Source organism: Cucumis melo, chromosome 11, assembly GCF_025177605.1.
Source record: "Cucumis melo cultivar AY chromosome 11, USDA_Cmelo_AY_1.0, whole genome shotgun sequence".
In the NCBI taxonomy this organism is placed as follows: domain Eukaryota; kingdom Viridiplantae; phylum Streptophyta; class Magnoliopsida; order Cucurbitales; family Cucurbitaceae; genus Cucumis; species Cucumis melo.
This window is the reverse complement of record NC_066867.1, coordinates 4977973-5050061: the sequence shown is the minus strand read 5'-3', so window position 1 is coordinate 5050061 and position 72089 is coordinate 4977973. Positions and strand designations below refer to the sequence as shown.

The 72089-nt window shown below is 34.1% G+C and overlaps 2 protein-coding genes and 1 non-coding gene across 4 annotated transcripts; 2 read left to right on the top strand and 1 right to left on the bottom strand.

Moving 5' to 3' along the window:
- The first annotated feature begins 6584 nt into the window (after positions 1-6584).
- LOC103498421 (B3 domain-containing transcription factor VRN1-like) lies at positions 6585-11279 on the top strand. Its single transcript, XM_008461014.3, has 5 exons — positions 6585-6837; positions 7789-8482; positions 8566-8726; positions 8816-9083; positions 10859-11279. The coding sequence occupies exons 1-4, from the start codon at positions 6700-6702 to the stop codon at positions 9074-9076; spliced, it is 1254 nt and encodes a 417-aa protein (XP_008459236.2). The 5' UTR covers positions 6585-6699; the 3' UTR covers positions 9077-9083; positions 10859-11279.
- A 3772-nt stretch (positions 11280-15051) lies between these two features.
- Positions 15052-15123, bottom strand: TRNAD-GUC (transfer RNA aspartic acid (anticodon GUC)). The gene has a single exon. It is a non-coding gene; the product is annotated as a tRNA-Asp (tRNA).
- A 14072-nt stretch (positions 15124-29195) lies between these two features.
- On the top strand, positions 29196-49510 carry LOC103498422 (uncharacterized). Of its 2 annotated transcripts, XM_051079402.1 has the most exons (16): positions 29196-29816; positions 30353-32290; positions 32366-35318; positions 35418-35606; positions 37172-37286; positions 38442-39498; positions 40609-41056; positions 41881-41934; positions 42040-44902; positions 45352-45465; positions 45642-45772; positions 46432-46524; positions 46715-46984; positions 47085-47730; positions 48463-48538; positions 48609-49510. In XM_051079402.1, exons 1-16 carry the CDS (start codon positions 29566-29568, stop codon positions 48706-48708), a joined length of 11298 nt encoding a protein of 3765 aa, XP_050935359.1. In that variant the 5' UTR covers positions 29196-29565; the 3' UTR covers positions 48709-49510. The 2 variants fall into 2 exon arrangements, with proteins under 2 accessions (XP_050935359.1, XP_008459237.2); XM_008461015.3 differs by having other exon boundaries at positions 30353-35318.
- Positions 49511-72089: the final 22579 nt, after the last annotated feature.

Here is a 72089-nt window from a genome sequence, read left to right as displayed (position 1 = left end):
AACCTAAAACCAAACTTTGACTAAACTAATTTACGGCAAATAAGTCCAATTCCAAAAACCAGACAATTACGGATGAAAATAGCACCACATACCCCAACCAAACATTTACTTACAGCAGATAAATTGAAAATCGGTTAGACATGAAACTCACCCAAATAAGATAAAACGCTCGAAGTTGATTGAATGGTCCAAAGAGGAGCGACGAAATGCACTGGACAACGACCGATGAAGGGCAAGCGACGAAGGGCAAGCGACGATGGGCAAGCGACGATGGGCGGAGTAGGTTCAGGTGTTCTACGCGAAAGAAAAGAGAAGGGAAAGGGAACTATACGCGAAAGAGAAGGAATCGATCGTGGAGAGAAGGGAAAGCAAACGTGGAAGAGGGAAAGGAAAGAAAGGGCATTTTTGTCCATTCACACCCAAATTGTCCTAAAAGTCTTTCTTTTGAAAACTTGTCCCAAAATTCATTTAAAGCTCCTTTTTTAACCTATTTTTGGCAATTTCCCATGTTTAATGTCGATTTTAAACCGACATTAAAGCTTTATCTTTAATGTCGTTTTAAAACCGATATTAGACATCCACCTTTCGAAAACCGACATTAAAGCCATTTTTCATTTTTTTACCCGACATTAAAGGGAAGATTTCTTCTAGTGAATCAATTTATCAAAGAAGCTTAGAATCAATGCATATGATTCAAACTGTGTCATCTTTTAATATCTTTACCATATGTTCTTTCGTCCTCTAAGCTTTTTGGTAACTTATATTAACTCCAAGATTTGTACGAGCCTTATGCACAATCTCTTTTGGAATGGAATGACCAGTAGACATGAATCTAAAATCATCTATCAAACAACTACCAATTACTGTTAAAGAAGCTTGCATGTGAGAACTTTGGGTAGTACTCAATGAACAATCATGGTCAAAAGCGTATTTTGGTAGCATCCACAAATCACTCTTCTTATAACGAGATGCCTTAACATACCATTTGCAGCCTTCTTGCAGACATCTAAATTCAAAAGACCTCAAATTTGATATTGTAGTCCTAAATTGAAAGTTGTTCTTCACTGCTATTATGCAAAAACATTTTGAAAGCACTTCTTTACTTTCAAATAAACTTTTTTTCCCTAAAATCAGAATAATAAGAGATGTCTCTTATAACTTCATCATTTGAAACAGAAGAAAAAGAGTCTATATTCAGTGACATATCAGCATTCTTCCGTACACTACTATAAGAAGAAGACATTCCTAAACAATTAACACTTACATAGGCAACTAATGGATGTCTACTAGTTGCATCTTTAGCAAAAGCTAAATATCAAGCAGCATCATTGTCTTTCTTTATTGGCACTACAGTTTGAACATTGGTTTTACCAAAATCAAGTAAAATAGATAATTCTAAATATTCATCTAATTTAATTTGTTCACATATCAAAGCAACCAAAGAATTAAAGCTGACTCGGATATCTATTAAAATTTCAAACATTGAGTAATTCTTGTAAACATTGCAATTATTCCATTGACCTCAATAAAAAACAACAATAGGAATAAACATTGTAATATGTAAAAAAGAAAATATAATTAAGTATTTAATGGTGATAGGAAGAATTAGGTAGATATCTATCACAGAATAAGAGAATAAAATGTACAAAACAATAAAAATAAACACAATGCAAAAAATAAATAGATGATCGTGCAAAAAAGATAATAAATACTAAACAATAAATTGACAACAATAAAAAATCGTATAAAACAAAGTAAACCATCGTATAGAATAAACTAAACGATAATGTTGACTTAGATACACAATCGTTTAAACACGCTGATCATGTAAAATATTGAAAATGTTCGTGTTCATACAAATGAACGATCGTGTTTATATAGGAAAACAATCGTCTCTATATAGATAAACGATGATGTTGATAGAGCTAAACGATCAAGTACTTTAATGAAAATTATCGTGAAAAACTTCAAACTATTGATATTCATAATGAAATACACAATTCTGACATTAATTCTTAAAAGTTCTAAACGAAAAAATCTTTAAAATTTTTACAAACAACAAAAAACAAAAAACGACATTCATACTAAAATATACATTCTTAGTTCGACGTAAACGATCATCAAAATCTTCAAACTAACGATCTTCATAACAAAATATAAAATGTCTTACATTAATACCTAAACATTCTAAACATTCTATCTTGATGTGGAAATAGATAATTCTGAACGAAATTTTATAATAAACTAAGCAGTTCAGACAAAAACAATACTCACTGAAACCAAAATCATTGAGACGATATTGACTGAGCAATATAGACGATCTTGATTGTCCAAGATGACAAGAAGAGCAACGATGTTATGAAAGATGATGAATATGAGAAAGAATGTTGTCAAAAATTACGAACAAGAGAAAGAATGATCAAGATGAAATATATAAAAAAAGATGAGATGAATAACTCAAAAACAACCGTAAAAAAATTAGGAAGAAGAAGAACTATCAAATTTGAAATATCATTATAAAACAGTAAGCACAAATATGGAATTCTGAAAAAATAATTTGCTTTAAGAGTTTGTTATATGAGCCGTAAATAGTTTATGGTTTTGTTATATCCATGAAAATTTCCTTTTTTCTTTCCTAGTTTTCTTTTTTAACAAATCAAGTTTTTTTGTTAGGAAAATTAATAAATACTTATAAATAATTTAACCTAAGTATGTTTAAGCGAAAGAAAACTCTATTTCAACCATTTCAAAATACTTGGTAGAAAAAAAAATTTATTCTCCCTCCAACGTCCTCTAGATAAATTCACAAAATATGAGATTCATGCTTCGCCTCGTAGGATGAATTAGAGAAACTATTTTAGATATATGGTCACATATCTAATGGTCTTCATCATAAATTGACACCTCGAGATATTTCATGCATGACCTCATAGCAACTTAAGAACCATCTCCCAACTAAAGCTCTGTTTGGTGGGTTACACTGACGGATTTAATATAGGTCGAGGAACCTCAACTTTATTGTCTTTATATAGTATATATAAAGAAAACTATTTAATTTTTAATACTTATAGTTAGCTTAGTAGTTATTATGTCTCTCAAACATCTCTTCCTTCCAACCGAAGCTCAAATTTTACCTATATAGTCCTTAAGGTGTTTAATAGAAGTTGTTAATATCAAGGTTAACTCTTAAAAAAAGATAAAGATCATAGGTATGTGATCTCTAATATTGTCCTTCTCTATAATGTGGGTTTATCGGGGGTTAATTAAATATAATTGTTATAACATATAATTAATAAAAAAAATTAAAACGTGGAATAAAGTTGAAAGCTCACGTACTATGATTTAGGACTCCATTTAGACTAAGATAAATTTCATTAATAACTAAATATAGTCGATTTTTCTTTTTAATTTTTCTTTTTAAAATTTTAATAAGATTAAAATAAAGTAAATTGCATGCTTCTAAAGTATTAGAGCCTATTTAGACAAAGATAAATTTAATAAATATTTATTAAATAGTTTAAAAATGTCAATTTATAAAATTCTAATGAGATTTAGAATAAAGTAAATTGCACTTACCTAATAAAATTGGGATCTTACTTAGATAAAAATAAATTTGTAAAATTCTAATGTGGTCAAGAATAAAGTGAATTTCATCCTTACCTAATCAGATTAAGGTCTTACTTAGATAAAAAATATATATATATTTAATTAATATTTTCAATAGTTAAAATTTTTAATATATCTTTATAAATTATTCTAATAAGATTAAAAATAAAGAGCACATTTGTTAAAATTTGTTTTAAATGGTTTAAAATGAGAAAAATAAAAGATTGACTTGGGAATTGTTTCTAAAGAATGTTTTGTCCGAAGTGTAAAGTATTGTGTAAGTAACACCATACTTGGAAACGGATTGAAAATTTGAATTAGTCAAACTTTTACTGAAGCATGCTATATTGTGATTAGTTTACTAAGAAGTTTAAATCAACTTAAGAAATTCAATTATGAAAGAAACTATCGTAAATATTTGTATGAGCAAACTAATAAACCCTTGGATTAATGATTTTGGATTTTATACTGAGTTCTTTAGATCAATTTATAAGATTAGATTCATGCTTAACCTTATGGAGAGCTGGATTTTAGGCTAACCAGGTGTATAAAGAATCTTGAAAACAATCATTTAGCCATTTAGATTTGGGTAACCAAAACTAAAACATTGTGTCTAAAGAATCTTGAAAAAAATCATTTAACCAAATCTAAACGATCATGTACCAAATTTTGAAAAAAAAAATCAAATCTAAACGATAGTGAAATTTTTTTTAGATTTAGAATTATCAAATCTAAACAATTGTGTAGCTAAATCTAAACGATCATGTAACCAAATTTAAATGATTGGGTAACCCACTTAATTAAATGATTGTGTAACCCAATTAATTAAATGATCGTGCACGTGTAACAAATTAGAATTAAAAAAAAATCTAAACCATCGTATACCAAACAATAGCCAAATGTAAACGATCGTGTACCAAATATATTACACTCGTTACCAAATATTTTATGCACATTGTTGACATGCCATTTTTTGTATTTTTCATGACGGACCTGTGGCTCTTTCCGTTTTTAGAATTGTTTTAGAGTGTAAATATTTTACCAGTTTGTTATATTTTTGGAAATACCCCTTGAAATAAAATTAATTAATGTTTTAAATACTTTTATACTTTTTAATTTATTTTTATCAATTTTTCATGAGATTAGAATAAAGTAAATTGAATTCATACTAAAAAATTAAGAACTTATTTAGATAAATTAAATTTAATTAATATTTTAAATAGTTTAAATTTTTAATTTATTTATAAAATTCTAATGAGATTAGAATAAAGCAAGTTGAATGCTTCCCTAACGAGAGACTATGATTTTAGTCTAATATAAAACAAATCTAATTAATATTTTATATAATTTAGAATTTTAATTTATCTTTATAAAATTATAATGCGATTTAAATAAAACAAATAATCTTGTGATAGAAATAAATTTGATTAAAATTTAGTTGTTCCACAAAGGTAAATTTCAAAATATTGTTAACTTGTTTGGTATTGATTCGTTTGTTTCTAATTCTATTTTAAATGAAATCTAATGATTTCATCCCTTTCGATGAAAGAAACTCTTCAATAATAGTCAACATGAGCTCAGTTCAACTCGCATCTGTATGTTCTCAGAAATAAGAGATCTTAAGTTCAAATCCCCCATCTCATAAGACCTTTTCAAAAAAAAGAAGAAAAGAAACTCTTCGATAATAAGAAGGGCTGCACTTTTGGGAGGTTAAACATTTTGATACTTAATTTGAAAGATACCCAAATAATACAATGAGTGGAAGGTCTAGCTTCTATTTAGTCTTTAGCTTTCAAAATATTACATTTTTAGTCTTTAGCTTTTATTTCAATTTAGTCTCTAAATCTTAAATGTTACAATTTTATCTTAATAAAATCAATTAATAAACATCAATGCAGATCGAAGAGATCATTTAAGGGGTGTTTGACAATTTGAGTACTTTAAGAGAGTTAGGTTGGGTGGATAAAAAAGAACCAACCACCGTTTGGTTCACGTATAATGAAAGAGGTTTTTTACCTCATTTCTTTATTTAGGGGTGCAAAAGTAACCCGACAATCCGAATAACTGGTACTACCCAACCTATATTATAAGGGTTTGGGTTGGGTTAGGTTATTCTTTTTGTTTTCTTTTTCGGATTGGGTTGGGTTGGGTCTTAGGTTGGGGTTGAAAAATTCAGTTCAACCCAAACCTAAACCGAATTATATATATTATTATTAAGTTATTATTATTATTAATTTAATAAATGAAAAAAGAAGTAGGTTAGAGACTCACACCTCATCCTTAGTTCATTCAACTTTAGTCTTCATGTCGTGCCTGATCCCCTATCTCTCGTCTCAGCCTCTCATCTTCGACATTGACCGTCTCCTTCTTAATCTCCGACGTTCACTATCTTTTTCTCAACCCGACAACCCAACTCAACCCATACTTTAAAGTTTGGGTTGGAAATACTATTTGGGTTGCCAACCCAACCAACCCAACCCATTTACACCCATATCCTTATTAATGTCAACTCTCTCTAATTACTTCACTATAATTATTACAACTCAACTCCTTATTTTTATAGCTAACCAAACGCCCCTTACTAAAGAAAAGGTTAAAATATAAATATTGAAATATAGAAATCTAACTTAAAACAAAAACTCAGAAGTAAATTTGTAATACGCACAAAATTAAAAAGAAAGTAAAAAAAAAAATTATAAAAATAGTGACATTTAGAACTTAATACCAATTAAAATTATACTCAAAACCTAAAATTGAAATTCAAAAGGACCAAAAAGGAATTTTACTCCAAATTAAATCTAATATTTAATAATTTATCTTATATGCCAAAACCCTTTCCTTTTCTAATTTTCTAGTTTAAGCAATTTATTAAAGCCATGGGGGCCACTAACCAAACGTGTCTATTTTCTATTAGCTCTTACGTAGGTGGGCCCACATTGTACAAACAAAGCATAGTTTTTTTTTACCCTTCATCTCTCTCTCTGTCTCTCTCTCGCTTCTCGCGCACACACACACACAGCGCTGGGTTTCGACTGCAAAGTTCTTCGTCAGAAAAATCAATGGAAATTGAATTAAGGGTCCGCTGAAATTTCAATGGAGAACTCTCTTACTGCCATGCCTGAGTCAAACGACCAAGAAGGAGCTCAATCTTTTAGTGAAAGCTCTCCAGCAAGGAGAGCTGGCCTCTTTTATAAGCTGGTAGTGCCATCCATTCTTCAAGACAAGAAGCTGGTAATCAGTCATCGGTCATACCGCCTGTATTTCGTTTTCTTTCTGTTTCAATTTTGGTTTGAGTTTTTCTTATGGGAAAAGAAAAATAAACGGAACCCAGAATCGGTTTTGGGGATGAGAATGTACAATCATTTTCATTTCTTTGCTTACTCGTGATAAGTGATCGATCAATCGTTCCTTAGCTTTATTTTCTTTTTTTGCTTAAATGGGGTGTGATATAATTGTTCGTTTTAGATTGATGGTGAAGAAATTGAGGGAAAATGCCTCTTAGTGATTATATTCTAAGCCGATTTTAGCTTGAAATTTTTTTGGTAGTTCCGTACGGTTGGATTTTTTTTTTCTTTCTGTTTTTAGGATTAGAGGGATGAGAGACCTAAAGCCAAATTCTTTTGCTGCAAAGATGTGGAGAGCAACGAATTGGAAGCTGATCAATGGGTATCAATAGCCTAGAATGGGATTTGGGTTGTGAATAATTGGGTTTTATCTTTTGCAGGCTTGAGTTTATTGCGGTTGATTGATCTTTACTTTTCTAATTGGCCTTGAACGATCAACTTTTTCAATCTCTATCTGTAATGATGTACTGCGAGTGGGCGATTCATTTAACTAAATTGAGTAGGCGGTGAACATCAGTTAATAGTTAAACTGCTGGAGGATTGTGTTTTTTTTTTTTTTCCTCCTTTTCTTGGAAAACTCCATTAATGGGGTTTGAAATATCTGCTGTTCAAAGATTTTTCGAGGCTTATGTATGACTATGCTTACTGTTGAGTTTGACTTGTTTGAGAAAGGGTGAGAAAATCATGATTCTACCTATTATCGCTTTTTGTAGCCATTCACAAGTTTGACTCTGATAATGGTGTTGACAGTTTTGTTAATGATAGATACTTTCATTAGAAATCCCGCACATCGGGATATTTTCTGTTTGCAGTATTGTTTAATTTTATTTATCTACAGAAAATACCAAACAAGTTTGCTAAGAAGTTTGGAGGTGATCTTTTGGATCTTGTTACTCTGGTTGCTCCTAATGGTTATCGATGGGTTCTGGAATTAAAACGACATGGCCGTAGTATGTGGTTTGAGGATGGTTGGCATGAATTTGTCGAACACCATTGCATTCAAGTTGGACAGCTCTTGGTCTTCAGATTTGAAGGAAATTCCGTTTTCAACTTTTACATGTTCAACCTAACTGCAATTCCAAATGGTCCATGCAATACTTCAAATGCTTCCATTGAACAAAACGATGGCGAACCATGTCCAGATACACTTGGAAAAGAAGCTGAATACAAGAAATTAGTGGAAATATTAGGAACTGGTTCTCCTGACCCCTCTCCACGTCCTTCGGTCAAGAACGTTCTTTGTGAGTTTCCAGATCAGCAAAAGTTCAATGGAAGTTGCAATGGGACTAGCATTAAGAATTTTATGCATTGGTTCGACACAGAGAACCTGCATCCTCTAAAGGATTTTGATAATCCACTAAAGCATTTAGATAAGTTGCGCTTGCAACTACTAAATTCAAATCGAGATATCGGTATACAGTTTGATGGGGATGAGCATGCGAAAGCTAGAGAAAATCATGACTTTCAATTGAATCAATCCTCTGATGAAAGAGAGGAAGGAGCCATGAAAAAGAAGTTAAAACTTGAACCAAGTAAGTTCTACAAATGCACACAGTTTAACTAATTTGCAGATTCTCAGAAATAAATTGGTTCTTAATATCAAAATTCAATGTAGTTGACTACTACAATGACAACGAGCCAATAGACGAAAAAAAATGTGGAAACATCCCACATAAAATTAATAGGATGGCTTTTGGAGTTGAGGAGTTCAAGTTTGGTAATCCGTTTTGCTGGATTGTTATGAGACAATCCTATATACGAAGAGGGTTCCATTTGGTAAGTTTTTTGCTCTACACTCCATTATTTGATTCTCAACTGTGTTCTGAAGTAGATAGTACAGATGAACTTTTTTTCGTTATTGACAGCATATACCATCCAAATTTGCGGAGAAGTATCTAAAAGGGGTCTGGGGCGATATCACACTTCAGGTTTCAAGTGGGAAGCAATGGCGTGTTCGATGCATTCGCGAAGGTCCTGGCACCAAGTTAACCAGGGGATGGGCTGACTTTGTCGTGGATAACGAATTGAAAGAAGAAGATGTTTGTGTCTTTGAACTGATTAATATGAAAGATATTGTGCTGCAAGTTACAGTATTCCGAGTCCATGGTGATCCAACAAAAACTTGAACCCGAGGTAATCTTTTTGCTGAATTTGACGTCTATTATGCAATGTTTTCAAGGTTGACTGCTCGTTTTTCTTGCATGCTTCATTAGATTATACGTAGTATTACTAGTAAGTTTGAGCACAAAATAGAATTGATTATGAAATTTGAGAACAGAATAGAAATCGATTCCTCAGAATCTCGGCCAAATGGTTTACTTACTTTAGTATATATTGTGAACTGTTTCACTGATGATTTAATTATGCCCCTATTATCTTGAGGAGATGAAGTAAATGGATTTTGGGTTTGCATGTAGATTCAAACTCTCTACAGAGTCTGGCTTCCTTAAAAAATTTAGGTCTGATCGTCACTGTGGAAATTAAGGGCTAGGGCTGTTTTTTATGTTTCTGTTCCTTTTTAGGAAGAAAGAAAATGAAAATGTATTTGATGCATTTTTAGGAGAAAAATATATTTGATCGTTGATTTTCATTTAGGAACCATTTTACTATTTTTTACTATCTCAAACTTTAAAATCAAAAGCTTCACTTGGAAATTATTTTTCTAAATATAAAGTATTTTGCTTCAACGTAAAAAAGCACAACATATTTAAGTTTTTGTTTGGTAACCATTTGATTTTTGGTTTTTAGCTTTTGAAAATTGAGATGTCTCTTCCACCCTTAAATCCTATATTTGTTATCTATTTTTACCGATGTTTTCAAAAACCTAGCCAAGCTTTAAAAATAGCAAATTGCAAAAACTCTCCTCTTAAGTATGGTGGTCGTTGCAATTACCTCCTCTAATTTCAATATAAAAATTAGGTACTCAATTTTTTACAAAATTAGACCTTCAAATAATAACAGTAGAAATTGGCTCCCAAATGATACAAAGTGAAACTCATGATTGTACAATTGTTATAATTTCTACTATATAAGTTTGAAGGTCTACTTTTAATACTTGTACTAGTTCGAGGGATCAATTTTTATAATTTTGAGGGTATAATTGCAATTACCAACATACTTCAAAGGTGGTTTTTACAATTTGCCACTTTAACAACTTGGAAAGTAATTTTTAAAATTTTGTTTTTGTTTATAAAATTTGGGAAAGAATTCAACTTTTAATTAAAGAAACATACAAATTATGGTAAAAAAATAAGAGAGTATGTTTAATTTTGGAAACCTAAATAATTAATGGGGCCTTAAACTAACCCATCACGTTTAGTTTTTCAAATGCAGTGCCTTTAAGTGGAGAAAAAGAGAAAAAGATAAACAATGTTTATTTATGTGTTTGAACAATAAAAAACAAGCAATCATTCGGTAACCATTTTGTTTTTTGTTTTGAAAATTAACCATTTTGTTTTTGATTTTGAAAATTAAGTCTTTTAATTTCTTATAATAGTTGACAAGCCAAATTTAAAAAACAAAAACAAGCCATAAAATCTACTTTTTCTACTTTTCAAAAATTGGTGAATTAGGTTTTAAAAACACTTATAAAATTTAACCAACAAAACTGGATAACCAATGAATGAAAGTAGAATTTATAGGCTTAATTTTCAAAAATTAAAAATAGAAAATCAAATGATTACTAAATGATATCATTAAATTTTTATCGTAAGAAACAAAAAACGAGAAACATGAAACAGTTAGATGTACATATATGTCCACATGTACCCCTTAAAAAGTATAAGGGGTGTGTGTACATTCAGTATTATGGAAATTATCTTCTCATTTGTCTCCTACCTCTTGTTTCTCCATCAATCACACATCTGAAAATCTCATATTTTAACATTCTACTGTCTGCACTTTTACAGGAAATTGTGAAAAAACCCAACTGGAACTTCCAGTGCATTGTTATGCAAATATGTTGGAATTTGCAAATATGTTGGAATTTTTCTCCAAAAACAGATGACAATGAGGTCTTGATTTAAAACAACACCCTGTTGTTGCAGTTTATCCTTGTAACCTTGTCCATGTCCTCTTTTCGTTATCATTTACAGTTTTTTCTTCAAAGCCATGAAGTTGAAGAGTGGTTGAACTTTGAAACTCCTGTGTTTCAACCTCCATTGTAAATTCTTCCCTGAATGGAAAAGTCAAAAAAGTTGGTGTTTCTTTTCTCTGTAATGTATATTGCCATGAACTTTGAACTTTTTGACTCAAAAAGTTGAAGAAACGGACTCTTCTTTTCCAAGGAAATCGATACCATCAATAGAAGAACGAATCTGTTTCATTTCATTTGTGAACAAGTTGGGTAAACAGTTTGGACTTGGCAGGTGCCGGTGGTCGGAGTAGTTTCTCAACGTCACATTATGATTATTCTCACCTAAGAAACACAAACATTTTAGTTTTGCCTGGAAATCTCTCTTACATGTTTTTCTTGACACTCTTGACTCGGACATGCTTCAAACTTGTGTTGTAAGACAATATAGGATTACATCTAATATATGTTTTTTGGTATAGTTTCCATTTGATTTATAGGTTCAAGATGTTACAACTTTGCCATTGAGATTTGAGTTTTACATCAATTTAGTTCATATATTTCAAAATTTATGCTTTTAATTTCAATTTTTTATTAAACATTCACTATTATTAATTGATTATAATGTCTAGTAAAAGTTTATTAATCAATTGAAATTCCTTGAAATTAATAGATAAAAATTAATTGAAGATGAATATTTTGTGAAAACTTGAGGTTAACTTGTAAATCTTGAAATTTCAAGGACAATAGTTGAAATCAAACTCAAATATTAATGACTATAATCGCAACATTTCAAAAGTTAACCATAGAAGAAAAAAGATATTTTTCCCAATAATATATACAAACCCAATAATAATAATATGAGAAGTAATAAATTTTGCTTATAAACAAATAATAAAAACAATAAATTCAGAGAGCAAAATACAAAAGACTCCTATTTTAGAATATAAATAAATAAATTTATTGACTTGTAAAGAAAAAAATGACATTTTAGTTTAAAAAGTGGATGTTTTAAAAAAATCAAATCAATCCATTCAGTCATTAATAACAAAAAAAAATCAAAATATTTAGGCATCTATAATAAAGAATTCATTAAACCCGTTATTTTATTTTAAATATTCTAGGATTGCCCTATTTTTTCATCTTTCTTTCTTCTCTATGTCAAATTTTCTTTTCTTTTTTATATTTTATTCTTCTCTTCTTTTGCAATTTATTTTATATATTTTTAAAATCATGATATTTGTTTTCGATCAATCATAAAATTTTATTATTTTTTTCAAAATGTTATTTAGTTCAAGATTGTGTACCATATATAAGATCTTAAACAAAGATCGTTGGATATTGGTACAAGATCGTGTATCCAAATCTAAACGATATTGATATTGTATACCAAATATAAAGGATATTGAAAATTTTTTTTGAAAAAAATTGTTGAGATATTGTACACGATCCCAAATCTAAACGTGGTATTTTCCATGTTGTGGGTCTATGGATTTTTTCGTTTTCAAAATTATTTTATATAGTATAAATATTTTGCCGGTTATAAAACATTGCATAATTTTCAAATGGACCAGATAAGGTTTAATGAATTTTGCTATTTTTTAAAAATATTTTAAATATTTTTCTATTTATGAAATATGAATTTGTCGCTTTCTAAGATTACGTAACGGTTGTATTTATAATTTTTGTGCAATTTTGTGTCAAAATGGTTAGTTTCAAATTGGAACGTAATGTTAAACAGTGTTTGTTTGTATTACTTTAGGCTGCTTGGTTGTGGAGAAAGCAAATAAAGAAATAAATATTTTTATTTATTGTTTTCAACTGGGAGTGTGTTAGAAACGAAGAATAGTAAAATTAGAAGTTTATTTTGAATAAATGATAATTTTATTTTTAAATTGATAAAATAATAAAACATAAAATTTTTAAATAATAAATGGGAAAACAATGTCTTAAATGCCCCTACCTAATTGACAAATATGGCTTTTAAATACATTTGTAACCAAATTAATACAAACTATGCACTCACCATTTCACATTCTATTCATTATTTGGAGTTTGGAAGCAATTGAAATCCTTAGCATCTCTTTCTTCACTTTGGAAGAGAATAGCCTACATGGCACGGGTAATAAAGAAAGCAACTCAGACGACTCAATAGGGAGTAGACGGTGCGAGCGACTCGAGTAACTAGGAGATCGACTCGGATGGCGCGTTCAGCTTAGGATATGACTGCTCAAGGATGGAGGCTTCTTCAACGGCGAGGAGAGCATGCCCTGGTGCGGCAACGTGCTATAGAGAAGGATGGATGGTGCAATAAGCTCCACGTGAATGGGAGATCATGACGACGGCGGCTGGGTTCGTGGAGATGCGACGACCTCTGTCATAGCTTCGTGGACAAACACCGGTTGGAGCAAACACAGTCCGCTCGCTTCATATCCAGATGTGGTGACACGAGGAGATGCCTGACATAAAGGAGAGTAGCTCGGGGTGTGGTGGCTTGGGCTAACGACGAACAAGAGCTTGACGGAGAACTAAGGTGATGGTAGCGGCTTCAACGAACGGAGGGAGATTATCGTCGGAGATCTTGGTGGAGAGAAGAGAGGCAGGGGCAGCGGTGACCATGTGATTTTGAAGAAGAAGAAGACGAGAGTGAGGGGCTGCGGCTGAGATGAAGAAGATGATGAATTTAGAGTTTAAAAAAAGATATAATAATAATAATAATAATAATAATAATAATAATAATAATAATAATAATAATAATTTAATTCATAATATATTATATTATTTTATAATATTATAAAATTTATATCATCTTTTTTTTTTCATTTTTTCTTTTTCTTTCCAAACTTAAATAACTTTAACACCCACTAAAATAAAATCTTAATAATTTATGATAATAATGTTGAAAATTTTTACCTCAAAATTTTGACATTAAGAATCTAAACTTGATGTATTATGTGTGTTTTTTCGTGAATATTTTAAAAAATAAAAATTATGAAATTAATAGATTATCTATTATCTTTGGTATGATTTTATGAATTAAATTTTGAATCTAAAATTAATTAATTTATGTATATTTTTTCGTAAATAATTTGAATAATAAAAAAGGGTGAAAATAATAGGTTGTCCATTATTTTTTTGTATAATTTTAGGAATTCAATTTAAGAATATAAAATTAATAAACTGTATTTTGTATCCTAATAATTAGGGGATGTTAGAACAATATTTTTTTATTTAATTAAGAATTATTGTTTATAAATACACAGTATTCGTGATATGTGATATTTTGTTTGATTTTTTTTATCTTAACAAATATATTGTATTGATAATTGTCATCCGTGACATATGAGAGATGTATATTAAATTATAGTTTCATATAAGATACAAACTAAACATAAGGACTCAAACATTATATTTGACATAATTTTAAAGATTTAAACTAAGTTAAAACTAATTTGTAATTGTATGGTGTGATATATAACAAATACTATTGTTGCCATAATTTTAAGGATTTGAAGCAATAATCTTAATTAAATTAAGGTGTACAATTTTTATTTTACAAATTCAAACATTATATTTCTATTTTACTTCGTACAATTTGTATGGAGTAAAATTATGATGGGAATCATAGACTTATGGTTGTTGTATACTTCATAGATTCAATAATGGTTATCTGTTTTTCTTTTTACTCTACTATGCGTTTTCTGTAGCTCTCATGTTTTAGTTTGATGTAGCAGGTCGGGTATTAAGAAGATATCCATTATTTTAGGAATAGTTTAAAAAATCAAAAATTGTGAAATTTATGGATATGCTATAATAATATTACAATAATAATTCTTTTCCCCAAACATATATTATAATAATACTACAATAATAATTTTCCCCCAAAGACATGTTATAATAATACCACAATAATAATCATTATATTGTAACCCTACTCTCATAATTTCTCCCCAAATCGGTGGATATAAAAAACAAATAATTTTTTTTTTTAAAAAAAAGGAAACAAAATAAAAAAAAAAAAAAAAAAAACGCCGTTGCCGGGGATCGAACCCGGGTCACCCGCGTGACAGGCGGGAATACTTACCACTATACTACAACGACTTGTTGGAAGTAGGTGAATATTTATTTTATAAATTGTATAAACTATGATGAATATATGTAAGGAATAGAATGCTACAAATTTCTTTGGGGGAAATTGCATCAAATGACAAAAAGATTTAGAAAAAAATAGCTAATAGCATATGAAAAATATAACAATAATTAATGATATCAGACGTCTATCAAAGGGTTATTCGCTTTCAAATTTACTACTTTTGCAATTTAAAGAATGTAGTGACATGAGTTCCATTATCATAAATATGTTTGTTACTTTTACAAATATCCCTATTTTATTTTTCAATTAATTCTTTAAACTCAACAAAATATTTGAAAGAGTGGTTTTTGCACTCAAATCCTTACCTAAGCAATTTTGTCATTTTTCTAATTAAGCTAATATGTTTGTGACTTATATTAATATATTTGTCTTTGGAGGTATTTTGAAATCCAAACAAACAAAATAAAATGTTTGAGAGGATTTTAAAGTTTAAGAATTACAAGTGCTTGTGTGGATTTATAAATCACAGTTTCTGAAGCTTGTATTTGAGTTATATGGACCATCTATATTTCTTTTTTTTCTTGTGGTTGATTTGTGATTGGTATAGCCTATGTGGGTCAATTTTTGTGATGATTTCACACAAAATGTTTCATCTGTCCATTTTATAATGAAATTTATGTTATTTATATGTTTTGTACTACTCTAGATTTTTTTTCCTTACCAATGACAATGGTTTTAGTTGTTGGTGACAAAGTAAATAATTATAATTTATCATATACTCATTTTGGAAGCTAAGAAATTTAATTAGGTGGATCGTTTGGATTGACTAGAAGATAAAAGAGTATTTCAAAAGTTATTTTTTATTTAAATAGGCTTTTGAAACTTTTTAAAAAAGGTTTTATTTTAAGTGGTCGTGAAACACTTCAGTTTTCACACTCTGAATACCCCATATTCATTGTAATAACAAAAACTCTAGGGATAAAAAGAAATCTAAAACTCAACGTCGAGAGCTTTGGTCAACCTTATTCTTGGACTTCCCCTTTCTGTTTGACCTCCTTTTCCAAAAGACTTTTTATAAGTTTAACTTATACGATAATACAATAAAATCCTCATATAAAAAATAAAAGCTAAGGTATCTGAATTAGAAAATTTTTATAGTTATATAAATTAAAGTAGTATGTTTTGATCCATGATAATGTTCTTGCAAGAGATTGTGTTTTTCTCTTGTCCTTTTTTTAAAACTTGATTAGATCTTCATGATGGAAAGTAAAAGTGTTAGAGTGAAGATCAATCCCTGGAGTTTCATTTGAATACATACACTCTAAAACGAGTGTTTAATTAAAAAAGAAATGTATTTTTTACTTTATTGACTAAATAAAATAATCAGTCTAAAAGATAAAAGAACAAATAGGTACAGAGGCCAAATTAATGATAATATTAAGTTTAAATTAAATATAACATTACTAAATTAAGTGGTTTTGGAGGTTGTGGAAGGTGGTCATTTCACTTGAGGGTGTTATTGAGCTATGCACTTGTTCTTTGATGGGCTAATTTGTGGGGTTTCATCTTTCGTTTTAGGCCATTTCTTGATTGGTTTTCCGAGATGGGCTAATTTGTGGAGTTTTGTCTTTCTTTCGAGGCAATTTCTTGATTGGTTTCCCGATGTGTAGGGTAACGTGGAAGTATTGTTGGTTATTATCTTGAAGGATGAATTGGTTCCTTTTTAGTTTAAAAAATAGTAGGCTTGAGATTGAGTGATTTCTAATTCTCCTCGGTATACTAAGGGCATTCCTATCTCGATGACTCTCAAGTTCTCCCCCATTAGTCAATAGCAAATATTCATTAGGTGAGTTGATGGACGTCAATCTCTGACAGATCTTCTGAGTGAAACATTTGTACGAACAACTATTTCTGCTAACTGTTTTTAAATACTATCCTCTGCCCCAACCTGTTCAAAACTTTCATTTGTATCAAAAAGTTGTTCATTCTTAACCTCATCTTCTATTTGTGTAGAAGGATGTGTCAAAGAAGTTGAACTCAAATCAATCAGATTATCGTTATGCTTAGACTTTGGTTCATCTATTTTCTCAATGTCTGCTATTGTTTGGTCTTCAACAAATACAACGTCTCAACTTCTTATGAGTTTTTTTTTTTAATTGGATCATATAATCTATAACCAAACTCATCTTGGCCATAGCCAAAGAACACACATGGTTTAGTTTTTGTATTAAGCTTTGATCTCTCATCTTTAGGTACATGAACTAAAGCTTTACAACCAAAGACATGTAGGTGACTGCAAAATATATCCTTACTTGACCATATTCTGTTCAGAACTTCTGATCCCAATAGAACACATGGTATGAGATTCAAAACATGTACAACTGTATTTAATGTTTCGCCCCAAAAGGACTGTGGCAACTGTGACTCAGATAGTAAGCATCTCACACTCTCAACTAATGTTTTTGTAACGACCCAACTCTTTATACTAAGCTAAGGTCATTACTATTTCAAGGAAAATAAAATTTCTTAAATTAAATTGGAAGGTAAAACAAAAGTTCATGATCAAAACTTCAACTACTCATCTAAAATCATAAATAAATAACGTTGACGTTTTATAAACTCATACTTTTGACAGTTATTAAATGTCATAAACATACATAATCTTGACTGTTTTTGTCATGGATACTTATATTCTTGACGGTTTTAAACTATCATGAACACTTATACTCTTGACGATTTTAAACTATCATAAAAATTTTTATACTTGACGTTTATAAAACGTCAACATTCACTATTCTTGACGTTTTTATCAATTGTCAAAAACTTTGACTTTTTTGACATTGGCTTCAATGACGATTTTAAAACTAGCAAAAATAATAATGCTTGACAGTTTAAAAACGTCAAGAGAGTCTATTTTAGTAGTGATGGCTAATGGGATCAATGAATGAAGACATTGTTACTCAAATGATCGGATGCAACACGACAAGCGAAATCTAGCTAACATTAGAACAAACCTACTCCACATCAAACATAACAAAGATTTTACAGTTGAAGGGACAATTACATAACATGAATAGAGGAAATCAGTCAATCAAAGATTACAGTGCCAAAATAAAGAATCTTGTTTTAGTCTTGAATGAGGTAGGCTGCCATATTTCTCTATAAGAACATATTACATGTATTTTTTCTGAATTGGGTTCCAAATATGACTCCATCATCTCAGCAATTTCTGCAAAATCAAAATCCAAACCTCTGCAAGAAATTATTTCATTACTAATGAACCATGAAAGCAGATTTGAAAAAAACTCAATGGTGAACGTTGATGGAACACAACCACCTGCAAATCTTGTTTCTGGAAATGTTGAACCTTACACCAAATCCAGACCAAAGAAGTAAGGGCGAAACCAATGGAACCAGTGGCAAAATAATGACAACAACGGAGGATGCCGAAGCAATGGTAACAATGAAAATCATGAAAGAGGAAGAAAACCCTAATGGCATCCCAACTTCAAGCCAGCTACAACATGCAAATCTCAACCTGATAAATCAACTACTCTAATGGCATCCACCACTCACTTCCCTCTCAATATGATATTCAAACACTATGACATAATAGGTTAGGTCACCCCTCTACTGCTATTGTAAATAAAATACTACATAAATGTAACATTCTCTTACCACATTCAAATGAAACTACTTCAATCTGTCATTCATATGTCACTGTAAGAATCCATAAATTACCTATTCTCAACTTAAACACTAGATATTCATCACTACTTGAACACTATGGCTTGATAAATCAACTGCTCTAATGTTGTCCACCACTCACTTCTTTCTCAAATATGATATTCAAACACTATGGCATAATAGGTTAGGTCACCCCTCTACTGCTATTGTAAATAAAATACTACATAAATGTAACATTCTCTTACCACATTCAAATGAAACTACTTCAATCTGTCATTCATATGTCACTGTAAGAATCCATAAATTACCTTTTCTCAACTCAAACACTACATATTCATCACTACTTGAACTTGTCCAAACTGATCTATGGGGTCCTTCACATACCATAACCAGAAATGGATTTCTCTACTATATCACCTTTGTAGACATGTTTTCTCGTCATTGTTCACACGAGATTTTCGAAGAAATTTGATTCGTGGAGTTGAACTTGTCTTGATGTTGTATTTATGTTGATTTGATGCGATGTGGTTCGATCTCTAGAATTTGATACTCTGATTCTCTCTCGGCTAGATGCTTACGCTTGATTTAAGGAAGTGGAGCACGTGATGTTCTTGGCGGAGCACATGATGTTTTTGAAGTTGGAGTCTTGGAAGAAAGCTTGTATCTTCAAAGGAGTTTCAATTTTCAAGGGTGGTCGACTTCAGGAGTTGGGAGTCTTCTAGCTCTTAAGAGAATTATCTTTAGACCTTCTAGAGTAAAAAATTTTCAACCCCACAAATGAAGATAACTCCTCTATTTATAGAGTTCCTTGGTGGACTTTTATGGACTTGGGTCTGGTCTATAGACCATACCAATGGACTCAATCACATGGATTTGGGTCATATCTAATTTTGGGCTAAATTAAACTTATTTTTTGGGCTCAATTGAATTTTAACCTAAGTAAATAATATTTAATTGAACCAAAATAATTAATTTGATGCAATTATCGAAATAAAGACATGTGGCATCATTAGAATTGTCCAATTTGTCTTTAAATTTAATTTGGGACACATGCCAATTTTTAGTTAATCCCAAATACAATTATTTTAGTAAATAACATGAAAATTTGTAATTGGTTCCAAAATTTCAATGCCCCCTTTCGAGATTTATGCTTGTATAGGTGGGTGAATCTCGAAAAGATAAATTTAAAGTCTAAATACGAGTTTTTTTTGCTCAATTTGACATATCGAATTAATCAAACTATGAATCTAGTACATGAGTTTGATTTAAATTTGAAATAAATATTGTAATATGACCAATTCTTAATTTGAGAAAAGTTTAAGATTTTATCCTTAGCTTATTTTGATTCAAGAATAAAAACTTAAATTTGATGATGATTTTTTTATAAAATTTGAAACCATATTTTAATATGAGATAAGGATTGGGTTTCTACCATATCTTAATTTGTCTTAAGGATGCACAAAAGTTTGGAATGATCAATTTTAATTTTGGAATAAAATAGTCAGATTTAATTTTAAGATAAATACAAGACCTCATTCTTGGGATAAAATTAGATTTATGGAGGTAAAAATTTGAGATAAAAATGGAGGTAAAATCTAAATTTTGAAATATTTAAATACTTTAATTATCTAAAAAAGTGAAATTCGAGATTTTATTTTATTTTTTAAAAAATATGTTTGAATATCTCAAAAGTGAAATCCGAGATTTTATTCAAAAATAAAATAACATAAGATATTTGAATTTTATTTTTATTTTATTATTTAAAATTTTAAAATCATTCTAAATCCTATTAAAAACTGAACACAAGCCTTATAAATATACTCGTATTCTTTCCTTATCAAGTAGAACAAAGGTATGAGAGAAAAAAAAACTTATCTTGTCTTTTTTTTTTCTTTTATAATAATTTTTTTTAACTCTCTATCTCCTTTTTTTTAGAAACTAAAGTTGTGCCTCTTTTTTTGCTTCCAAACATGTCTTCAAAATGTGAAGATTTTTTATTCTTTCCTCTTTTTTTATTATTCTTTTTTTTTTTTCGCAATCGTTTGCGGAGGTGACTCCGCCGTCAGTAATCCAGCTTCTACTAGGGGATAATTGGGCTTTTGTCATTAGATCCATCGCTCTGGTAGGAGCGATCAGACACCTCCATCGTCTGGAGAGGTGACTCCGTCGTCAGCGATCTAACTTCTACTGGGGGACGATCGGGCTTTTGCCGTCATATCCACCGCCCTAATAGAAGCTATCAGACACATTCGTCGTTTGGAAAGGTGATTCTGCCTCAACGATCCAACTTCTATTGAGGGATGATCAGGCTTTTACCGTTAGATCCACCGCCTTGGTAGAAGCGATCGAGAGCCTTCGTCATTTAGAGAGGTGACTCCGTCGTCAAGATCCAACTTCGGGACTTTTTCGTTAGATCCACTGCTTTGGTATGAGTGATCGGACACTTCGTCATTTTGAGAGGTAACTCTATCGTTAGCGATCCAACTTCTACTGGGGGACGATCGAGCTTTTGTTATCAGATCCACCATCCTAGTAGAAGTGATTGAGCACCTTCATCGTTTGGAGAGGTGACTCCACTGCTAGCGATCCAACTTCTATTGGGGAACGATCGGGCTTTTGCCGTCAGATCCACCGCCTTGGTAGGAGCGATTGAGAGCCTTCATCGTTTGGAGAGGTGACTCCGCCGTCAGCGATCCAACTTCTGTTAGGGGACGATTAGACTTTTGCTGTTAGATCCACTACCTTGGTAGGAGTGATCGAACACCTTCGTTGTTTGGAGAGATGGAAGAAAAATTATACCATCAACGTCTTTTTGAAGAAGCAAAGATGAGCTGCACCGTCGTCGTCCTCTCAAGGCTACAACATATTAGAAATGAGGTAGAGTTTTTTTTTTTGCATTGACATTTCTTTTAGAGGAGGCAAAGCCGCCTCTGCATCAATGAAGCCTAAAGTCTTCAAACTTGCTTGGAAAGACAATGATGAAAGGTTTTTTTTTTAAGAAGACAAAACTTTTGAATTTAAATATGAGAAAGTGTCAATGAAGCCTTCAAGCTTGAATATGAGGATACATCGATGAAACCTTCGATCTTGTACATGGAAAATTAATAGTGCAATCCTCAAAGTCGGTAGAGCATTGGTGAAGTCTCCAACCTTGCATTTGAATGAACCTTTATGAAATTTTTGAACTCGAATTTAAAGAAACATCAATAAAGCCTCAGAATTTGATTGTGAGGAACTTTTAAACTTCTGTGAACTTAAATTTTAAGAAACATTAACAAAGCCCCATAATTTGATTTTAAGGAACTTCTAAACTTGGCGATGGAGTGTTGAACTTCATAAGAATGATGCCACCCTTCTCCTAGTGCAGCACCTTTTTTATTTGTTATATTGCCTTCAACAGGGCATCTTCAACTTTAAGTTGATATTCTTTAATGAGAATGAAAACCATCAATTGCTAGTGTCATGCTTTATGTGATCGTGACACTACTCTTGTTTTCCATTCTTCTCAACTGAGTTTTTTTATTGCTGGACTGAACTTAAAGTTTCCCTTAAGTTGCCTACGTACTCTTTATAATATAGGGATCAAGTCATAACATAGTTCGACTTGAGTTTTTTTTTTTATTAGATTGAACTTAAAGTTTCCCTTAAGTTGCCTACGTACCCTTTATAATATAGGGATTAAGTCATAACGTAGTTCAATTTGAGTTTTTTTTATTAGACTGAACTTAAAGTTTTCCTTAAGCTACCTACATACCCTTTTTAATATAGGGATCAATTCATAACGTAGTTCAATTAATTTATTTTTTAACTGGACTGAACTTAAAGTTTCCCTTAAGCTGCCTATATACACTCTATAATATAGGGATCAAGTCATTACGTAGTTCAATTTTTTTTTTTGGCCATTCACCTTTTAAGCTCTTGTGGGCTAGAAGCACCATGCAGTTTAGGCTCTTGCGATAAAAAGCTTTGCATGTTTAGTAGCTCATATTTTCATCAAGGATTTGTTCACCCTCTTCGTTTGTTGAATTGGTGAATATTATAAGTCTTGGCTTCACTGTCAAGGAGCCTTCTATACTTATGTCAACAGATAGCTTCCTCTTCATGCGTGATGAGACACGACTGTGAATCTTACCGTCATCATTGTTTTCTTTATGGAATAACTTTGTCTTCAAAATTTTCATCTCTCTTTGTTATTGATCATTTTTCATCTTTAGACGATCAAAAGCAGAAGTTGAAGGTCGATCTTTTTTCGATGTGGTGATACTTAGCCTTTTGAAAGTTGAAGATCGAGTGGAAGTAGACGTTGGACATTGATTTTCTTCTTCTTTTGTGGCCATACTCAATCTTTGAAAGACTGAAGATCGAGTAGTTGAAGGCTTGATACAATAAAAGACAGAAGTCCTTTGCTTAATTTCATTTGAATTGTCGACTTCTTCAGAAGACGCATAGTTGTCGACTTCTACTAAGCTGACAGCATGACATGCAGTGACTTCTAATATTTCTTTTGGATTATCCCTAAGGAAGCTTCTTGGAAAGAATTCTGTCAAAGTTATCGACCATTGAGGTTGGAGGAAACCCTCGTCTTTTCCTTTGATAGGCCTAGGCTTCGACATCTTCTTGTTTCTTTTTCCCTTATTTTTATGAGAGATGTTTCCTTTTGAATGCTTTTGATGGAAGCATGACTTCATTTGAATAGAATTTGTTTGTCTCCCTTTTTGACGAGTCACGACTATCTATTCTTTGTTATCATCCTCAATAGGCTCTTCTTTGTTTTGAGAGTTCGTCGTCATGATCTTTTGTTGGAATCAAACAAGTATAGGTTCAAAAGTCCCAAATTGAATCAAACAAGTATAGGTTCAAAAGTCCCAAATTGAATCAAACTTTCTCTTTGATCATAAAGCAACATTGATGGCAGAACTCTTGAAGTCATCTTGACTGCAACATTATTCGTTTGAGCTACTTCATCAATATCGAGCTCAATCTTATTTTCACGAGCCAACTTTAGAATTAGCTCCTTCAACACGAAGCACTTTTCAACAGGGTGACTAATGACCCGATGATACTTGCAGTAGTTAGGATCATCTACTTTTCCTGCTTGTTCTGGTCGTTTACATTCCGACAACTGAATAAGTTGATTCTCTATTAATTGCTTCAATATGTCTGCAACATCAAAGTCAGAAAAGGGATAAACTTTTTTCTGTCTTTCTTTAAGAGTTGGGCGTCGCTTTTCATCATCATCACAATTTCTTTCATGTTTTGTTTCTTTTCTTTTAGAGAAAGATTTCAATGGAGTCTCTTGAACAACCATAGACTCCTTTAGGACACTATTTGTAATCTTTTTAGTATCATTGATTTCATTCTTGTCACTCATCGTTCTTTGAATTAAGAAATCTTTTGCTCCTCTGTTGGCGATACTCAGCTACATATCATGAACGTGAGTTGTCAATTCTTCAAACGTGCGAGCTTTTATTCCCTATAAAACATAGAGAAGTTCCCAATGCATACCTTGGGTGCACATCTCCACTGCAGACAGTTCTGTGAGCTTGTCTTTGCAATTCAGGCTTAGAGCTCTCCATCAATTTATATAGTCAATGACTGGCTCTCCCTTCCGCTGTTTGGTATTTGTCAACTCCATCATGCTGACGACACGTCTAGTGATATAGAAGTGGTTGAGAAACTCTGTTTTCAACTGTTCCTAATCGTCAATTACTTCTGACTCTAGATCAGTATATCACTAAAAAACATTTCCTTTTAAGCTTCGATTGAACTGTTTGACTAGTTGGTCTCCTTTTGATCCTGCATTTTCGCATGTTTCGACAAAGCTGGCAATGTGCTGTTTTGGGTTTCCCTTTCCATCGAATTGTTAAAATTTTAGAGGTTGGTACCCAAGCGGCATTCTCAAGTTGTCAATTCTTTTGGTGTATGGCTTAGAGTACATGAAAGAAGTTTGCAACGGTCCTCCATATTGAGCTCTAATGGAAGTTGTAATCATATTCTATAGTTGTTGGACTGATAGGGAGGCGACAAACATAGACTGCTACGTCTGATTTTCCTGCAACATAGCTTTTCCTTTATCATTAGCTTTGATAGTAGGAGTTTTGCTTAACTCTGCAGTTTCACAAGCCTTCATTTGATCTTTCAAGGCGGCGATTTCATGATCTCGCTCCTCAACAACTTTCATTAGGAAATTTATTTTCCTCTCCATCTCTGCCATGGTTGCCTCAGCTGTCCCATCTATCATCATGATAGACACTACTTCAAGGTGTCATTCTTTCTCTGATAGATTAGAAGCAGACGTAGAGTTGTTGAACAAAGGATTCTCTCTGATGATGATCCCGCCTTTAGGAGATTCTATCAGTTGTTCCAAACTTTTCTTCTTGAGGACAGAACCTTGTTCTTGTTCTTGCATGCTTCTCTTTAAGTGACTTTGGGTGACAAGTCCAGTGTAAGAGTCACTTGCAGCAGAAGATTTGGATGTAGCTTTCTTTGATGAGATTGATTTTCTTGTAGATTTGGATGACAAGAGAGAGATGAGAGGTAGAGATGTCCCACTAGACGAGCCAATTTGTTCACACGAGATTTTTGGAGAAATTTGATTCGTGGAGTTGAGTTTGTGTTGATGTTGTATTTATGTTGATTTGATGCGATGTGGTTCGATCTCTAGAATTTGATCCTCTGATTCTCTCCAGGCTGGATGCTTACGCTTGATTTAAGAAAGCGGAGCACGTGATGTTCTTGAAGTTGGAGTCTTGGAAGAAAGCTTGTATCTTCAAAGGAGCTTCAATTTTCGAGGGTGGGGAGCTTCAATTTTCGAGGGTGGTCGGCTTCAGAAGTTGGGAGTCTTCTAGCTCTTGGGAGAATTCTCTCCAAACCTTCTAGAGTAAAAAATTTCCAACCCCACAAATGAAGATAGCTCCTCTATTTATAGAGTTCCCTAGTGGGCTTTTATGAACTTGGGTCTGGTCTGGTCCATAGACCATACCCATGGACTAAATCACATGGATTTGGGTCATATTTAATTTTAGGCTAAATTAAGCTTATTTTTTTGGCTCAATTGAATTTTAGCCCAAGTAAATAATATTTAATTAAACTAAAATAATTAATTTGATCCAATTGTCATGACATGTGACATCATTAGAATTGTCCAATTTGTCTTTAAATTTAATTTGGGACTCATGCCAATTTTTGATTAATCCAAAATACAATTATTTTAGTAAATGACGTGGCAATTTGTAATTGGTTCCAAAATTTCTTATTCAATAGTCATACCTAGTTTTACTTTCTCCAATTCAAATCAGAAGCCATAAAAGCCTTTTTAGAATTCAAAAACATTGTTGAAAACCACAAACTTAATACCAAAATCAAATCCTTGCAAAGTGATGGAGGAGGTGAATATTGTTCATTCACTCCTATTCTAAAATCCAATGACATAATTCATCGAGTCACATGCCCCTACACTTCATAACAAAATGGTATAGTAGAGAGAAAACATAGACACATTGTAGAAATAGGCCTCACCCTTTTATCTCACTCTTTCTTACCACTAAACTTCTGGGATGCTGCTTTCTCTTGTGTAGTCTTTCTAATAAACAAACTACCATCTGATGTCCTTCATGAAAAAAGCCCATTGGAGATACTATTTCACATAACATTAGACTACTCATTTCTAAAAATATTTGGCTTCCTTTGATTTTCCTATCTTAGACCTTATAAACCATCACAAACTTCAAATGGGATATTTTCCATGCATTTTTATTGGATACAATCTAATTACAAAGGATATACATGTCTAGACCAATCCGAAAAAGTCTTCATTTATAGACATGTTATATTCGATAAACATGTTTTCCCCTTTACCTCAGAAACACCCACAACTTATAACCATCCACACAAACCTACATCATCTCTCTGTACCTACCCGGACATCTCAACCAACAATCCAAAACAATCCTTCTAAAAAATATTATCACACCCATTCAAGATAATAACCTTACAAATTCACCTAGTCATACTCAACTCATCTCCTTCGACCAAACAACTCATTGCCCAAACTCACCAAATTCCACTCAAACCACCCTAAACCAACCAACTGAACCTATTCCATCCTCACAAACCTGTAATACTACCAACTTACACCAAATGGTTACAAGATCAAAGAATGGCATCAGAAAACCAAAAGCTTATCTCACAGAATATGTTGATAAAGGACCTTTTTCAGCTAAAGAAACTTTGAAATGTCCAAAATGGGTTGAAGCAATGAATGATGGATATAAGTCTCTAATGAAAAACAATACATGGGATCTAGTCCCCATGCCTTAAAACAAGAAAATAATTGGCTGCAAATGGGTATTCGAGATAAAGAAGAATTCAGATAGCTCCATCTCGAGATACAAAGCACGTCTAGTAGCCCATGGGTTCCATCAAACTTCTAATATAGATTACTCAGAAACATTCAACACTGTCATTAAACTTATAACCACTCGAGTAATATTAACCATAACCCTCGCTCATAACTGGAAAATTCGGTAACTAGACATAAACAATGCCTTTCTTCATGGCATTCTAAGGGAAGAAGTGTTTATGGAACAACCAGTTGGCTTCACCATTAAGAACAATTCCCAAAAACCTATAGTATGAAAACTAAAGAAAGCTTTGCAGGCTTAAAACAATTTCAAGAGCATGGTTTGACAGACTCAAAAATTTTCTTCTTTTCTAAGGATTCACAAATTCAAAAGCAGATTCCTCACTATTCATGAAATTGAGAAATCATACTTCCTACTACATTCTCATACATGTAGATGACATTGTCATCACTGGCTCCTCAAACCATGATATCAATAAATTGATTTATCAAATGAATGCTACTTTCTCTTTAAAAGACCTAGAGCAACTCAACTATTTTTTTGAGAATAGAAGTCTCTTATCCACAAGATGGTGGACTATTTTTATCTCAATAAAAGTACATTACTGACCTACTACACAAAACCAAAATGCTTAATGCAAACCCCATTACTCCTCTATGATCAGTTCTGTGAAAACTTTGAAAATCCTCACACATATAGAAGCATTGTAGGAGCTTTACAATATACCACAATCACAAGACCAAAAATTTCATATTCTATTAATCGGGTTTATCAATTTACGAACAACCCAAATTATCTCATTGACAAGCTGTAAAAAGAATTCTTCGATATCTTAAAGGAACTCTAAAATGTGGTCTATTACTAAAAAGACCAACTAACTTCTCAGTATAAGCCTTAGCAGATGCTGACAGGGCATCATATCTTGTTGGTAGAGAAGATTAACTTCATGCTTATGTGTATACTTTGGTGGAAAGTTGGTTACTTAGGTGTAAAAAAAAACAGCACAATGTATCTAAATCAAATACAGAGGCAAATTTCGTTGTCTTGCAAATGCAGCCACAAAACTAGTTTGGTTAACCTTTCTTTTTAAAGAACTAAAGGTTCATTTATCAAAACAAGCTCTTCATCTAAGTGCAAAATCCCATTCTACTAACTAGACATCTATTTCGTAAGAGATCTTGTACAACAATAATGAATTATAGTTTAACATCTTTGAGCATTAGCCCAAGATGCAGACATTCTAACCAAGCCACTATTTGCACATTCATTCACCCCTCTTTGAACAAAGTTATGTGTTGTTAATGTAGTAGACATTGGCTTAAGGGGGGATATTAAGGCAGCTCGTTGAATTGTTACAATATGTAAAACTGTTTTTCTTGTTATACAGTTTATTTGTTTATTAGTTTATATGTTAAAATATTTTGTTGAGCCTCTTCATATTATGTAAAGAAAAGTTCATTTGATCAATATAAGATCAGAAATCCATCTGTATAAGTTCCTTTCTTCTTCATCTTCACTTCTTGAATTCTCTTTGTATTACTTACCTTTATATTGGAGCTCAAGGTTAGGTTCTTATGTCTAGACCTATGACTCATATGATGGTATCTTAAAATGTCAGCTTTACATAAACGCACTAAAAGTTCTTATCTTTCCTTAGTGTTGTTCTGATGATGTCTCCATTTGGTGATCAATTGTTATTTTGTGCTAACGAGCCTAAACTCTTGGCAAACTTTTAAGACTCTTTTGACTTGTCAAAAGATTTAGGATATTAATTTTTTTTGTGAATTTGTTAATTTCTTATAGCTCGAGAAGTAAATTTGTCATATGTTTTATTTCTCTATTTTGGTTGTATGATTAGTTCTATTTAGTTTTAATTTTAACCTCAAATTATGAGGGATTATATATTATATGAATATAAATATAAATATATATACATATATATCACCTTTGACAAAATAATTTGAGAAATCTTCGTGTTTTTTATTTTTGAGAAATCTTCATTTTGATAAATCAATAATTGATTTAAAGAAGAAGAAAAAGAAGAATGTAATCAGTTTGTGTGACATTAGAGTTTCCTCTAAATCCCAACACAGCTTTAGAATTTGGAGTATCTACGAATTCTGTTCATCTTCTTCCTCTTCTTCTTCTTCACCAGTTTGCGTTTCTAATAATGTCTTGAACTTTTCACTGTAACTTAGAAACTGAAGGCTGAAAGTTTTCCTCTTTGAGAATTTGATTTTCACGAATTCTTCGTCGTTTTCACAATCTCAGGAACGCGAACGAACTGCTATGAATTTTCCGTAGCAGAAAGAATTTGAATGATTCTGAATCATCATTCGGAGTCTTTTGGGGTTTTGAAGAATTTGCAATGAATTCTTTCAGGAAATTCCATGGAGAAGGATGATGCAGGGGCTTCACCACCAACAGCAGCAACTAGCGGCACTTCTCAACGTAGCTTTGCGGAAGGATGACCCTAATCCCACTACCTCAAGTTCCATTACCGCCGGTGCTACTTCCGACGAGGACGACTCTGCTAGAATTGCAGCTATCAATTCAATCCATCGTGCCATTGTTTATCCTCCTAATTCGCTTCTTGTAACTCACTCCGCCACTTTCCTCTCCCAGGGCTTCTCTCAGCTTCTATCTGATAAGTAAGACCTCCTCTTCTGGTTATACATTGCTGGAGTTTCTTCTCTTGATTTTTCTGTACCGTTTTTCATTTGATGGTATGCCGAAAAATCGTTTGTTATTTTTGGCTTCGAGCTTAGAGTCCGTATACATTTTTTCATTGTTGCCCTTTTTCCTATCTGTGTGCATTACTCATGGTCTCTCTAGGAATTTGCTTATTAACGAATTGGAATTTTGAGCTAATCCACGGTGGCCTGGCCACCAACCTAGGATTTAATATTCAATATTTTATGGGTTTCTTTGATACCCAAATGTTGTAGGGTAAAAAAGAATTGGAATTTTGAGCAAGCTGGGGCAATCATCCTTCATTTGAACTCAAATTGAAAATACTCAATCTCATTTTCCCCAAAATTTTAGTACTTTTGCTAAGTAGTATAATGGGAAAAGTAGGTTTTTGCCTATTGTTTCCAGTTCTTGTTTTATACTTAAAACGTGGATCCATCATTTTCTTTACTGAATGTTGTTATTGATGCAACTATTACTTGATTCCATATATTAGGACATACCCAGTGAGACAGGCAGCAGCCATTGCTTATGGAGCTCTCTGTGCTGTCTCATGTTCAATCACTGCATCACCAAATGGAAGGCAAAATAGTGTACTACTTGGGGCTTTGGTTGATCGATTCATTGGTTGGGCATTGCCATTGCTTAGCCATGTTACTGCAGGTGATGCAACCACCAAGTTGGCATTGGAGGGATTGCAAGAGTTCATTAACATTGGAGAAGCTGGTGCTGTGGAGAGATTTGCTTTGCCAATCCTTAAAGCATGCCAAGTACTTCTTGAGGATGAGAGGACTCCCTTGTCTTTATTACATGGACTATTAGGAGTTTTAACTTTGATTTCTTTGAAGTTCTCTAGATGCTTCCAACCTCATTTCCTTGATATTGTTGATCTGCTTCTAGGTTGGGCATTAGTTCCAGATCTAAGCGATTCAGATAGGCACATCATTATGGACAGTTTCTTACAGTTTCAGAAGCACTGGGTGGGTAATCTGCAGTTTTCTCTGGGGTTATTGTCAAAGTTCTTGGGTGACATGGATGTATTACTTCAAGATGGCAGTCCTGGGACGCCACAACAATTCCGTAGGTTACTTGCATTACTTTCTTGTTTTTCAACAATTCTTCGGTCTGCTGCTTCTGGGTTGTTGGAATTGAACCTTCTTGAGCAAATAAGTGAACCTCTTTCGAGAATGCTTCCTCAGTTGTTGGGATGCTTATCTATGGTTGGACGTAAATTTGGATGGTTGGAGTGGATTGATAATTTGTGGAAATGCTTGACTCTTTTGGCAGAAATATTACGTGAACGTTTTTCCACCTATTATCCACTTGCAATTGATATCCTATTCCAAAGTTTGGAAATGACCAGAGCTAACCGTGTAGTGAAAGGTCAGAAGATTACATTTCTTCAAGTTCATGGTGTTTTGAAAACTAACCTTCAATTATTGTCCCTTCAAAAATTTGGGCTGCTGCCGTCATCTGTGCACAGAATACTGCAATTTGATGCACCAATATCTCAGCTTAGAATGCATCCAAATCATTTGGTAACAGGTAGTTCTGCTGCCACTTATATATTCTTGCTCCAACATGGGAATAATGAAGTTGTTGAACAAACGGTGGCATTATTAATTGAAGAGCTAGTTATGTTCAATGGCTTGTTAGGAAAAGGTTTAGATCAAAGAGGTATCGATGGTATTTTTGATTCTCAATTTTATTCAAATATGGATTTGTTTGCCCTAATTAAATTTGATTTGAGAGCCTTATTGACATGTACTATCTCTAGTGGAACTATTGGTTTGATAAGCCAAGAAAACGTTGCTTTCACATGTCTAAAAAGGTCAGAAAGATTGATTTCCTTCATTATGGAAAAACTGAATCCTTTTGACTTTCCACTTCCGGCTTATGTAGAATTGCAAGCTGCTATCCTCGATACATTGGACAGGTTGACCACAACTGAATTCTTTTGCAAGTGCTCTTTGAAGAAATTGAGCAGCGAGAACCGTTTTCTGGATTTAGGAGAAAAGATAGATGAAGCCCTTCTAAAGAAGGATCATTCAGCTATTATTATTGAACAACTAACAAAATACAATGCCCTCTTCTCCAAAGCCCTTCATAAAGCTTCTCCACTAGCAGTTAAAATAACAACCCTTGGTTGGATTCAGAGATTTTGTGAGAATGTTGTTACTATTTTTAAGAATGACAAGACATATGCTAACTTTTTTGAAGAATTTGGATATTTTGGTGTCATAGGAAACTTGATTTTCATGGTAATTGATGCTGCATCTGACAGGGAACCTAAGGTGAGATCTAATGCAGCTTCAGTATTGGAGCTGCTTCTGCAAGCAAAAATTGTTCATCCCATATACTTCTATCCCATCGCTGACATAGTCCTGGAAAAACTTGGTGATCCAGATAATGAAATCAAAAACTCATTTGTGAGGTTGCTTTCTAATATCTTGCCCACGGCATTTTATGCATGTGGTCAATATGACCTTGGATCATATCCTGCTTGTAGGCTTCATCTTCTGAGATCTGATCATAAATCTAGCCTGCACTGGAAACAAGTATTTGCCTTGAAGCAGCTTCCTCAGCAAATTCATTTTCAACAACTTATTTCCATTTTGAGCTACATATCTCAAAGATGGAAAGTTCCTGTTGCATCGTGGACCCAGCGGCTCATCCATAGATGTGAGAGATTGAAAGACGTTGATTTGAGTCAAAGTGAGGAGACGGGGAACCTAGGTGCAAATGGTTTATGGTTGGACCTCAGGCTGGATGATGATTTTCTTAATGGGAGTTGCTCAGTTAATTGTGTAGCTGGAGTCTGGTGGGCCATCCATGAAGCAGCTAGATATTGTATTACTCTGCGTTTACGAACGAACCTTGGTGGGCCTACACAGACTTTTGCAGCACTAGAACGAATGCTTTTGGACATAGCACACTTGCTACAGCTTGATAATGAACATAGTGATGGGAATTTAACCATGGTTGGGGCTTCTGGAGCCCGTTTATTGCCAATGAGGTTACTATTGGATTTCGTTGAGGCCTTAAAGAAAAATGTTTATAATGCATATGAGGGGTCTGCAGTCTTATCACCTGCTACTCGCCAAAGTTCATTGTTTTTCCGAGCAAACAAGAAAGTCTGTGAGGAGTGGTTTTCACGTATGTGTGAGCCAATGATGAATGCTGGATTGGCACTTCAAAGCCAATATGCTGCAATCCAATATTGTACGCTGCGTTTGCAGGAGTTCAAGAATCTTGTTATGTCACATATGAAGGAAAAGTGTAATATACAGGTTGGTGAAAACATCCTCAACACAAATAAACTTACCAGAGATATCTCAAGGGTTTTGAGGCACATGACTTTGGCTCTTTGTAAAAGTCATGAAGCAGAAGCTTTAGTTGGTCTACAGAAATGGGTTGAAATGACGTTCTCTTCCCTATTTCTGGAGGAAAGCCAGAGTCTTGGTAACTTTGGTATACTAGGACCCTTTTCATGGATTACAGGGCTAGTCTATCAAGCAAGAGGTCAGTATGAAAAAGCAGCTGCTCACTTTATCCACTTGTTGCAGACTGAAGAGTCACTTGCATCTATGGGTTCTGATGGTGTACAGTTCACCATTGCTCGTATTATTGAGGGATATACAGCTATGGCTGATTGGACATCTCTGGAATCATGGTTATCGGAGTTGCAATCTCTTCGTTCTAAATATGCTGGGAAGAGCTACTCTGGTGCTCTAACTACAGCTGGCAATGAAATAAATGCAATCCATGCATTGGCACACTTTGATGAAGGAGATTATGAGGCATCATGGGCATGTCTTGGTTTGACACCTAAGAGTAGCAGTGAGCTAACTCTAGATCCCAAGCTGGCTTTGCAGAGGAGTGAGCAGATGCTTTTACAGGCACTGCTTCTACATAACGAGGGAAGGATGCAAAAGGTGTCCCAAGAAATCCAGAAGGCAAGGGCAATGCTGGAGGAAACGTTGTCAGTCTTGCCTTTGGATGGCTTGGAAGAAGCAGCTGCATTTGCTACACAATTACATAGTATTTCTGCATTTGAAGAAGGTTACAAGCTTACAGGCAGTGCAGACAAGCACGAACAGTTAAATTCAATATTGAGTGTTTATGTCCAGTCGGTGCAATCTTCTTTTTGCAGAGTTAATCAAGACTGCAACCCATGGATAAAAATTCTTCGGGTTTATCGAGTGATCTCACCAACTTCTCCAGTCACCCTTAAACTCTGTATTAATTTGTTAAGTTTAGCTCGTAAACAAGAAAATCTGATGTTGGCGAATAATTTAAACAATTATATTAGCGACCATATATCAAATTGTTCTGATGAAAGGCATTGTCTGTTTCTCCTTTCAAGTTTGCAGTATGAGAGAATCTTGTTAATGCAAGCTGACAAAAGGTTTGAAGATGCTTTCACAAATATCTGGTCCTTTGTGCATCCTCACATCATGTCTTTCAACTCAATTGAGTCAAACTTTGATGATGGTATTCTGAAAGCAAAAGCATGCTTAAAACTTTCTCGATGGTTAAAACAGGATTTAGAAGCTTTGAACTTGGATCATATTATACCTAAGCTAATTGCTGAGTTTAATGTGACTGATAAATCCTCTGTAAGAGGTGAATTCTCCATCTGTAATGAGAACTTACATTCTGGATCAAGTATAGAACTTATCATTGAGGAGATTGTGGGTACGATGACTAAATTATCCACTCGTCTTTGTCCTATATTTGGTAAGGCATGGATTTCTTATGCATCTTGGTGCTTTACTCAAGCTGAAAGTTCTCTCCATGCTTCAAGTGGAACTGCTCTCCACTCATGCTTGTTTTCTTCTATACTAGATCCTGAAGTTCATTCTGAGAAATATAGATTAACTGAAGATGAAATCATAAAAGTGGAACGCCTGATTTATGTTCTTGTTCAGAAAGGTCATGAAGCAAAAATTGTTAATGATGATCAAAGAGAATGGAGTTCTGAGACCTCAGAGGATTTGAAACTTGATGCCACTGTCAATGCCTTGTTGCAGCAAGTAATAAATATCATCGAGGCTGCAGCTGGTTTGTCAAATACTGAAAACCCTGGGAATGAATGCCTAGCCGATGTCTTTACTTCCGAGTTAAAGCTACTTTTTCAGCATGCTAGTATTGACCTAGATGACACTAGTGCAGTACCCGTTATTCAGGACTTGGTAGATGTTTGGAGGTCCCTGAGGAGTAGAAGAGTGTCTCTCTTTGGTCATGCTGCTAACGGATTTATACAATATCTTTTGCATTCGTCTATAAAAGCTTGTGATGGTCAGCTTGCGGGCTATGACTGCGGGTCAATGAAACAGAAGTCTGGAAAATACACACTGAGGGCGACATTGTACGTCCTACATATTCTTCTCAATTATGGAGCCGAGTTGAAAGATTCTCTTGAACCTGCTCTATCAACAGTCCCACTCTCTCCGTGGCAGGTTTGATTTCCATTTCTGCTTAAATCATTTTTGTTTTTCCTTTTGGGACCAATTTGATAATGTTGCTGTTTAGAACTTATTTTTAATTTATGATTCTAGGAAGTGACACCACAGTTATTTGCTCGCCTGAGTTCTCATCCTGAGAAAATTGTGAGGAAGCAGTTGGAGGGATTGGTGATGATGCTGGCTAAGCAGTCTCCATGGTCTATTGTATACCCAACTCTTGTTGATGTAAATTCTTATGAAGAGAAGCCTTCGGAGGAGCTTCAGCATATACTTGGTTCTCTGGTAACATGCTTTCTTTCATTAATTTAATTTCATCAAGCCTTTTCATATTTAGCACATTTTATTTTGATGAGGAGTTTTCCCCTCTCCTTTTGAATGTCTTTATTTAAAGCTTCTTTTAGCAATGGGGGGGAAGCTGCTCCTGGACTGGAAATAGGTCTTAAACTTATTCTATCTGTTGTCTGATTAACTTTTGAGTGATTCAGTCTTTGAAACTGACTAATTTATTCAGTTCTGGGGCTCTTTAGGTCTGAAATCTCTGTCCCTATCTAGACTGGGGCTCAATTATTCAGTTCACATGTTTCCTCCAAAATTGTATCAAAATTTGATCAGTCTTCCATATTTGACTTCATGATGGAGTCTGCACACTGGCTTGTATATTACCTTCATCGGTTTGGTCTTTCTTTTTATCCTTGCTCAATGTACCATTGTATGGTCTCTTCTAGAAAATGAAATTGTCTATTATAGCTTGAAAAAGAGGGACCATCTCTAAGAAGTGATAAATTGATTTTTTTGTACAGGATGTAAATTGATTGTTTACAGAGGAGTTTTCATGCTTAAGGAGGAATAAGGGAAAAACACACATTTAGCTTCTTGTTATTTTGGAATTTATTTGGAAAGAGAGAAACACAGGGATTTTCAAAGATAGTTGATGTCATTGATCATGGTCTTGACTCTTGAGTGTCATTTTGGCTTCTTTGAGTTTTATTGACTAGGCTTTAAAAGACACTTCTAGTGTTTTTTGGATAAGAGTTGGATGCCAGTTGTGGTGGAATCCTTTGGAAAAGTGGGTAAATCTTCTGTTTATGTGGAATGAAGGCAGAAATCAGTGTTAGAGTTTCTCAAAGACAGTTATTCTTAATCCGCCAATTTCATGACTCACTGCAAGAATATATGATGATGGGCTGGTTTTGGTATAAGATCCAATTTTAGTATCAATTTTAATATCAATTTTAATATCTTAAATATTGGACTGCTGGTTAGGAAGAAAATAGGAAAAGGTAAGAAAAGAGTCTTCTTTCTGAGCTTGGATCTTTTGATGCAAAAACTAGAGTCGAGGAGATTTCTAATCTTCAATTTGATATATAATCAAAATTCAAATGTGAAATTATGGATTCATAACTATCGTTTTTATTGTTAGTTTTGGCTGTTTTTCTTTCTTTTGTTTGAACTGTACTTTGATTGTTTGCTTCTTTTCATTAATTCAATGAAAAGTTTTGTTCCCTTTTAAAAAAAAACTAGTTTTGTTTTCAGTTAATATTTCTATTTAAGGTAGGATTTCTTGTAATATTTCTACTCTGAATATACTTTTGAATGATAGTTGCCTCTTTGTATGAAAAAAAAATCATTGACAGCTTTATGAATCATGTAGAAAAATACCTTCTTTTAATATTTTGCTGATGATACTGCCTAGCAAAATGCAAATTCGAGTGCCCGCCTCCATTTTAAATTGAGAAACTTTCCAATGGCATGATGCTTGTTGTTGGAAATGTTTTCGGTTTGAATCAATAAATTCATGGTTACAGTTGAAAAGCAAGATTGTTGAAACATGCTTCTGATACCTGCAGAAAGAGCATTATCCAAGATTGATCGAAGATGTTCAGTTGATGATAAAAGAGCTGGAAAATGTAACTGTACTTTGGGAAGAGCTATGGCTCAGCACACTTCAAGATCTTCAGACAGGTGAGAAACATGATTTTAAATGTACATAATGGAACTTTTACCTGACATAAATTGTTCTATAATGCAAAAATTTGTTTTTGGTTGCCAACTCACCATAATAAATATAACTTCAAGTTTGACCATAATTGACCTTTCACGTGAATTTTAGGTGCCAAATTTGACCTGTAGGTTTGGAGACTCAGGGATATCATACCTGCTCTATGATTTGCTTAAGTTTCTGTTATTACTGAATTTCCTGCACCAAGTAGTTGCTGTGACATATTATAACTAGCTCTTCACCTTGGCATGTTGTAACGTTCAAGAACAATACCAATTTGTAAATTAGCCTTTACTTGAACATTTTTTTTGATAAGAAATAACAAAGATATATTCAGAAAAGTCCAACAGTCTAGGGTAAAGTTGAGACAGCCCCCAAAGGCCAAAAAGAGCTATACCAGGAGGGTCTTCCAATCACTAATATCATCAAAAGGCTGTAATTACATAAGAAATTATTGTGTAAAGATATTCACCAAGAGGCCTATTTTGTGTGCTATCACTAAAATTTAAGAAGCTAAAGGGTGTAGAAGACTTGTCTTCGGAGGTTCTAGACTATAGTTTCTTTCCTTCCAAATAAGCCGCAAAGAGCTCTAAAGGTGAAACTACCCACCCCTTTGGCATTTTTCTTCAGATTCTAAGCAGCAAGTCCTTCCAACATCCAATCGTCAATGTTTCTACAGAGACAAAACTGTAAACCCAGCTTTCCGGCAGCGGTCCAATTTTGATTAGCAAAATCACAATGCAAAAGAGGTGGCCAAGGCCTTCTGCCTCTTTCAAGAGCATTCTTCACCCAAAGGGGACAAAGACCACCTTCTAAACTTCCTTTGGGGTCTATCATCATTGTTCAAATTTCTATAGGCTGAAGACCAAAGGAAACTTTAATTTTCTTATGGCTTGTCATGTTTCCATGTAAGCCTAATCAGAGCAGAGTTTATGCTATTGGGCTTGCAAGCAAGGCTCCAAAAGGTGGACTTGGAAGAGTTTATGTTACTTGAACACTATCTGTTGTACATCTGTCACCTTGAATTATGAGAAATGCCAATTTGTAAATTGTTGAGAATTTTGTTGATTTGTTTTTCCTTATACAAAGTAAAACATTGAGAAGTCTATATTTTGCAGATGTCATGAGACGCATAAATGTACTCAAGGAAGAAGCTGCTCGAATTGCTGCAAATGTCACTCTCAGCCAGAGTGAGAAAGACAAGATAAATGCTGCCAAGTACTCAGCCATGATGGCTCCCATTGTGGTGGCTTTGGAGCGTCGCTTGGCTTCAACATCTCGAAAACCTGAAACACCCCATGAAACCTGGTTCCATGAAGAGTATAAAGAACAGCTGAAATCAGCTATTTTTACCTTCAAGAATCCTCCAGCCTCTGCTGCTGCACTTGTTGATGTATGGCGGCCATTTGATGATATTGCAGCATCTTTGGCATCTTATCAGAGAAAGTCATCAATTTCTTTAAAAGAAGTTGCACCGAAGTTAACTTTGTTATCATCATCTGACGTGCCAATGCCTGGTTTTGAGAAGCATGTTATCTATTCAGAAGCTGATAGAAGCATTGGCTCTAATCTTTCAGGAACTGTTACAATTGGTTCTTTCTCAGAGCAAGTGACTATCTTGTCCACAAAGACAAAACCTAAAAAGCTTGTAATACTGGGTTCTGATGGTGAAACCTACACATATCTCTTAAAGGGTAGAGAGGATCTGCGTCTTGATGCTAGAATCATGCAAATGCTGCAAGCTGTCAATAGTTTCCTGTATTCATCTCATTCAACTTATGGTCAATCTCTATCCATTCGCTATTATTCTGTAACTCCAATTAGTGGTAGAGCTGGTCTCATCCAATGGGTGAACAATGTAATGAGTGTATATACAGTATTCAAGTCATGGCAACACCGGGTCCAGGTGGCACAACTCTCAGCAGTTGGTGCTAGCAATTTGAAAAGTTCTGTTCCACCACAGCTTCCACGTCCGAGTGATATGTTTTATGGTAAAATCATTCCGGCACTCAAAGAGAAAGGCATAAGGAGAGTGATTTCACGTAGAGATTGGCCCCATGAAGTTAAACGTAAAGTTCTTTTGGATCTTATGAAGGAGGTTCCCAGACAACTTCTTTATCAAGAACTCTGGTGTGCTAGTGAAGGATTCAAAGCTTTCAGTTTGAAATTGAAAAGGTATAACTATTTTGGTTTGTGTTGTAACATGCTAAACTTTCTTTCTGTCACATACAAACAAAGGGCTAATCGGCAAAAAGTTGTTTTGCTTATACTTGCATATAGAAAAAATTTACGTTATTAAAGGTATAATTGTCCTTTACCCTTTTCTGCTTTTTTCTTCTCTTTGTTCTTTTATTTTATTTTCAAAGGGCCCTTGTCCATTTTTCTATATACTATTATGAACCATTTTCCTATATACAATGGTATGTATTTTTCAGCATGATTTTATTTAACGACACTTTTTACAGAAAATTTTAGGTTACCAAAGTTATGATTGCCTTTATTTTTTCTTGCTTCTTTCTTCTCCTTGTTCTTCTATTTTTTTTTCCTTGAATTGTAATTTTCTATAATTCTTCTTTTTTGAACTACTTTCCTATATACTACTTTTCAGCGTGATTTTTATTTAAGAAAGATTGTCTGGCTTGCAAGTTGTATTATAAAATATATATTCTTCTTTCTTATTCTTCTTTTTACTTGTATTTGCTTTACTTTCTAGAAAGTAAAGTTTCAATTAGGATTTCTTTACAAAGAAATAAAATTTACTGGCTTGTTTGAAAATCAGGTTTCATAACAGAAAACATTAAAAATTTATATATAATTAGTACCATTAGTGTTTTCTTGTTTGCTAGAGTATTTTAAAAACAATTTTTTGAATAAAAATCTGTAAAAATAGTATTTTGTTGCAGAAATAAGTACAAGGTATTAGGTATGTTTCCTCGGGAAAAAAAAGAACACGAGACTTGAGAGTAAACACAGAAAATAGGTGCAAGGTTTGAAGAAGAGAGATCTTATTCGTGATGAGGGTAGATGGTGAAATATGTTTTGGATGATTGAGAGCTGATATTGGCTAGGAAAATCTGAAAATAACATTCAGAACTTCTAAATTTACAATTTGGAATATGTCAAGTTCAGTTCATAATTGGCTGCCAGCCAACTCTTTCGTGATAAAACTAAATTGATGCTGAGCCATTCTGTGATAGTTTTCCCTTTCTTTCATTTCTTTTGATTTGCAACAATGTAGGTTCAGTCTGCTAGTCTTGCAAGATATAAATTTTGTTCTCTACTCAGGTATGCTGGAAGTGTTGCAGCAATGAGTATGGTGGGACACATCTTGGGCTTAGGAGATAGACATCTGGATAATATTCTTATGGATTTCTCTACTGGAGATGTTGTACATATCGACTATAATGTTTGTTTTGATAAAGGCCAGAAACTGAAAGTGCCAGAGATTGTTCCCTTTCGTCTCACTCAAACTATGGAAGCAGCTTTAGGACTGACAGGAATAGAAGGGACCTTCAGAGCAAACTGTGAGGCTGTGCTAGAAGTTCTGAGAAAGAACAAAGATATACTCCTAATGCTGCTAGAAGTTTTTGTGTGGGATCCTCTTGTGGAATGGACCCGTGGTGATTTCCATGATGATGCCGCCATAGGTGGTGAAGAAAGAAGAGGCATGGAGTTAGCTGTTAGCTTGAGTTTATTTGCATCTCGTGTGCAGGAAATTCGTGTCCCCTTGCAGGTTCTAGTAATTTCACTGAATGATAATTGTTTTATTTCTATTTTCTTCTCTTTGATTATTGTCTTTTCTGCTAGTATTTCTGGTTCATTTATGCTTATAAACCACCAATCAAGTTCACCTATAAAAGGTGTGGAAAGAAGATGACCAATCAGCCAGATGCTGTTGAACCAATCATTTGTTTGGGTGATAATGTTGGCTAGTTTGAATGGAAATCATGTAGGTCATACCAACGATAAAAGGGTTCTTGGAAGCAGTAGTTTGTTATTGCTGTTTGTATTAAGTTAACAGGGAGAGAGGTACTTTACTTGTATGGGGGAAAAAGAGAGAGAATGAGAGGGCAAGCCGGGAAGGATTCAGGACCATCCAACTTCCTTAAAAACTAATAATATTGATTTGTAAGCCATGTCTATGAGATTTTGGCATGCTTCAAGTCAATTAAGTTATTTGATGTGTGCTATTAAATATGTATAACACCTATTTCCTCATTTAAAAGATGGACTTATCTCTATCACTCCTTGAAAGTTCTTAATTTTTCAAATTCATTTCTAATTTTCCAGGAAATTTTCATTCCATGTTGGTAAATACTTACTCACTCAGAAATCAGTGATCACAAAACATAAAACTTGGACTCATTACTGTACAATAGATGAAATGTTTTTTTACCCAAAAAATTACTGTACAATAATGAGTCATTATATTGTGGAGTCCAATACTAACCTAGGTTCCATTATAACTCTCTAAATTTAAAAGAATTAAAATGTTTAGAGTTTGTGTTTAATAGATTTTGCGTGTGTAAACTCATTATAACTCTTCAAATTTTCCAGGAGCATCATGATCTTTTATTGGCTGCCCTACCTGCTGCTGAGTCTTCGCTTGAGGTACTGTACTGCTTGACACTTGTATCTTGTTTGTAATTTCCTGAGCTTCTACCATCTTCGCTTGTTGCTTCCATGAATTTCTCTGAACCAAATAATCTATTCCAGGGGTTTGCAAATGTCCTAAATCACTATGAGCTTGCCTCTACGCTCTTTTATCAAGCTGAACAAGAAAGATCAAACATAGTTTTGCGTGAAACATCAGCTAAGTCAGTTGTTGCTGATGCAACATCTAGTGCAGAGAAAGTTCGTACATTATTTGAAATGCAGGCTCGAGACCTTGCTCAAGGTAAGGCTATTGTTTCTGAGAAAGCTCAAGAGGCATCAACCTGGATTGAGCAACATGGAAGAATCCTCGATAATTTAAGGAGCAATTTGATTCCAGAAGTAGACATGTGTTTGAATATGAGAGGAATTGGAGAAGCTTTGTCACTTATATCTGCCGTTACGGTGGCTGGAGTTCCAGTAACAGTTGTTCCTGAGCCCACACAAGTGCAATGCCATGATATAGATAGGGAGATTTCTCAGCTTATAGCTGCACTAAGCGATGGACTTTCTTCTGCTATAGCTACAATTCAAGTTTATTCTGTTTCTTTGCAGAGATTTCTTCCTCTAAACTATGTAACAACTAGTGTAGTTCATGGCTGGGCTCAGGCTTTACAATTATCTAAGAATGCCCTCTCCTCTGATATTATTTCACTTGCTAGAAGACAGGCTACTGAACTTATGATGAAAGTAAATGATAATAATGATTCTGTACAAGTCAGTCATGAAAATATGTGTGTTCAAGTGGAGAAGTACGCAAAGGAAATTGCAAAAATTGAAGAAGAGTGTACTGAGCTCTTGACCTCTATTGATACAGAAACTGAATTGAAAGCTAAGGATCAGCTTCTATCAACTTTTACTAAATATATGACATCTGCTGGCCTTGTAAAGAGAGAAGCTATTCCATCTCTCCAGATGGGACGACTTACACATGATGGGAAAAAGGACATCAACATGCAGCTGGAGCTTGTGGCAGAAAAGGAGAAAAAGGACAAGCTACTATCTAGTATTAACGTTGCTTTGGATATTCTATATTGCGAGGCAAGAGGAAAAATGCTGGACATTTTTAATGATAAGAATGATGGGAGACTAGTGAATAAAACTCCATCTCATGATTTTAATGTTGTTTTCTCCAATCTAGAAGAGCAAGTGGAGAAATGTGTGCTTTTGTCAGAGTTTCATTCTGAATTACTCGATTTGATTGATGTTAAGGTGCTGAGCGTTGAAAACAAATATAAAAGTTGGCATAGGAATCATTCTCATAGAAATTGGATTTCTACTTTTGCTGTCATGTTCTCTTCTTTCAAAGACCTGATAGGGAAAATGACTGAGGCTGTTCTACCTGATATAATTAGATCTGCTATTTCGGTGAATTCAGAAGTTATGGATGCATTTGGGCTGGTGTCACAAATTCGGGGATCGGTTGATACAGCACTAGAGCAGTTTCTGGAGGTTCAATTAGAGAAGGCTTCGTTAATTGAATTGGAAAAAAATTATTTTATCAATGTTGGCCTCATTACAGAGCAGCAGTTGGCCCTTGAGGAAGCTGCTGTAAAGGGCAGGGATCATCTCTCTTGGGAAGAGGCCGAGGAGCTTGCTTCAGAGGAGGAAGCTTGCAGGGCAGAACTGCATCAACTCCATCAAGCTTGGAACCAGAGAGATGTACGTAGCTCGGCTCTTGCAAAGAGGGAGGCTAATTTAGTACATGCATTGGCTTCATCAGAATGCCAATTTCACTCTCTTACCAGTGCTGCAGTGGAGACTTTTACGAAAGGCAACACCTTATTGGCCAAATTAGTTAAACCATTCTCTGAACTGGAATCTATTGATGAAATCTGGTCTTCCTCTGAAATTTCCTTTTCATCCATCTCAAATGGGATTCCTACTTTGTCAGATGTGGTGAGTTCTGGGTACCCAATATCTGAATATATTTGGAGGTTTGATGGACAATTGAGCAGTCATTCTTTCTTTATTTGGAAAATTTTTGTTGTGGATTCTTTCCTTGATTCGTGCATACATGAAATTGCTTCAGCCGTAGATCAGAATTTTGGATTTGATCAGCTCTTTAATGTTATGAAGAAAAAACTTGAGCTTCAGCTTCAAGAATATATTTTTCGGTACCTTAAAGAACGGGGTGTTCCTGCATTGTTGGCTTGGCTGGATAAAGAAAGGGAACATTTAAAACCACTGGAGGCAAGAAAAGACAATTTCCATGAACACAACGATGAACAAATTAAAGATTTGGAATTTATCGAGAGGATCCGATACATGCTTCAGGAACATTGTAATGTCCATGAAACTGCCAGAGCAGCAAGGTCTACAGCTTCACTTATGAGAAGACAGGTGAATGAGCTCAAAGAAACTCTTCAGAAGACTAGTCTGGAAATTATTCAAATGGAGTGGTTACATGACAATAGTTTGACTCCATCACAATTTAATAGGGCCACCTTGCAAAAATTTCTTCCTGTTGAGGATAGGTTATACCCTATTATTCTAGACCTTAGCCGATCTGAATTGCTGGGAAGTTTGCGATCGGCTACCTCAAAGATAGCTAAGTCAATTGAAGGCCTAGAAGCTTGTGAGCGAGGCTCTCTTACAGCTGAAGCACAGCTGGAGAGAGCAATGGGGTGGGCTTGTGGTGGCCCAAATACTGGTCCGGTGATAAATACTTCTAAAGCTTCAGGGATTCCTCCTCAATTCCATGACCATATCTTGAGGCGGAGGCAGTTGTTATGGGAAACTAGAGAAAAGTTATCGGATATTATTAAGATTTGCATGTCTATATTGGAATTTGAAGCATCAAGAGATGGCATGCTTCAATTTCCAGGAGACCATGCTTTTGGTACAGATAGTGATAGCAGGGCATGGCAGCAAGCTTACTTGAACGCAATAACAAGACTGGATGTTTCTTATCATTCCTTCGCCCGTGAGCAAGCTTTTCTCTTTTATGTTGATGTTGTCTCATTGCACTATTTAAGCCCTTTTGGTTCTAGAGAAAAATTGCTTAGAAATTTTAAAATTTCCTGAAATCCAGAATAGTATAATGATTATCATCAAAATATAGAGGTTCTGAAGATATATGTGGTTCATTGTGAAGCTTCTGAATTCTGATAGTTACAAAGTGAAAGTTTAGTCCCTAGATGAAAGATATATTTTTATTTCTAGAATTGTCCCCCAAAGTTCTATTTTCAGATTTAATACTGCATTTTTTGTCAAAAAAAAAAAAAAAAATTGTTTAATGATTCGTAGAATTTAATATAAAGAAGTCTTATTTTACTGGATCAACTTGTAGACTGTCTTTTCTTGGGCTACAATAAGGAAATCTATATCTTTCAGGTTCACTGATGATTCCTTATTTTTTGCGTCTTGTACCAGGTACTGAACAAGAATGGAAGCTTGCAGAAAGAAGCATGGAGGCTGCCTCAAACGAATTATATGCTGCAACCAATAATCTTCGCATTGCCAATCTTAAAATGAAGTCCGCATCAGGTCATGCAACTTTCTGTTATTTAAGCTGATCAAGCACAAGAATTACACATTTTCCTCATTTGACATTTGACAAACACAAGTTTTTATCTTTATGGTTTATGCACTAAGATTATCCTTGTATGCAATATTTTCAATACCTTTTGCTCATTGCACGAACATATTGGCTTTCTTTGTAGGTGATTTACAAAGCACTCTTCTCAGTATGAGAGATTGTGCATATGAATCAAGTGTTGCGCTCTCAGCATTTGGTAGTGTCTCAAGGAACCACACTGCATTGACCTCTGAGTGTGGTTCTATGCTTGAAGAGGTAACTGAATGTATCTATGAAGCTCTAGATTTGATTTGTTGTGATTGTGTTGTCAGCAATATTTCTGGATTTGTTGTCAGGATGTTCCTTCAAAAGGAAATCCGCAAGTCCTAACAGGCACCTGCAGGCTTCAATTTCATTAATCTCTTTTAGCGAAGATGATAATGGTTAACATGGGACCAACATGAACATAGCTCTGTTGATTTGAATCAACTTTTATCATATCTCTGATTGCCATCAATTCATCTAAAATCAAATCAAGATATTATTCTATGCACAATGCATCAATTATTTTTTGTAGGCTTAAATTTCAGTAATCTCTTGTATGGAAGATGACAACTGTGATTAACATGAGACCAATCTGAACACAACTCAATTGGTTTAAAGCATATACCTTCTGTTTGAGAGGTCAATGATTGAATCACCCAACCAAGATGTTAAACTAAAAAAACAGTATGGTCAATATGGGAAGCAAAAGAAAATCGTTAAAGATGTTCTATGCTTTATAGATGATTTTTAGATTTCTTCTCACTGGCACTTTTCCTTCACCTGTTTATATGGTTTTTGATTTATTTGCACTTAGATTGTCTGATCTCTTTTGATCAAGTATATGACAAAGTTGTGTTCAAATGCAGCTAATATTTCTACATTTCCTGTAGGTACTAGCAATAACCGAAGATCTGCATGATGTTCATAATTTGGGAAAGGAGGCTGCTGTAATTCACCGTCAACTTATTGAAGACATTGCAAAGGTATTTTGATCTCTCATTTATGTCTCTAAATCCCAGTCTATTTAATTTAGACAATCATGACGCAGAGCATGATAGAGTAGTCTGCTTCCAATTGTAGTCAGCTGGTAGCATTCCCCATGAGAATTGATACTGGTTTAGGTATTTCCCATGCCAATGCCATTGTTTGCTTATTGTTTCACTTGTTAAGCAGGCAAATTCAGTCCTCCTTCCCCTTGAGGCAATGTTATCCAAGGATGTTGCTGCCATGATTGATGCTATGGCGAGAGAAAGAGAAATCAAGATGGAAATATCACCCATACATGGACAAGCTATATATCAGTCCTATTGTTTGAGAATTAGAGAGGCCTGTCAGATGTTCAAACCTTTGGTTCCTTCTCTGACATTATCTGTGAAGGGTCTGTATTCCATGTTTACTAAGCTTGCACGAACAGCAAGTCTCCATGCAGGAAATCTTCATAAAGTACGAATGGAGTCTAGTTCAGCTTGTTAATTTCATGAATTATTTTACATTACTTCCGACGTTACTGAATTTCCACCAAATGTGAAATCTATTTTTTCAGGCTCTTGAAGGACTAGGAGAAAGCCAAGAAATTAAGTCAGAGGAAATTCACGTAACCAAGTCTCAGTTCAATAGTGAAGTAGATGCAGTTGACTTTGAAAAGGAGAGAGAAAGCCTGTCCTTGTCTGATAGTGAGAGTAGCAGAGATATCCCAGATATTACCAGACTTTCTTTGCAAGATAAAGAATGGTTATCTCCACCTGATAGCTTCTGCAGCAGCAGCTCTGAGTCTGACTTCACCACTGGTAGCTTTCCAGATAGCTCCAACGACCTAACAGAGGATATGGGTCAACACCATAACGGGTCTAGTGACAGAGAAGCTAGAGTTATTCCAAAAATTACCTCATTTTCTCAAACTGATGTTGGAAAAATGTTACCTTTGGAGGAGTCAGAAACAAAATCCGCAGATGGTAGCCAAACCTGTTTTAGAAAGTCATCAACCAATGAGTTGAATGGTGGAATTAAAATTGTTGCAACACCACCTGATGAATCTACTGAAGTTCCTCCTATTGCGTCACATCCGTTGAATGAGACTGTTGAAAGGCTGGGGGAGGAAAGTGGTGTAACCTCATCAGATAAGAGATTAGAAGATGAAAATCAAGAGGCTCCTCCAGCTCAGAAGGCTGCTTGGAGTCGTGCAAGCAGGGGTAAGTAGCGTACCTTCACTTAGACACATGTCTAATATCCTTAGTTCCCAATTAGAGTTTCCACTGCTGCATTAAACAATATTTATGATGACTTGTTTTATTTATTGATCAATGCTCTTAATGTTTTTATTATTTTAAATTATGTATATGTGGATAGGGGAATTAGCTATTTTAGAACGGAAAACTATCACAAAGAATACAACTCTAAGGAATCTCCACAAGAGTCGCAACATATTTTCATGATCCGAAAATTCAAAGTTCATACCAGTTCGAGAGGATGGATATCTCCTTTACCGTATCACCATGTAATACAAAAGATAACATAAACCAAAATACAATGACTAAGCAAATATAAGCAGTCAACAACACTAACTGCTGCAGGGTGAATTACCACTTCTACCCCTCCCAGCATAAGTATTAATAATTGGGTCCTGACGGAAAACTAAATCCACTAAAAATATTATGTTGTTTTGTTTATATAGTAAGGCTAGTAGTGTGCTTCTAAAGCATATTAAATCAATCATAACTAGCGTTCTTTATTGCATGTAAATTAGCCTCAGTTCCTTGCTCTACTTTCGAATTCAGTAATGTTTGCTTTTGATTATTGGAAAGTCAGCGCAACTTTCTTGTACATGAGCTTTGCATTCGGAGGGAATATTGAATCGTCCCCATTTGATGTGGCATTGCATATTTTACTCCAAAAGCTGAAGTCTTGTGTTATGGTCTTCTCAGGTAGAAATGCATATGCGATGTCTGTTTTACGGCGTGTAGAGATGAAACTGAATGGAAGAGACAATGTCGATAACAGGTACCTAATCTTAACTTGGAGCTGTTGACAATCTCTATGCTGGATCTCTAATTATCTTTTTAACTAACAGAGAACTTAGCATTACTGAGCAAGTGGATTATCTACTTAAGCAAGCAACGAGTGTAGACAACCTGTGCAACATGTATGAAGGTTGGACTCCATGGATTTGAAATTTTAAGACCGAGGAATCTTGAATACCTGTACTGGTGGATGGTTAGGAGAGGTTCTTCGAGAAATACTAGCACCAGATTCATTAATCCAGAACTTGGAAGGACATGCTGGGGTATGTTTAAAATTACCACCATGCGGGACCTCTTGTTAGCTGCATCCATTCGCCCTACAGCTGGATTCATTTCATCATATGGATTCTTCAGTCACAGTGCGGAAGAAAGTGACAGCGACTGCTCGAAAAGCTGTGCAAGATCCATCTTGGCATTTCCATTATTGAGCTGTGCGCATGAACTATTGACGAAGTGTCCAAACAGCGTTCACATTCTTCATGTTCCAATATGCTGCCCCACGCAAGGTCGAGGGCAGGTAATATGGGCTACGTCTGGGGCTTCAAAGTTATAATGATACCAAGATTTGCTCCATTTGGCATCTGAGATGTTGCTTCGGAATATTGCAATGTTGATGCTGAGGAGGTCTGGGATTTTGGTAACGACCTATATACTGCATGGATAATCCGAAGAAGGTAGAACATAACTTCCGCAGATGAGAAATTGAATAATGTAATGAGTTATTGTATCATTTAGGAAAATGATTATTTAGCCATTCAAATAGGTTATATACTTTATCCATCACTGTGAAAATTGGAATGTAAATGTAGACTGGCCCCTTTTGTGTAAATGCCATGATAGTTTGTCACTTTTTGTTTTGTTCGGTTTGATTTTTCGGATTCAGTTTTCTGTACACCCCAGATGCCTATGTATGGATGTTATATGATGTTATTGAAGGCAGATTCTTGATCAATTTTGTCATATAGTAACATCAGCCAACATCCGGATGGATGTATATGAATTAGATTTTCAAATTATTTATTACATTTCATTTAATTGTCCAATAACAATTTGCCTTAATTTTTATTTAAAAGTTCTTAGAAATTCTGTGTTACTATATACTCAGAGGTGGGGTACAATTTAAATTGCAACGTCATCACACTTTTCACAAGAAATGATAATCTCGAAGTGAAGTAATCCACAAGCAAGTGGTTTAGTCTCTTCCTGTGGGAATCTCCCTTTTCCCATAGAATAGAATTAAAATTTTAAAAACAAACAAATAAAAGAAACTCAAAACTCAAAACCAACCAAATCAACAGTTTGTTAAGCACACAGACATAAATCCAGTTTTTTGAAGTTTACTCTTTAAGTGATCTTATTTATATTGAAAATCTCATGTTCCTCTATCTTCCATCATTGCAAAAATATTTTCCTCTACTTCTTACTCTAAATTCTTTTACTCGTCGCCATGTCGGGGCTTATAGACCTATGGACGTCCGAGCAGGCTAAACTCCGCGGTGAGGGTGGCTCCTCCCCCGCCGCTCCCACCGTTGATGGTCCAGTTCGAGTTGTTGTGGCTGAAGAAGGAAGATGGAACTTCACTGAGTTAACTCGAGTATGGGACCGAGTAAGACAACTCGGTATGAATGGGAAGATGTGTTCTGAAGCTTCTGTTTCTATCTTGGTTGAATATATGAGTCCATAGAGATCCAAAACATCTCATTGTACATATTTTTCACTTTTAATAAAACTTTCCTTTTTACTGTTCTTGAATTTGCCTTTTATTACTGGGATTCTCTTTTTCAAATTTATTAAAACGTTTCTTACCGGATCATATTCCAAGTATTAATATATTAATTGAACTATGTTCATTTTGATTTAAGATATTATTTTTTAATACATTGTGAGGGGATCGAACTTGTGACCTTAATTTGAATTTTAAGAATAACTATTTGAACAAAAGTTTTTAACGTTTGATTTTTAAATTTTGTGATTTTTTTTATTGTGATTTCCATGTCTCCTGAACCAAGTATGTTTGAACTCATACTAAAATTCTAGATAAAAAAAGTCAAAGAAATCGAACTAATTTAAAACTAAAAATTAAATAGTTATAAAATGAGTTAGATGATATTAATTTAATATATATGGTTTTCTTTTTTGGTATGTGTTTTTTTCTTCTTTTAATTTGAGATTGAACTTTCGTATGAATATTTTTATCTACATACATTTTTCACATTAATTAAGTGAGATATTGAAATTTTATTTAATCTACATTTGTTTAAATTGATATCGTTAGACTTAAATTTATATCGATATAACCTGAGCACAACTCAATAGATAAATAGATAAATATGGAAGGTTCCAAATTTTAAATGTATTAAGAGTGTGCTTCATATTTATTTTATAGTTATAAATGTTTGAAGTGTGAAATATTTTTTTAATTAATAATCACATATATTTTTAAAGGTAAATTTATTGTTTTGTTTTTAACTCTTCTTTAATAAAATAATCATCGATCTTTCATATATTTGTATCAATATTTTTGTACTATTGATAACATCTTTTCCTGTGTTTATATTAAAATTTACTTAATCAAATGACACTACGTAGGATATGTTATAAACTTGAATACTTTTTTCTAGTTTTAGAAGTTGTTTAGACTGTAGATATTGTTCATTATAAGATATTAAATATCTGAAATTTAAATGTCTTGTGTTTGAATGTGTAATATAATTGGTTTGGAAAAAAGAAACACAAAAAGAAGGAATCCCATCATTCAAGGGATGATAAAACCCACATCCAAAGGACTTTTTTTTCCACCTAAATATGATTTAACCCAAGATTTAGAAAACATAAATCTAGGAAACTACACAGGTATTTATTTTGGGAAAAATGATAAAAACACTACAATTTAGATTTTACATTTTAAAAGTAGTGCACTCTAAAAAAAACATTTTTGTTTTTACAGACAATCTCGATTGGAATCGACTCCGAGATTTAATATTTTGTTTTTAAAATTCAAAATAAAGAATATGTTCAAATTACCAAAATACCCTTGTTTTCCTGAATGTTTGATATTCACTTTTGCCAAACATACTTCTCATTTTAGGCGAGTTTGAATGTTTTTGTAACGACCTGACTTTCCGAACTAAGCTGAGGTCACTACGTAGTACTAAGATTTGACAGTAAAATGCACAAGCTCATAAAAGACCGGTTACAATTCATTAAAAACGTTTAAAATATCACAAAAACAATTTCGAACCCTATTTTAAATCACGTTCCCAAGAGTTCCAAAATATAGTTCTCAAATCATCAAAATACAAAACCACCAATCAAATGTTCTAACCATGACTCAATCTGACAAATGAAAAATAACAAGTAACAAAATACATCAGCGGAAGCATAAAGAAAACCAGACCCGTCTATATGGCCTTCACGCATCCTTCTTGCCCCTCGCCGGTCTGCCCCTCGCCATACCCTTACCTGAAAAGTTAAAGAAGAAAAGGGTGAGTATAAAATATACCCAGTAAGGGACCCACTACTGGGCCCGTTAGGGTGATAACAGTTAGCTTTCTATTAAAGGGTACCCTACGTAAACAGTCTAGTGGTTCCGTAGAACGCACACATCAATCAGTCTAGTGATCCCGTCGGATGCACATATCAATCTAGTGATCCCGAAGGATGCACATATTAGTCTCGTGATTCCGAAGGATACACATAGCAGTCTCGTGATCCCGAAGGATACACATATCAGTCTCGTGATCCCGAAGGATGCACATATCAGTTTAGTGATCCCGAAGGATGCACATATCAGTCTCGTGATCCCGAAGGATACCGTGCCTATAAGGTACGCTACCCCATAGATAAAGCTAACTGTTACCCCTCAGTCCATACTAAAGCGTCTACAATAGTCACATCACAACAACATTCAAGTTAACGTTTCAGTTTATAAGCTTAACCAGACTGATAGTTTAAGTTTAATCAACAGTCTCCTCGGTCGCTATATGTATGTCCAACCCACACTTCATCGTGACATTCCCTAAATTCAGTCTAATAGTCAAATCACCACTTTGTAAATCCCCCTGAAGGTACACTCGTCTCAAATCAATCCCTAGCTCATCTACAGGTAATCTATTTTATGCATAACGTCCATATTAGGCATAACAGTCGTATTCAGTTTATAGCACCGCTTAACCGCGTATACACAATCTACCCAAGAGATTTCCAAACCCTTGGTACCTCCATGACATAATTCATAACCAGTATCTTGATAACAGACTTCAACTTTATATAACTTTAAGATTTTTATAATCCATCGGCATTACTATTCCAATTGACAGCACAACTCATCAACATAACCACAATACATAGAACATCAGGCCATCAGTACCCATCAACAGAAAAACTCATTACATATATAATAGTACATAGGCTACAACTAACGGTCACGTTACCTTTAATCAGTAAAGAGCATATAAGTGATATGTACTAGTCAAACATGCGTCAATCAATTCAATACAGTTACTATTGTATAATTCCCATGTGGGTTACTATATTTCCAGTCTCGGTTCGAGGTCCAGTAGTAAGAAATCCCTTACCTGAATCTTGGCTATGCCCCTTGATCGAGTTCACGCCCAACGAATCCACCTAAATGAAATCACAAGGATTTAAACGATGACACTAGGAAGAGTCACTTTTTAAATCGTTTTAAACAACATCCGTCGACTTACCCGAGTAAAAGAGAGCTATCTCCAAATAAGCCTGTCGTGGAACCCGAGAACTTGAGCGTCAACTCTCTAATACCTTCAAGGAACGAAAGGTAGGGACCATGTCTTAATCCAATATCTAAACTCGAATCAGCTATAGCAACATTAGAAAACTCACTGAATGATTCTTACCGAAGGCTCACCGTGACCCGAAGTGGAGGGAAGAAGGCTTAGGTGGCTCGATGAACAGGAAGCTCGGCTTGGCTTGGAGGTGCTCGGCTCGGCTAGGCTTTGATCGCTGCTCGGCTCAGCTTGGATCGCTACTCGGCTCAGCTTGCAGCTTGCGACTCGACTTGCGGCTTGCGGTCCGGCTCGACTCAGCTTGCTGCTCGGCTCAGCTTGGATTCGTAGGTCAGATTAAAAAAGGATGGATCGGGTCGGGTCAGCTTGGTTGGCTCGAATGTGGTGTGCAGCGCGAAACGGGTTGAAGGTGGGAGAAGAAGACCCGACGATGGCGAAGACTAGACAGACGCGGTCGGACGATGGTTGGGGGCGATCGATGGTGTTCGGATCTACGACTGGAAGAGGAACACACAAGCATTGGAGGTGGCGGTGGGTCGGCGTCGAACGGAAAGACAAAAGGATTGGCAGCGGGTCGGATGATAGTCGGGCTTCCATTACCGCGGACGAACGAGGCGACGACGATGAGGCTTCAACGTACGGCGGCTGCAGGCTAGCGTTGAACTGAAAAGAAGAAGAAGATTGAAGACGGTGGGCGGTGGCGTCGGGTGAAAGAACTGAAGAAGAAGGAGAAGTAGAAGAAGATTAAAGAAGAAGAAGGAGAAGGAGAAGGAGCCAGGGGGGCCAACGCGCGCGGGTAGCTAAGGTTTTCTTTTTTTTTTTCTTTTTTTTAAAAATATATATTAAATAATAAAATAATAATACAATTAATAATAATAATAATATAATTTATATTATATTATTATTATATTAATTTATACCATATTATATTATTAAAAAAAATTCTTACCCTTCATTTTTTTTCTTTTCTCTTCAAAACCAACAAAAAATTAACACCAAAAATTTTAAATTCCCGAAAATTAACATAAAAACGATAAGATTTACCCCGAAATTTGGGGCGTTACAGTTTTGCTCTAAAGATTGACTGATTTTTGAAAGATTGACTGATTTTTGTGCAAGAAACCTTCCGAAGTGTATCCCTAACTTAAATCTGTAGAGGTAATTAATTTTGAATTGTTTGATAGTTTAGAGCTTTGTTTTAAGTCTAGGCTTTAAGGTTTTTTTGTGAAATCTGAGGCTGTTGGAATTATTTTTGTATATGGTTTTAAGTTAATGCAGGTTGATTTCGTTAGAAGAATTTCCACAATTTCATCAATCTGGGCTTGTGTAGATGATGAATCTCGGTTAATTGATGAAATTGCCTCGAAATTTGTTGAATGAGTCTCGAGATTTCATTTGCATTTTGTGAGGTTCTCGGTGCCCATTTCGATCGAGATTAACCTGAGATGCATCACATAATGCATGTGAAACCCTAATCTCGTGGCATTCCAATGCAATGTAGCCCGCATTCCATTGTTAATTCATGTTATTCTCGCGATTGGCTTGAGATTGCCCCAGGTTTTAGGATAGATACTGATTTTATTTTGGTGTTCTCTGTTTGGCAGATGCCTCTTGTCAGTAAATTCTGTAGTGCATACTTTTTCCTTGCAAACTTAATGTGTTGTTCACACTTAGCGAATACCATCTCGAACATAAAAACAAGTTAACACCTAGGTAGATGTACATGTTTAGGAAAACCATGTTTGGATATATTTCTTGGAGAGGTTATGGATGAACAAAATGACATTATTAGCTTCACATTACTAAGTGAGAAGGTCCCCTTCGAGCGGAAAGATTTTGACATTATCATGGGGTTGAGGTATAGACCGATACGTGTGGTTGAATTTAAATAGGATAAAGTTCTTAGACTGCGACAATTATATTTGGGCGATATGACGAATATAAACGGTGCTGAGTTAGATAAAGATTAATTATCAGAATATTTAGTTTGAGAGTGATGAGGATGTGGTGAAGATATTCTCCCTATTTATTTCATTGAGTTGGTGATGATAGGAGAGGGAAAGGAGGTAGCACATGGACTGGACCATGTTAGACCTTATAGACAATTTAGAGGACTTTGTCAGCTACGGTTGAGGTGAGTTGATATGGGTTATGACCTTGGGTAGCTTGAAAGGGGCCTTGAATTGAAAAGTTACCTTGCATAAGAATAAACTTGCAAATAACAAGTCCATAAAGTCGTATAACCTATACGAGATTTCCTTTACCTTTCAGGTTAGTAATTCTATTCTTATTATGTTTTTTTTTCTCAGTAGTTATATGCTTGTATTAATGTTATCATTGCATTAGTAGGTTTGAGTCTACGAGATAGAGTCGTCCATTAGTGGGCAGGTTGCCAATAGGGCTTTGCACGATGTGATACCACTCATCATGTGATGGAGTTGCATTTATTCACCTAGGTTGAAAGTGATTTAGTTACAAATCTTTAGGTCACAAATGGTACGTTACGATTCATTTTCTTCCTCTATAAACATTATAGTATTTTAGGGTTTAGGATTTACTTAGTACTTGCTTATGTTCCAATTTTAGGTCTGCACAGAAGAGATTAATCCGTCGGGCATCGAGTATGCTTACCTAGATTGGAGTTTTGAAATTCCAACGATAGAGTCTAGCATCCCCAAGCCTCTGCTTGTGTCCAACAGGCTCATTCTCCTCCTCACGAAAATGATTGCTCTATCGCATCTATGAAGTAACCTACTGAACAGTTTGCTATTGAGTCTGGTAGATCTTGAACGATGTGTGATTGTAGGCAACATCTACAGCTCCTGGGAGCCAGATTAGATAGACATGATGAGTACTTAGGTTGAATGCAATCATCATTTACGTCGAGTTATCGACTATAATGGTGCTTTTGATGATCTTAGTTAAGGTATGCTTGTCTTTAAGTTCTCCTGTTTCTTGTTTTTGTTTTAATTAAGAAGTAATCAACATTTATATTGTTTCGTTAATAAGGGCAAAGTGGTAGAGTCCCAACAATGCTATGGTAGTGAGAAGGACTGTTATTCTATGCATCGAAGGTTGGCAATAAAATGGATGATGTATTTGTGGATGTTCTTGCTCGGGCATTGATGATTAACTCGTTGACAGCAAGACGTGAACATCCATCAGTGACGACCCCGAAGATGGTATCGTACCGATCGACTTATATTCAGAGGGTGAGAATATCACACTACCTCATGTCCAAGTCTTGCTATAGCCAAAAGAAGTATATTGAATTAGGAATTGTATTAGTTTATGGTGATTTTTGTAATAACACTAATAATATGCTCGTTTTTTATTGTCTAATCTATCGATTTTGAAATAAAGGTCATCTTGCCTTCCAATTTTACGGATGTTGTACCTAAGGAAAGAACCACGAGGAAGAGAGGGATACCATGGACATTGTGAAGTCCAATTATTGAACAAGCACAAGGGAAGAAGAAAAGGAAGAAAGTGCGCCCATACAATTCTATTTGAGAATGACGATGTATGTATTTCAAATTTTCTTCATGTTTCATTATGTTAGTTATCTTGGTCATCAATAATGTTGTTATAGGACAATACCGATTCATCGTACATAAAGAAAAGCTTCACTACAAGTAACCGTACCATCGTGATAAGTTCAAATTCTTCTAATTAAACTGTTAGTCATAACTTATTACTAATATGTGTTTTGGTTAACCCTACTATGCTGAATTTCCTAAGGCATAGTCTAAAATTGTACGATGAGATTAAGATCAGGGGCATACGTACGGTTGATGTTGAGTACACTGGACCAAAGATGCTACCATCTTGAAATACGGTATGGAAGAACTAACAAACAACGACAAGGCATGGATGGACATTAACTAAATCTGCATGCCTTACAACATTAAGGTATGTCACTGGATTTTGGTCATGTTGGACATGGTCGATGGACGAATCATGGTATGAGATTCATTAATTGATTTGACGTATCTAGAGCTGGCAAAAGAACTCGACAACATGGGGTGTGTAGTTCTGGCTCTCCTGCACTGCGATGACGTTTTCATGTTGAAGCCCAACCTACCTGGGACATAGTGGTCATTATATCTCGTTTGGGATGCACGACAACAAATTGGTTCGGATGATTGTGGGATTTATGATTGTAAATATTTTGAATACGATGTAACCCGCTCCTCTTTTCGAACCTTAACCCCAGATAACATCCCTATATTTCGTAGACAATTAGCATTACAGCCATGGGATAATAAAGCCTTCTTGTAATGAAAAAGCATTTATTCAATACATGTATTTTCTTGTACTTATAATGTCAAATTTTCATTCTTCAAAATAAATATTGCGTGTCTATTAAATTAATTGGGTTTGTAAATAGATTAGAAGAAGATTGAACAGATGTATTTAAAGAGAAAGTTGGTTATATATAATATTAATACCAAACACAATGAATGGAATAAAGAAAACAAGTAAACAAAAAACAGAACACTTTAGGTTATTAAAACTCGGGCCAAAGTTCACCTGAGGATCCTCCGGTATGAAAAACAAAAGGCTTTATGAATTAAATATCCTAGACCAAAGTTCTCCCGAGATCACCTGAGATGATCAACTTGGCTTTAGGTTGTTAAAACTCAAGCCAAAATTCTCTCGAGGTCACCCAAGAAGAAAAATATAAGGCGTTAGGTTATTAAAACTCGAGCGAAAGTTTCCCCAAGATCGTTTGAGATGAAAAACAAAAGGCATTAGGAAGATCACGTTCAATGTTGATTAACTTTGGTGACAACCACCTTTGATAACCAATAACACTAACATTCACCTTAGGCAACCAACTCTGTCGAAAAGAACCCCTTTTACTTGTAGAGTCAAAACTAATAGCACAACTCCTCCGATAATTAGCTTAAGTTCATTAGTTTTAAAGTTCAGAACTTTGTATTGTTCGAATTTTGTTTAATTGTTGGGGAACACAATTTGTGATGTATTAATTGTTATTTTTTGCTATGCAATTTTTACATGTACATTGACATTTTTGTGAACATTATCATTTCATTTGTGAGTGACAAATTAGACTTAACCATAAAAACTAATCATAAAAAATGTTTGCACGAAAAGAAAAGGAAAAATCATATTTTGTTGTATTAGTGTAAAAGGAAAAGAATGAGATAAGAATTAGTTTTGTGTTTTTCTTTCTTTTTGAATTAACATTGATGGTGTGTTTAAATTAATTAAGGGTCAAAGGGGTTAGAGAAAATGTTCATTTTAATAGAATATGACATAACTTTGAGATGTAGATAAAGTTGTTATGTAATTGAGTACTGTTCAGATTGTGGGGTGAAAATATGTGTTACATTTTAAAAAAAAGGAAAAGGAAAGAGTTCGTTCAATTTTAAGCTTAGTTAGTTTTTATGATTGATAGTTAAGTAGCTACGATAATTTTTTATTTATTTGAAACATGTTTGGTGTTTTTAGAATGAAGAAAAAGTATATTTAATGTTCAAAGTTTGAATTAAAAATTTATGCTTAATATATCTTTATTTTGTAAGAAATTTTTATATTTTGAGAACGGAAAAAATTGAGTTTTTTTAGCATTAAAATTTAGCAAAACGTGGGTCTGGTTGGAAAATTTAAAAAACAAAAATCAACACAATATCAATTTTGTTTAAAAAAACGGTATCAAATACTTTAAAGTCAACTTAACTCAAGTCTTCACTTCAAATCCAGACTTTTCAACTCAACTCTACTTGAAACATAAGGATTTCAACTAACTCAACTTAACTCTATGGATAATCTAACTTCCTAGATAATAATTATTAATTTACCAACTCAAGTCAACGGTACCCTGTGAAACAGTATGCTGCCCCATCCTTCAAGTAGAATTGTCATAATTGTATGGAGATAAAATAAGATCATTAATCATTCTAGGATGATGATATTTAATTGATACTTGCTAACATTGACAAATCTCAAGTGATTACATTAGCCAAAAAAGATGAGAAAAGTTGAGAAATTTCACGTTGGAAAAAATGAAAAGAATTCGAACTCCTTATAAGATGAATGAGTTACTTCTTATATTGTCAATTAATTTTGAGATGGAACCTCATACTATCATATAACAACAAAGTATTAAGATTTAAAAAAATCAAACTTTAAACAGTGGTGTGGGGGATTGAACCTCTGACTTCTAGGATGAAAGTTATATCAATACCATCCAAGTTCGATATTTTTAAATGATATTTTTTTGTTATTATGCTTTGAAGTTTGCTCAATTTTAATATCTCTACTTTTAATTATTCAATTATAGTCCTCATGCTCTCATTAAATTTTAAATTTCACTACTATATATAAATACAAGTTTACAAGAGCTCTAAAAAATGTCATTACCAATTTTACACAAATAATTAAATAATAACAATAATTTTCATGCAACGAAATATAATATGTGAAGATATTTTCAAAATTTATAATAAAAATGCTTTAGATAGTAAACTTTTTTTAAAAAAGGAACAATAAACAGCATTGTCCACCAAATTAATGATTTATTGAAAAAATGTGGACAAAAATTAGATAGTTGAAAAGGAAAGAATTAACAAACTTCAAAATATAGGACCTGAATTTTAACAATATCATAATTAATATCGAGCCAACATTAATTAACAAATGACATGGTGATAAACATGCCATTAAAAATTCAAAATTGTTTTGTTAATTAGTTTTTGAAAACTAATATCCTTGGAGCACAAATTTTTTAAATAAAAATAGAAAAATATTGGTAATTGATACGAGTCTTACAAAATTTTGAAATGATGAAATGTGGATTGACCATACATGTTGTCATACAATTAATAGAATTAGAAATAGGGTTTGGTTATGCATAACGTCTTAGTGGTGTATCTAAGTTACGAGAAATAAAAAATAAATAAACAAAAGAAAAATTAACCAAACAAGGTTACCGCCAACCCATCAAACTAAACTAAAACAAAATGCAAAATGGTTACAAACTTAAAACCTAAAGCATTTACCTCTTTTACGACGTGTTTGATAATCTATTTATTTTTTAAAGTTAATGTTAGAAAAAGAGAAAATCAATACTTAGAAAATAGGTTCATTTGATAATTAAAAATTAATCTATATGTTTTCACATAAAATTTATATTAGAAAAAATGACGTTCGTAAAAATAGCAAAAAATTTTATGATGATAGAACTCTTGTCACCACATTTTTTAATTTAAAAAATAACAAATTTAAAAGTAGACAACTCTCTTATGGTCAATATAACATTTTGATGGTCGTCTGATATATCTAATTATTTATTATATTTCTCGTATTTGAAATATGGAAAAAAGAGGTGTATTATGAACTTTTTTTTTGGTAGTGATTTGATGTAACTTTTAAAAAAGAATCCTTTTTTAAACCTAGTGAATAGACATCTACGGAATGTATTTAGTTTTTATTTTCTACATTCAAATCATACTGGTGGCATTAACTACAGCTATAAAAATGAATTTGCATAATATGCCACAATTTTAAACATTAAATTAATAACTTCAATTATGGTAAATTTTATTATATTAATACTTCACTTAATTCTTTTCTTAAAGAAAAAGAAACTAAACAAAATAAAAAAGAAGAGAAAAATGTTCTTAATTAGAAAAAATGATTTAAAGAAATATATACACAAATTTTACAACGCCTAAGTGAAAAGCAGAAAGCCAAAAAGTTTCCAAACCGGCCACCACCACCACTCCCCGTACTCCTCCTCTCTCCAATCTGGCAACGGCGGTGAGAAAAATACAGATCTCCCATACCCTAACATATATATTCAATTCAACATAGAATCCAAAGGAAAACAGAGGAAAGAGGAAAAAACAGAACATCACAAGCATCACCAGCCGGTAGCCGTACACAGTGGCAGTGGACAAAACTAGATTACTACTTCTTCTATAATTATATTAGATATATATTCATCAATATACACACTAATAATGAAAAGAGGAAGAGGAGTTATTGAAAGAGAGCATAATCACAAAGGAGCAAAGCGATCTATGAGCAAACAAATGGTGGATTCAGAGAGGACGGAGGTATCTGTGTCGTCGGAATCCGGGATGTGGGTTTTGGGAGGTTGTTTGAAGTGATCTGTTTGGAGTTGATTGGATTTGGGCATCAATGGCTTGTTGTTGTTGTTGTTGTTGTTGTTTTGAGCTTCAACTCTGTTTTTCCATTTTCCAAGTTCGTTCATCCATGACTCTACCATCGCCGACATTTTTACTTTACTATTTTTTTTTTCTTTTCTTTATGTAAAATGGAATTTTGAGAAAGGGTGTGGAGAAGATTTATATAGGGAAGGTTGATGGAATTTGAGGTTGATGTGGCACATGGAATTTGGGTTACGAATATTCTAAACAATGGACTTGGATTTTTTATATTTATTTTACTTTTGCTTTTAATGTATTTGTTTTTTTTTAATTAAAAAAAATATTATATTCCTAAAAATTGTCATTTGATATATATATATATTCCTCGAGAAATTTTGACTAATTAGTGCCATGTCATCACACCAAATGATTCTATTTTGATTGTATTTAGGTAATCAAGTTTTCTCATATCTAACTCAAGTTTTCTCAAGGGAGACTCAACCATATGAGGATATGTCATCCTTTGAGGTCACAAAGAATATTTGGGAACAATTGTTGAAACCACCGAAAGGTGGAATTGTAATCAAAAAAAATCCTATGATTGACAAACACAATTTGTCCTTTAAACACTCAAGTGAGGAGATACTTCACCCAAATATAATGTCAGTTATGGTGATTGACGTAGATACAAGTGAAGATAGAATGATAGAGCTTGAAAAGAAGATCAACATGCTCATAAAGGCCGTTGAAGCAAGAAACTATGAGATTGCATCTCTCAAGAATCACATCGAGAGTCGTGATGCTTCTGAATTAAGCCATAACATACTATCAAGAATACTGACAAAGGGACGACAATTATGCAAGAAAGTTAACCACAAAATTTCTACCTCAATTGCATCATTGTCTGTTCAGCAGTTGCAGGAGATGACTGCAAACTTCATCAAAACTCAATATGGTGGACCTGTTCAAACTTTCTCTTTTTATTCCAAGCCATATACGAAGAGGATCGATAATCTCAAAATGCTGAAGTGGATACCAACCACCCAAGTTCCAACAGTTTGATGGAAAGGGCAACCCAAAACAACACATTGCTCATTTCATTGAAACATGTGAAATTGCTGGTACACGAGGGGATTTGTTGGTAAGATAGTTCATTTGAACTCTTAAAGAAAATACCTTTGACTGGTACATCGACCTAGAGCCTGAATAAATTGATAGTTGAGAGCAGCTTCAGAGGGACTTTCTTAATCGCTTCTACAGTACCCGACATATTATCAGCATGATGGAGTTACAAACACCAAACAGTGGAAGGGGGAGCTAGTCATCGTCTACATCAACCAATTGAGAGCTATGAGTCTTGACTGTAATAATCAACTCATCAAACTGTTTGCAGTGAGAAACATCAAAAGCCACTTTCTTGAAAAGAGGATAACTAAAATCTTTATAAAATTAATATCAAGATGTTCACAAAAACATAAGATTATCAAAATTAACAAAAATAATTTGAAAATGTGACATGCAGGTTCTAACAATTTTAAAGAACAAAAAATAAATAAATAGAACAAAATCTTAAGTAAAATGGTTAAAATTTAAAATATTGAAAAACATATAAATAGACACATTTAAATATAGATATTAGCAAATGTTCCTCTCTCAGCCAAATCTTCTATGAAAGAAATCATGAGGACGTCAATGAAGAAGGTGATCATTCGATTTGTAAAATAAAGATGAATGAAGAACGTGATCAAATTGCACATCTTTTTGTCTAGTTGATATTATATTATCTCGAAAAAATTATTTATCTTATTTATATTTTGTTGATGGAAATCAAATTATTTTTGTATTTACATTTCAAGATATTTTTGCTTCTAAAAATGAATTTTTCAACAAAAATTAATATAAAAAATGAAATTAATGTTTAGTTTCAAGTAATTAAAAAATTAATAATTTCAAGATAACGTACAATTAATTTTCAAATATATTTATGAAAAAGATTTAAAATGAGTGTATCTTTTTTTTTTTTTATGAAATTAGTTCTTAAGTATAAACATTTGGTTAGTATAGAACAAACTAAATCAAATACAATTTCGCATATAAACATTTATAAAAATGTTCCACAAAAAATGTGAGTGTTTAGACTTTAAACCCATTTTACAAAAAATATTTTTTCAAAAATGTATTCTTAAAAATATTTTTCATAGCCAATCCAAATGGACCCTATATCATTAGTTACTTAATGAATAATAAGAATCATAGCCAATCTCAATACCTTATTGATAAGTTATATTAATCAAATTGGAGCTCTTTAAAACTATAAAAATCTAATTAAAACTATGTTCAAATCTAGATCTTGTTATTTTGATCCTTTTGTACTTGGGATCAACATTTTGAAATGGATTGAATTGAAAATGAGATTGAAGCAATCTATAACATTATTGCAGGAGGCAAATGGGTAAAGTAGGGTCACTTTTGAATGTTCAATTTAGACACTAATTGGGTGTCGAGAAAGGATGAAAACAGTAACCGACATGTGGATATATTCAATGATAAATCTATAAATCGAAAGGATTGATATTGATATTAAAATATTTAAGGATATCTCTAACATCTTCTAGAAATTATAATGTTTGTAAGACTTTGTCATCTATTTAGTCTAAAATGAATAAGAAATACTAATAACATACAACTTCTTATTCGATCGATGAACATGGTGCTGAAAATTATTCCTAATGGCAAATACAAACAATTTCTTCACTAAGTCTTTCTTACTTAAAAGCAAAAAACTAACTTGGATATCTTCAAGGTATGACTTGTCTTAGACAACAGCAGTGCAACCCACCAATTTTTCAATACACTTCCACTTTTTAACACCGACTAATTGTTCGTCATCACATGTCCACTAGACACACTAACTAATCATCACGAGTAAGGTTCCTATCACCCACATGTCCTCTTTCTTCACTTGATTCTACACTAAGCGTACATCCAACCTCTATTGCAATTGGTCGTATATGATCATCTATCAATTATATATGATTTGTAGGATGGGTACTGACACCCCTTCAGATGCCTCAAATGCCTCAACATTCAAGTCAATATCGTAATTGTCTGTTGACTTTACAAGTGTACCATGCTAACCAATCCATGTGTATCGTCTCCCAGCTCTAAAGGACATATGTTAGTAGTCAATGGACTCAAATCTTGACCTCATTTAAGACACCATTGTACTATGGGATTAACTGAACATTGGGCTCAGGTGACTATCATTAATGTCTTTTTAGCCATTGGAATAGTACACTACAAAAAATAAACATATACGATAGCTAACGAAAAAGGCTATAATAGACTTTTTATAGCCTTTTTCGAAAATCCTGACAACCTATGTTATTAAAAGTCTAGGGCTCTTTATAGCGTTTCGCCGAAGCTATAATGAGTGCTATAGTAGAGTATGAAGATATAGCTTATATACGTTGCTATAAAATCATTTGATAGCGTTTTTCGTTAAAACTATAATAAACATATAATAGCCATTTTTCGATGCTATATTATATAGTACTTATAGCTATAATATTAAGCTATAATATAGTTTTTGTAGCCATAATAATAAGCTATAATATAATATTTACAGCTGCAATAAAGCTATAATAATACTTTTTAATCGTTTTCAATTATTATAATAATTATAGTAACCTTTTGATACTATTTCGTTTTTGGTTATATAAATCTTTCTACGTAGATGATGTCAAAGTGCTCTTAGAATGACGGGATGGTATTAATACCTTAGAAACAAAAGTCGGTACTTGAGACACATCATCATTAGTTAAAAAAAATTAAAGTTCTTCTTGATTATTAATAACAAAAGTAGATACAAGTGTAACGCCCAACAAATTCGATATTTCCTTTTTGTTTTGTCCATTGTCATCAATATTAAGTGTGGTTATGGGAATTTTTAAACTTATTGGAAGAACCTTGTCATTTTATTTCTCGAGTAATTAAGGTTGAGAATCTTTATTTGGCTTATGATAATAAGTATTTTTGGAAATAATTGGGGAAGTTTTATAAAAACTAAGGTTGGTTGGTTAAGGGAGAAATGTGGGGACTAGTTGGGGTTAATTAGGTAAATTTCAAAAGATTTGGAGATATAGGAGGTGGTTGTTTTCTAATTAATTAAAGGAATTGGAAAAAAAAAGAAGATAAATTTTCTCTTTAAAGCAGCCTCGGGACGCGCATAAGAAAATCAAAAAAAAAAAAAAGAAAAGAAGAAAGAAAACGATTAAGCCGCCGCCGAAACCCTAGCCGCCTACGCACGCCGCCGCACGCCGCCGCACGCCACCGCACGCCACCGCACGCCACCACCGCCAGCTGCAAAATAACCCTCGGAGCCGGCCGTAGTAGAGCCGAACCACCATCCCAGCCGCGCCGCGTCTGCAAGCCGAATCCGGAGCCGCTCCTCATCCGCGCAGCCGAGCGCCGTATCTGCAGCCAGCCACGCCGCGCCGCGTAGATCCGACGCAGCGCAGCCGGAACTCGCCGAGACAGCCGAAGCCAACCAGCCGCGCGCCTGCAAGTCGAAACCGAGCCGCCGCCGAGCTTCCAGCCGCGTCGGAAAAAAATCGAGCAAGCCGATCTGTGCAGCCGAAGCTCGCCGCGCCGCGTCGATCTGAGAAGTTCAGCCAGCCGCGCCGCTCCGATCGAGCCGAAGGAAGCCGCTTCGATCCGCGCACAGCCGTCTCCCGCAGCCGCCACTCGAAGCCGATCCGCCGCGCGTGCCTCCAGCCGACGAACGAACCCGGAGCCGCTCCACGCCCGCGCGCCCGAAGCCGAAACCGAAGCCGCGCCGCGTCCAGCCCTCTCCGCGTGTGAGCCGCGTCCGCGTGGGAAGCCGCGCCGCGCGTTTCTGCGAAGCCGAGCCGCATCTCCTCCTTGTTGCAAGCCGAGCCGCACGCGTAGCCTCCTGTACCGAGCCGTGCCGCGCCTGCGCCAAGCCGAGCCGGTCCCTGTCTTCTTCCAGCCGAGCCGCCAAGACCAAATTGGCTCCATCCACCTAGATTTTGGTAATTTAATTAATTATTGTGGCATTTCCCAGTAAGACTCCATGCTTCGGACGTCAATTAAATTAAATTGGGACTAAAATTTAGTTATTTTCCTTAAGGGACGTCTTGGACCAAGTAATTGCTGCAGCGCGGGAATTCTTCAGCAGGGGGGCTCGAGCACTGCAACCTCTCTAGGGTAAGTTATTTCAAATGAGTCTTGAACCGATAGTCGTTGGCGACCTAATTACGAATTTTGGCATATTAAACAGTTAGGACTTCGTCGCTTGGGAAGCGTACTGCCTCGCGGTTAGGACTCTACAAGTAAATCTCCAGGTAAGAGATTCTACTACTAGCTTCATGTTTAGAAGTATGAGACCATGTATGCCCCGACTTTTCATGTTAAGAATTAGACAGTACGTTGTCTGAGATAAATGTTAGTATGATGCAAATGACGACATAGTTATACTGTAGCCTGTTATGTGTGGCAAGAGCTGTTATGGCTACGACGAATGTCGGGACGGAGAGTGTAGAGATGATTTATGTGACATGTTATATGCTGATGCCATGTGTATGTATACTGCAATTGGGGTACCTGTTAGCTTAATCTGTTAGAGTCGTACCTGCATGGGTGTCCTTCGGGATCACCACCTATTGAGGACTGTGTGGTCCGACGGGACACCAGTCTAGCATGGATATAGATATGACTCGAGTGACTCGACGGGGTCCTCGCATCCCGACTGTCCTAGGTGTCCCCCGGGGCACCGAAGACCAGAGCTACGTTCCTACGGGAGCGCATGATTGCACGTGTTCGGGAACGTGCCAGAGATTGGGTACCAGTTATCAGGACTCTAACAGGAAGTTAACAGGCACCTAGTGGGACTAGTAGTGGGTCCCTTACTGAGTATTTTTATACTCACTCTCTCCATTTTATGTTTTCAGGTAGAGGACGAGGCAAGGGCAAGGGCAAGCTGGCGAGCGACCCGAAGTGAGACCGTGAAGGGCCATAGGGACTACCGCTTCCGCTTATTCTTATTTCAGATTTTCGCATTTGAATTTGAGTACTTTTCATCACTTACCATCTTTTATGTAGATAGGGCCCGAGTAGGACTTCAGAACGCTTTTACATTTTTGCATGACTACCTTGTTTGAATTTTATAAATGAAATTTCTTAAACCGTATGCGTTTTAAAAATTTTTTTGACTTAAACCACTTGTTCTATATTTGGTAATGACTTCGATTCAGTATAAGGAGTTGGGTCGTTACAACAAGGGTATCATTCTATAAGCAGTTCAAAATCAACTCATACTCATTAGAATATATTCCACTAATTCTATAAAGCTCTTCTAAAAACTCCTCAAATTTTATACTAACGTCGACATTCAACCTTTTCATTTTACCTCCTACATATTCTTTCTTAGTCTCTTTCCATTCCCCATTAAAACAAACAAAAATACACAAGGCATCCTATAAATATGTAAAGAAAAATTAAAAATATTTTCGATTATGACGGCATTTTCCTCACAGCCGAAAAATTAATCTCAAGATGCATTTTACTATGTTCATAAAAAATCGAGACAAATCTGATGGATAAACGAGCATGGCAACATAAGAGAATCGAGACGAAACACTCTAATGTCATATAATTTAACGTGGAATTGAAAACTAAGCAAAATATAAATTCAAGAACACTTACTTGAATTTTGAAATTCTCATTTGATTCTTTGTTTATTCCAACCATAGACGACCAAAATAGTCTTCTATACTATTCTATGGTTTTATAACACAATTATGGGATCAAATTAGTGATCGATTTAATGAGATTTTGAGAGAATTGAGAATATGAAAATTTTTCAAAAACCTGCAAAATTCTCACCAAATGCTTCACCAAAATCTTGCATCAATTGATCAATACTTAAATAAGCAATTCAAGATCATCAAAATTGTGACACTTAAGAGGTGGAAAAGGTGAAAAAAAATCACACATTCTTCATGAAATTCAAATTGAATTTCAATTTGATTTTTTGAAATTAATTTTCTAAAAATCAAAATATTTAATTATTTAATATTAATTAATCTAATTAATTAATATTAATAAAATTATAACATTAAATCAAATCCCAATCAATCCAATTTAATTAATTCAAATATTTATTCAGATTTTTGGATATTTAAATCTTACTTAAATATTACTTGATGCTCAAAAAACTCGTGAACTATATATATTAATAAAAATTAATTCCAACTCTTCAAAATTTTTATCATCATGTTCTAAACTTTATTAGCATAATGAGTTGGTAGATGGACTTAGTGGACCTATAAATTATGGGTTCCAACGATTCGAGACTAATTGACTAAACTCATTTAGATGAAGCTAATCAAAAGTCGTTAACTAATGAGTTATTCTACTAAAGTCTTGTAGTTGCACTCCATTCACTTTAGATAAACTTATGACCACCTGATATAACCATGATGAGTAAGTTAACCCTTCACATGTTCTTTGTAATCTCAACTGAGTCAATTTATCGTTTTACCCTTGAAATTACTTCATTTTCCTTAAGTACCATTAATCCTCTAATGAACAATTGCTTTAAGATCTAATATTTAAATCAAATCCCTCTCGGGCTAACAAAAAGGTAGGGCCCCTTGCTCAAGACCTAGATTCATTGCACAATGGAACAACCTATCTACTGACTCTAAAGAGGTTAAGAGTACATTCCATCTTGCGCCCTATTTTCCAAGCTATCCATCCAGTCTTACCCTTGAGATTGGAGGCATATTGAGCTAGCGGTGATGAGTTGCCCTCACCTATCCAGATCTAAGGATAATCACGTATGAACAGAAGTTCATAGTTAGCTTAGGATGAAGGTTAAGTTACCTAGATCATCAAATTAAAAGAAATCGTTAGTTTTTAAACACCAACAATGTTATAACGTAAAAGTAACTATTTAATGGTTGGTCTTATGCTAACTCTTTACATAGGATTCCCCCACTTTCATGTCTCTACATGAACGATTCAGGATCACATTGTTTGTACTAACTATACTCATCCATAGTTGTTGTTGCAAATCACCTAGGAGTAATGCATTGAGAAGCTTTAACGCCTAGACAGAATGCATGCTTCCTTGCCTTGTATCTTAGGTAATGTGTTGGTATCTCACCTGGTCAGAAATGCCTTCTTTGGTCAGTTCACGTAATGGTTAAATCACCTACTAGTCAAAATGCCATTGATCAAATGCCTCGTTATATCGCCTGGTGTTCACCTTGCCTACTGAGATCACCTTGCCAACTGATCAAGACGCCTAGTGGACAATACAGGTACTACAAAACAAAAACAAGTTAATAAATGGCTTAGTCGCGGTTCTCGCTCTCTTTAAAAAGTTTTGCGAGTTTGCTCCTTTGTGCAAAAAAGTTTTGATAGCCTCATCGTTTCTAGGATAAAACAACCTCGTTCTTCGATTAGTTTTGCATTGGAACTAATCGGAAATCACAACACTCAAAACAGACACTTCAATGCTCGGTACACTGAAAGAGAACTTTTAAGAGAGAAGAAATCGTTGTTTTTATTCTATGTCACTATGAAGAGAAGAAGACCAGAATATATAGTAAACGAGGAGAGAGACTCCATTGGTCATATTGACAAAAGAAAAATCGGTGATAATTGATAATTATCATTTATTTGAAAACGTTTTGAAAATTTAATTTACAAAAAAATGTTTTTAATAGTTTTGAAATTAAAGATAGTTTTAGCAAAAATATATTATTATTTTTATTCCTCTCCTCGCCACGCCCGATGGACGACGGCATGCATGTGTGGAGATATTGGCAAATCACATGAATGAATGTATGGGTTTTTATAAAGGAGACTTTCCACATTGCTTAACAATGTGAGAATGCATGTTTAGAATAAAATACTAATAAATATTTGCTAACCCAAAATTTTCATTTAACAATAGTGTTACTAGAATAAGACGACCAACCTTATTCATATACTATAAACCGTTTAGGCTATGAACTCGAACTTGATCCACATTTATGTCTCTACATAAAGTTTAAGTCTACAAGATAGTCTCAAGATTTTAGTTTATTAGATTCAAGATTATAATATGAATTCCTACAAGATCTTCAACACAGGGAATTACATTATATCTCGTGGTCGATTCCAATCGAGATTGATGGAGAAAATAAAAAATGTAAGTTTTTTAAAGTGCGCTACTTTTAAAATGTAAAATCTAAACTCTATTGTTTGTTGTCATTTTCCTATTTATTTTTCATACAAAAACCCAAGTAATGTTCCATGAAACAAATGAAATGTAAACATATATAAAATCAAATCACAAATTCATCTTAGTTTATTAGATTTAAGATTATAGTATGAATTCCAACGAAATCTCCGACACAAGAAATTACATTATATCTCGTGGTTGATTCCGATTGAGATTGCCGGAGAAAATAAAAAATGTAAGTTTTTTAAAAGTGCGGTACTTTTAAAATGTAAAATCTAAACTTTATTGTTTGTTGTCATTTTCCCATTTATTTTTCATACAAAAACCCAAGAAATGTTCCACAAAACAAACGGAGTGTAAACATATATAAAATCAAATCACAAATTCATTTATAGATTTGTATATAATTTATAAAAAAGCACATATTTTGATTTAATTTAAGAACATACGTTGAATATCTTTTCCAATAGAATAAAAATTTTTCAAAGAAGTTTAAAAAGTCTAACCCAAACGGCCATAAATCTAACTGATTTTACTTTTGAATCGCTATTATAGACAAAGATTTTAGGAATAATAATCAAGTGTAAAGCAACATTATTAAAAAATTACAAATATAACAATATCTAATATCCTTATAGTTTATTACTGATAAACCAATATATTTTCAATGTAGTCATTCAGTGACGATGGTCATATTATGTTTGTAACATATCACTTTGACAAATTTGGACATATTTTATTATATTTATAACATTTTTTAAGATATTGCTATATATTATACTAATATTTTGAATCTAATAGCTACATTTGTAACTATCATTTTACATTTTAGTAGTATAAATTAAGATTGAGAAATTTGATCGTTGTACTAATCTATTAGTTCTTAATGATTGATGTGCACTTTTTCTACTTTGGACACTTGTTTTTAGGATAAACAATGAAGTTAATTAGTTTCACATCGTTTGGCCTTTAATTTTTAAATATATATACTTTATAAGCTTCACATTTTTTATATAGTTTCTATGACTTAAGACTTATAGTTTCAACTTGATGTTATAGAAGTTTCTATCCATCCTTATTTAGATAAAAAAAATCTCAATATTAGCTAATTTAACATGGTTAATAAGAGAAAACAAATATTACCTACTTATTAAGTTTTTGTTGAGTGGATTTTGAAACTCTAACATCTTAGACATGACATATACCTTAATCAATTAATCTATGTTCATACCGACATATTATGAATAATAAGAAAAATATCCCATACCAATACCTTATATTGTATTAATCAAATTAGAGCTCTTTAAAACTATACAAATCTAATTAAAACTATGTTCAAATTTAGATTTTGTTATTTTGATCCTTTTG

Bases quoted from the DNA above. Each gene is read 5' to 3' on its own strand.
- LOC103498422 (XM_008461015.3), top strand. From the start codon at position 29,566: ATGATGCAGGGGCTTCACCACCAACAGCAGCAACTAGCGGCACTTCTC. The intron at 41,935-42,039 runs GTACTGTACTGC...AATCTATTCCAG, and splicing joins CTGCTGAGTCTTCGCTTGAG to GGGTTTGCAAATGTCCTAAA. The intron at 46,525-46,714 runs GTATTTTGATCT...CTTGTTAAGCAG, and splicing joins TTATTGAAGACATTGCAAAG to GCAAATTCAGTCCTCCTTCC.
- LOC103498421 (XM_008461014.3), top strand. From the start codon at position 6,700: ATGGAGAACTCTCTTACTGCCATGCCTGAGTCAAACGACCAAGAAGGA. The intron at 6,838-7,788 runs GTAATCAGTCAT...ATTTATCTACAG, and splicing joins TTCTTCAAGACAAGAAGCTG to AAAATACCAAACAAGTTTGC. The intron at 8,727-8,815 runs GTAAGTTTTTTG...CGTTATTGACAG, and splicing joins TACGAAGAGGGTTCCATTTG to CATATACCATCCAAATTTGC.